Source organism: Chrysoperla carnea, chromosome 4 (assembly GCF_905475395.1).
Source record: "Chrysoperla carnea chromosome 4, inChrCarn1.1, whole genome shotgun sequence".
Classification (NCBI taxonomy): Eukaryota; Metazoa; Arthropoda; class Insecta; order Neuroptera; family Chrysopidae; genus Chrysoperla; species Chrysoperla carnea.
Window position 1 is genome coordinate 218909 of NC_058340.1, and position 66572 is coordinate 285480.

Here is a 66572-nt window from a genome sequence, read left to right on the forward strand (position 1 = left end):
CAAAAGAAAACATAATTTTGTAAAAAATAAAATGTAAATGAATTTTAATAAAATTTATTTTAATTTTAAAAATGATTCATTTAATAATTATCATCAAACAATACCTGATGCAATAAGGGCGTGCGTTACTTTTTGTACACCCAGTATAATAATACTGATATCTAATGTCAGTCAGTAAACACACATCCCCCTCCCTTCCCGAATTAGTTGATTTGAAAGTAAAAAATAGTGGAATTGAATGTGAACATAATAATTGTTAACATAAAAGAATATTAATTAAACAATAAAATGAATTAAATCATTTAATTTATAATTAATTATATATGTTTTGTATTTGTGCCATCAAACAAACTTTACTCATATCTATAATTATATTATTATTAATAATAAATATGTAAATATTATTTTATTATTAATAATAATTATTTTAAAGTTTTTATTAATTCTTTATTTAATATTAAATCAATTAAATAGGTAGGTAGGTAGGTATACGTATCATTTAAAAATTTAATATTTTAATTTGATTAATATCATTTATCATCTTTTTATTTAATATTAATTAATCAATTAATTAATATTAAATAAAGTAACTACACAATTGTGTTTATAAATACTATCAGCTATCAACTTACTTGAATCTTACCAAAAATATATTTAATAATTATAAACATTATTATTATTATTATTTATTAATAAAATAATGTTTATTTGTTTAAATATTATTTTAAATTTTAATTCGTTTAGTTTATTTTTAATGTTAATTACCAATAAATAAATAATTTATATTTTAATAATCAATTATATTGGTATTGATTGGCACACAATTAATTAAAAATAAATAATTAAATTAAATGGACGGAGGATATCTAATTGAATTAATTAAATTAAAATCATAAAAAATAAAAATAATAATAGTTTGATTATATTTTAATTATTGACTAGAACTTAAAATAAACTACGTATTTATTTTATTAATATGGTTTATTAATTATTAATATTTAATAAGTATATTTAATGACTAGAATATGTTATTTTTATTATTATTAAAATATAATATAATAAAATAAAATTGAATATAATTAAACAATTATAGTTACGTTATATATTTATTTACTTTTAAATGTGTAATATTTAATTATTTTTTATATATTAATATATAATTATAAAAGTTTTAATTATTATTATTTTTAATATAATTAATTGGCAACAAATAACATATTTATAATATTATATTAATTAATATAATAATATTAATTAGATACATATTATATTATATGCATGTATTATTGTATTTACTACATTCATTATAAATGTTTTATACCATTATCTATAATATCTTTCACATATTTATTTAATAATTATTAATAATAATAATAATAATATTTATGATTTCTATTATTTTATCATATTTAAAGTTACAGTAACTTTAATTATTTTTATTATTAATTATTATTATTAATAATTAAGTATTTAAATAAATGGAATGTAATATAATTAACACTTAATTAAACTACTCCACTTAAAACATTCATTAATTATTTATTTAATTAAATATTTCTTATTATTATTATTAAAAGTGTTTATATTGTATATGTACAGGATGTTCTGTTATTGATAGCAGAAATTTATACCAGTAAGTTAAGCTTATCAAGATAAATAAAAAAGCTATGAATCAAATTTCGATTGACCCCTAATTTGGGAAATGTGAGAACAATAAAAGAAACAATAATTGATTGTACACAATTTAACCCCCCCCCCCCCCATATCTAAAATAATACTTATGTTGATAGCACCCACATTTAAGTGTCTCTGTATTGGTCAAATAATTTAATAAATATGTATTATGTATTTGTTTTCTTTATAAATAAAGACAATAAAATAATTGATAAGCTTAATTTACTGGTATAATATTCTGCTATCAATAATATAATACCCTGTATAAAATGATAGAAGGTATTAATACAGTATGTTTCAGAATAAAGTGTGTGTATTCTAACGTCCATGTTAGTTAAGTAGAACTATTTGAAGGCCTTAAGATAGATATTTAATTGTTCTAAAAATGACCATTATTTTATTAAATACAGTTAGTTTAGCTTCCCAATTTTATTTAAATTTTTTTCAATCATTTTATGATTCAATATTGTTCACAAATAAGTACCTACTGTAATTAGTATTTTTTCTTTTTTAAATTAAACTTTTAATTGTTAATGTTTCAGTAATAACAAATTCGTTTATATTAAATAATAAAACAACAGCTTTTAAATAAATAATTAATAAAATAAATTTATGAATGAATATGATATGTTTTATTACGATCAATAATAATATTTTTAATAAATGAATGTAAATGTAATGATTTATTATTATTATTATTATTATTATTGATTGATTCTCAAATGACAGTTTCTTGTTGTTGTTGTTTTGTTGTTATATTTATAGATGTCTCTGTTCTATTATTATTATTATTATTATTATTATAATGTTGTTGTTGTTGTTGTTGTTCAAGATCATCTTGTTCATTTGATAATAAATTATTATCATGATAATTATTATGATTATGATTATGATTTAATTTATTATTATTATTTTTATAATTAAATAATAAATTAAATAAATATGAATTATTATGATTATAATTTAAATTAAATAATAATTGTTGTTGTATTTGTTGTAATGTTTTTAATTTCGTTTCAATTAATAATAAATATTGTAAAATCATTGTTATTAAACAAAATATTAAACTGCATTCATAAAAATCAATATTTAATATTTGATCTGAAACAAACAAACAAAAAACATTTAATTCATTAATTCAATTTTAAAATTGTTCAATCAAATGAAAAAAGTATATGAATAAAATAATAATGATAATTACCTGAAAAATAATTAGTAAATATTGATAAATATGTACTAAAACCATAATCAAAGATCCAATAGATTGATGTGATATACATGACAGATGTACAACATTTATTATCTTGTTGTATTAACTCTATGATCATGACAGTAATACAAGTTGATGGTCCTAATGCATGTGCAGCTTCATACACTAATATTATAATAACACTAATTACATTTAATAATGTTGTATTATCATTATTAATAATATTATCACTATTATCATCACTTATTAATGATAATGGTGTTGGTAACATTGGATATAAAAATGGTGGTGATTGATTATCATCATCAATAGTATTAATCATTTTCATATTATCACCAATAATATGTTGTTGTTGTTCACGAGCACCAAACAATAATAAACCACTTGAATCAATTATCTTAAAATATGGACAATATTCATCATTATATTTAATTAAATTTAATTTTATTAAATTAAATATATTTATTGTGGATGAATTATTATTAATTATTATTAATAATATTAATAATGATATAAACATTATTAATTGTGACATTAATAATAATGATTTACGTCCTAATTTATCAATTATATTTAATGATATTAAACAGCATATTACCTAAAAAGTACAAAATAAATAAATATGTATTATGTATGTAGATATATGTTAGGTAAATACTTACTCTAACAATACTTATTGTTATATTAACTGATTGTTGTGAATGTTTTGGATCAATACCAATATTAGTAAATATTGTTGGAGCTAATGATAAAATGGATTGTCTTCCACTCAAATGTATTCCAAATGTTATTAAAAATAATGTTAAAAATGTTATATAAAACATTTTATTATTATTATTATTATTATTACCAATTCTTTTATTATTATTATTTATTTCTTCATTTGTATCATTTTCATTATCAGAATTAACTGCATTATTATTATTATTATTATTATTTAATTTTGGCACAAATATTGTTATTAATAATAAATGTAATAATATCGGTATTATATTTAATGCTATTAAACAAAAAATTAAAAAAATTAATTAATTTATTAATATTTAATTACTTGTACAGGGGGGTGAAACATTTTTAATACATTTATGAGAATCTTATTCAAGAACAAATACAAGCAAGACAGGAAAACACAAAATTCAATCTGAGACAGGTTTTCTTTCATATCACTGTTTACTTATGAAAACACAAATTAGGTTAGAACATTACACAGAATGTATACAGGTATTGCATATATTTTAAATTTATACGTTATATATATTATGTATGTGTTTGTTTATTATTATATCCACTGAAGAAGTAAGAAGGAAGATACTCTTATTATTTTGTTTGTAAGAGTGACTATCTTTCATTATTTACATCAACACTATCTATAAATGGTATTTAAACAATTAACTTAATCAATTGTTTGTTTTCACTTGTTACGGTAGTACATTTTTCGTATTTTAGAGAGTGGAAAAAAGTACTGATCATGGAAAGTAGTAAGTCTAAATCGAATTTTAAGTAATATTAATTATTTTTAGTTTTTTATTCATTTTGAATGTATTAAAATGTTGCATCACCCTCCCCTCCCTCCAACTTGTTTGATAAGAATCATATCATACCAGTAGCAGTACGCCATCCATAATCCATATTTGATTTAAAGAAGTATGTTGAACATAATGATATAAAGACACCAACAGTGACACCTAGTTGATGGTACGTTATACGATAACCACGTTCTTTATTTAAATGATTACATGATGATGAAGCACAAGAAGATTGTATACCAGCACGACTACTAGTTGTTAATAATTCACATATATAACATGGATGTGCTGCAGATGATAATACACAACCAAATCCAATTAAAGCACGACCTCCATACAACAACATCCACATAGATTTAACACCAGGTGTAAATATTTGTATTAAAGTACCAATTAATATAATTATCATGCTATATAACATGATTGTATAACGGCAATGTAACGATGTTATTGTACCTTAAATATAAACAAAAAACCATATACCCCCATCTGTGTAATAAAACCATAAATGGTTGTCTCCTGACAGGACTGATGCTATAGTTACTAACCAGTAATTAATGCAACAACAACTTACCAATAATTAAGGCCATAAGACCACCAACAGCCCATGTAATCATTAATAATGATTGTTGGATGCATGTTAATTGAAATGTGTTAGCTAATTCAGATAAATATGATAAAATCAATGGCATATCATAACCATAAATGAAACCAGCTAAAAATATAACTAATGATGTTATTTGTATTGTTTTATTATCATAATGATCATTATCAATACAACAATCTGTTCCATCATGATTATCTGCATCTGCATCTTCATCTTCACCTTCACCACATGAATATGGTGATGTATATGATGATAAAGTTGATAATAAACGTTGTTTTGATTTCTTTGGACTCAACATCATTGAATGCTTTTCAATAATTGGTATAATAATCGTCATTTCTTTAAAGTTACCATTATTATTATTTTTATTATTATTATTACTATTGTTATTCATTTTATTTACATTTCTTAATAAAATTGTTGTATCTTCTTCATCTGACATCTTTATTTATTTTATTTTATTTTATTACTAAAATTAAATTTAAAAAATAATTTATAATATATCTGCTGTCTACTGCAGTCTAATTGACCTTTAAAACTAGTAAGAACAAGCATTGCCATCTGGTACTCTAAATTGGAACAATTGAAAACGGATTCATTTCCTGTTTTAATTAGTACGAATTATTATCGCCAGGTAGCGCGTTTCATATCACAAATTGTTTTGCATAAAACATCGTAATTTCACTGAACTTTTTGACTTAAAATGATAATAACACTTTGTTCTGACATTTCTACACCGCCGCCATGATAGATTTGACCTAAGACCTAAGCAATTACTTCAGTTGATGGTACGCTTAAAATCGTTTGACGCTCAATCAATGCAACTTAATAGTCTAAGATCGAAATTCATGCAACATTTTAATTTGATGTTATTTTTGAGAAAGCAAAAATAAAAATAAGCGTTACTTTATTTTTAACAATTCAGGTTCACAGTAATTAAAAATGAAATGGTACTCGAAAGAACTTCAATTTTTCATCGTTGAGCAATATTTATAAAAGTTAATTTTATTTTTCGTACAAAATTTAGTCGGAATATTGATTTAACTTCACCAAAATTGTGAAAAGATAAAAAATTCAGTTCCCCTATATTAAAATTGATCGCTCAGATCAGACAATTTATCGCCTTTTGACAAAATCATGTTTTGAAGAGATAAATTACTCCTGTAAAGTTTTTTTTTTTTTGAGTTTTATTCAGTATACGAGTTAACAATTTTATTTAAAAATCTAGAATTATATGAATAAAATGACTTCTTGGGTGAATTTTTGATCGGTCTTTTACAAGCGTTCAGATAAAATGAAGAATAATTATAATCGTAACTACAGTTTCAATATTATTTATTTATACTTACGTTACGTGACGTTACGTTACGATATCCAATGTAATTGTTTATTTATTTATTTAAAACTTATAAGTTTGACAATAATAAATTGACAAACAAGACAATAATAACAGGTATGTTATGTTATGTTAGTATGTATGTATGTATGTATGTATGTTTGTATGTATAGATATTATGTCAATATGTCAAAATAATAAATAAACGTTTATAAATAAATTGAATTAAACTAATTTAATTTAATTAAATCACAAATACATTTTTATTTATATTTAATTCAAATCATTTTTCTTCAATTTATTTTATTTTAATTTAATATTAACAACCGTGAATTTATTCAGTAATCAAGTGAAGTAAACAACAGATGGATGCTCATTGCTCATTGCTCAGTGATAGTCGATAGATTGCATAGAATATTCTTCTGTGCAGTCTATAATATAGTATTATATTCTATGATAGGCTGATAGTAAAGGTATGATTCTCATTATGCGACTGACGCAAGCGTCTAGCGATGAGCGTCCGGCGCGGTATACTTCCTGCCTTTAAGAAGTATTGACGCAACAGCAACCACATAAAAAGATATATATATACAACAATTTGTTTATACAACACAAAAACAATTAATTAATTAATTAATTAACAAGAATGACTTCTAAAGTAATAGTTTTAAGTGTTGATGGAAGACACATGGTAATGATAAACAACTATATCCATAATGGGTGCTCAATATGACTATCAATTGTTAAAAAAAAATTATTTGGTAATGGCAATCAACTGAAAATAAAATTTGTTTTAAATTCAATCTTATTCTCGTTTTATTAAAGCATTAAAAAATATATATTTTAAATATATTTATCCAATACTCTCAAAATAAATCCGGATAATAACAATAGTACATATATACTTTTCTATTATAAAAATCAGTTTAGGCCGTTCTGCCATCACGTTGAAAAAAAAAATCTTCAACAGCGGAAATCGTAAAAAACAAAACATTTAGGTTTTTACGATTTGACGCTGCTAAGATTTTTTTGCATCCAGATGGCAGCACAGCCTACAAATAAATATTACAATGTTACGTATCGCATGACGTATCCGTAATCGTAATTAACATGACATAAAGAACAGCCTTTATACGTAAGTATCATAAAGTGCATATCTTTTATTAGTTGACATAAATAATAGTTTTATTTATCTAAAGCACGTGTACTGTAAAGTGACAACTCTTAGAGTTTGAATTGAATTCAATATTTTAAAAATAAAGATTTAAGTAGCACATTTTAATAAAAAGTTATAAATGTTGTTAATGAAATGTTGTTATTTTGTCCATCCTGTTCAAATGCATTAATCGTAGAATTAGGATCATCGAATGTGTTACGATTTTCTTGTGTGGTTTGTCCTTATATTTATAATATTACTGAAACTTTAACATCAAGAACGTATCCTGCATTAAAGGTAATTTATAAAAAAGCTTTAATTAATTGAGCTTGATAATATTCTGATAATCGTAAATCGTTATTAATATTGATAACCTAAAAATAAATGACGCAACAAAAACTATATAAAATGTTTGATTTTGCAGGAAGTGGATCATATATTAGGCGGTGCCGAAGCTTGGAAAAACGCGGATTCAATTGATGAACAGTGTCCTAAATGTCAACATCCTCGTGCATATTTTATGCAAATACAAATTCGTTCTGCGGATGAACCAATGACGACATTTTATCGTTGTTGTAATTTTGATTGCTCACATCAGTGGCGTGATTAAAACAAAGTGATCAGTAGCGGTTTACTTTAAAAAAAAAAAAAACATGAAATATCCACAAAATTTATATAATAAAATATTAAACGCTGTAAATTTAATGGATAAACGTATCTCAATTGAGCATCGTAATGCTGTAACATGCGCTGTTGAGCATCTACAAGCAAGCGGTGTGATAAGCATTCCAACCGATACCGTTTACGGTTTAGCATGTAATGCGTTAAATCAAAAAGCGATTCATAAGTTGTACGATATTAAAGGACGTTCCGAGCATAAACCATTAGCGATTTGTTTGGGTCGAGTGAGTGACTTAAATCGATGGGCTAAAATCAATCACTTACCAACGAATTTATTAAATTCCTTGTTACCCGGTCCTGTAACCTTAGTTCTAGAATGCACTTCCGTATTAGATAAATCATTAAAACCGGATAGCGGGAAAGTTGGAATTCGTATTCCAGATAATCAGTTTGTACAAAATGTATTAAGTTTAGTAAATTATCCGTTAGCGTTAACTAGCGCTAATGCAAGTGGTGAACCAAGTTCGTTAAATGTTGAAGAGTTTGAATCGTTATGGCCATATTTAAATGGGATCTTTGATGCGGGTCCATTGGGGTTTGATGATTCACAAAGGGCTGCATCCACGGTTATTGATTTAGCATCGATGGGGTCCTTTAAAATATTACGTCATGGCATCTCAAGTCACAAAATTATACAAATTTTAAATGCGCATGGTCTTCATGAGGCCATCAATAGTTAATGTTTTTTTTTTAAATATTACAAGTGGAATTCAAAATTTTAAAAACCCCCGAGAAATTTTTATCGGGTACATCCTCTATTAAATTGCTCTTTTTCTTAGAATCTTATCCAAACTGAACCGATTTTGAGGACCATCGCCTATTTTTTAGTTTTTACGGATACGGAACGACTGAAATCGTATTTGAAACATAGCTAAGAACATTCCCCATTAACTAACCTGTAAAACGAAACAAAAAATCTAAATCGGTTCATCCTTTTAGGCGCTACAATGCCACAGACAGACAGACATAGCGGTCAAACAACACCCCTTTTTTTGTTCGGGGGTTAAAAATATCCACACATGTTTATATTTGAACAAATTTATTGGTTATGCCCTAGAAAATTTTGAAAATTTATTGTTAAATAGTATTGATTCATATGCGAAATTTCGAAATCCGTGTAAGTGCAGTTTTACTGTCACTCATCAATCACATTGATTGATTCATTGAATTTTTGCGTGGGGCATAAAGCCCAATATTTTTTGTAAATAAATTTTTGTATATTTAATTAAAAATTTTTGTTTTTGTAATTTTAAAAATTTGTTCAAATAATAAAAAATGATTAGAAAACATTAGTTTGAATTTTTTATTATTAGTTATGGAATAAATTATGTCATTTTTTGAATAAAAACATTACTCTAGCAAGTATTTTTCTGTCCTACCCTTATTTTCCTTATTCCTTTATCAAATTTCATGATTCACCCTCCCATTTTTAAGATTATTATGAATAGATTTGACGTAAAATATACGCAAGATCTAAAAATGTACCGCTTAGGAAAAAACACGCTACACAAAAAATTTGAAGGAAAAAATATCATAAATTTAAATAGTAAGTTTATTAGGCAAACATGTTTGTTTTTACAAATGCTTTCTTAATACTCTAGAATTAGGTATATTATTATTTTGAATGCATATTCTTTTAATATTCATTCACGAAATTGATTGTTTGCTGTTTTTAGTCACGGGTTACGGTAACTACGGCAGCGGAATTCCGCACTGGCCGAGTTAGTATATATTTATAAAACTGCAAACCAAAACGTGACCAAATTGTAAACAAATTTGATACAAGCACGTTGTGACCAGGACACCACGTACGTAGTCGATGGAAGATCGATATTCTCATAAAGCAAGTTGATGAGATGTATGTGAACCCTTTTTACTCTACACCAGTGATCCACAGTTAAATTTTATCAAGGTCCGTTTAAAATTTGTATAAGATTGGTGCGGACCGATCTTATTTACGAAGAAAAAAGTAGAACTTGAAATGTTTTTGTTGATGTTAAGAAAATGTAAATTTTGGAAAATTATTATTGATAAATGATAAGAAATCAGATGACTAGTCATCTAGGCAATTTACATGACGTAAATGTAAGAAAATCCTCTATAAATATCGTAAAAGTGTCAAAAACCAAAGTTTTTTTATGTTTTCTTTTTGGAAAGCGCCGTTAAGTAATGTTTTTTTTTTTTTTTGCATACACAAAATATTTGATAAATTTTCTTCATGGTGAAAACCAGGCCACTTTAAAAAACGTTTGCGATACATTTTTGTAGACATCATTTGTAGGAATTGAACAAGCTCTCACACAGTATTTTTACGATCATTATCTCTATATTTCACCAATTTGAACTTGTTGACTGACTAATTAATAATTATAGAAGTATATTACATTCCTAAACTAAAATGACTCCAATTTGGATACGGACCTGCTTCCACAAATACCTATCTAGTACTTATCCATTATTTTATAATAAAAATATGCAAAATAAAAATGTTTAACGTCTCTTTAGCAAACGTACCGAACAGACAGGGCCGGTTATGCAAATGAGATAAGAGTTACATTGAACTTTAATTACTGTACAGACTGTACTGTACTGTCCTGTCCTATACGTAGCCCGTTGAATTTTAAATTTGGTATTTGATTTTGTAATATTTATTTAAAATAATCATAGAAAGTTACAAACAAGACTCACTACTCAACACTCATTATCATTAACATTAACAAAATTAACTTTCATTATTTATACAATTGTTAATAATTAAACCAATAAAATTATAATTAATAAATGACCTTACAAATATTATAAATTATAAATATATTTATTAATAATTATTATAGCGATAGATTCTTTAAAACTGAATAGTCAATTATTTGTGAAATTTTATGACAAGTCAACAACATTTTGTAAGTAAATATTTTTTAAAAAATTAAATTTCATATTTTTGTTTTATTATTTGAATTTCTTTTAAATTTAAAATTTAATCAAAATTTAGTTATAGAAAAGGTTGTCTTTAAAACAAATACATAGACCTACCGTCTGAAAGTTCCGGAGAGCTAACAGATAAACTAGAAAATCGGAGGAAAGTGATGTGCGAGTATCAAGACTATTTTGGATAAAAGGCTTGATTTTTTTTGTAAGAAGTTGGACTAAATCTAAATCAACTTCCTTTGAAAGGCTATATTTGAAATGAGTAAATTTCATTTGACTTGAACTAAGATTTGCTTTATTTATCAAAAATCATTAAAGTGTTTGATTAATTATTTAAAAAATCAAATAATTTATGTTTTATTTATAATTATAAATAAAATTAAAATTAAAGCGATAAAATTGATATGAATAGCAAACCTTTTTATAAAAAATTATGAATGGGCACCATTCATTTCAATTTTATAAGTTAAGTTTTAATTTAGTACTTTATTAATAGACAAAGAAGTCGCTAGATATTGTTTAGCTTTTTACAATTTATCGCTGCTGAAGTTGTGTTTTCCATCCAGATGGCAGCACAGCCTAAAGTGACCACGTGACCTAATTTGACGCTCAATGAAATATGAAATTATGAATTCCGATCTTTTAGACGAAAATTATATATGGACCAATAAACTACTGTTATTTTTATGATAAACAAATTTGCAAAATATAAAATTTACTACAAATTTATAGCCTTAGATTTATATAAAAATCATAAAAAATGCACCTAATACGCAAATTATTAATATCTTGTACACGCGGTATTTCAGACATATTATTTAACCTCTATGACGTAATATTTTCGTTACACTAATTTTGATAAATATTTGAAATGTTGATGAACGAGTCCCTTTAACATTTATTTCAAATAATAAAAACAAATAATATTGATTATCGTTTAATACTCAGCTGTATAACTGTAATCTTCAAAATTAAATCGTTGTTCAATTTCAGTATTAAGTTTGTGAAAATGTTGAAAAAGGACATGATCCTATTAATAGGATTATTAGTTTGTGTTAAAACTTGCTACTCATTGGATAATGGTTTGGCTTTAACACCTCCCATGGGATGGATGCATTGGCAACGATATCGATGTATTGTGGATTGTAAAGAATATCCAGATGATTGTGTCAGGTATGCATCAAAATTATCAAAAAGATCAAAATATTTAAAAATAAACAACGTCAATAGACTTGGAGACATTCATCCAAAATTCAAAAGTATTAACAGATGGTTCTGAACCTTACTATTGATGATCCATTAATAAATTGATTGGAAAATACTATAGCTTACAATTAGACTCTCAATCGACCAAAAAACTTTTTTGAGGAACACACTTTGTAACCATGGAGAGTGGGAGTGGGTTCTTAATATTATATAAAAACAAAAATTTTTAAAAATTTGTACGATCTTTTTGTCGGGTTCAATTCAAAAATACGTATTTTGAGTCAGGGCCATGTTTATTGTTTTTGGAAATTGATGGACCACCAATTTTTTCCTAAGCGGTACATTTTTAGACTGTGAGTATATTTTTCGTCACACCTAGACATAATTAAGCTTGAAAATGAGGGATGGATCATAGAATTTGGAAGGATGAATCATTGAGTAAGGATAGGATAGATAGACACAGCACAGGCAGTGACATCTAGTCATTAAAAACATAAACTAATTTAAATTTTTAAAGATTCAATTATGTAGGTATTTAAAAGTTGTAAATTTAAATTTTAGTGAACAACTATTTAAAAAAGCAGCCGATTTAATTGTGTCAGAAGGTTACGATCAACTTGGCTATGAATATATAATTGTTGATGATTGTTGGTTAAATAAGACACGTGATGAAAATGGCAGATTACAACCAGACAAGGATCGATTTCCAAGTGGAATGAAGGCATTAGCTGATTATGTTAGTATAAAACTTATAAGATAACTAACTTCTTAGGATTCCGTCATCAAAGATGGATAAATGAACCTTTATAATTTTACCATTTTCGTCTGTGATACAAAAATTAACGTTTTTAAAATTTTAAAAGGACTTTTCAACTAAAATAACATATCTTTCAGAGATAAACAGTTTCAAATCAATCTTCTCAAATGAACATAACGTCAAATATGTGAAGCTTCAAAACGCATGAAGCTTTTTATACAATGTATATATGAAATATATCAAGGTATACTAAGTTTAGTCCGAAGTGAGTAACGCGTTTACCCGTGAGGGCGCAAATTATGTATGTTTGGCTATCTTTCTTTCCTTACATGACGTCAAAGAACAAACGATTGCCTAACTTACATGATATTTCAACAATTACCTCAGTCAAATGTTGGTTTTAATTTAATTTTGAACTGTTATTTGATTGAAGCCTTATTATTATGCAGATCCATGGTAAAGGATTAAAATTTGGTTTGTATGAAGATTTTGGAACGAAGACATGTGCAGGATATCCTGGTGTTTTGGGACATTTAGAACAAGATGCACAACAGTTTGCTGATTGGGATGTAGATTATGTTAAACTTGATGGCTGCTATTCTAATATTACCGAGATGTACGATGGTCAGTATTTATAGGTTCTTGTGTAATGTAGCGTACTACGATAATGTACGCCTTTTATCAATATTTGAGAAAGATGGGCTTTCTAGGCGCCACGCTGGTGGTCAATTAAAATATTATACATTGTGCTCAAAGTTAAAATATCAATTTTATCTGTCATATCTCAAAGACATGTTTAATAATTTAAAATATATAATTATATAGAATTGTACCGAATTATATAAAATTATTAGTAATTTTACTTGAATTTCTCCCGGGAACTGACTAATTCTGACTTTGTGAGTACATTTTGCCAGATAGCTTTAAAGAGCATTTCATTCGTTATAATTTTAGTTAAAAAATTCCTTTTTTTATGGCAGGTTATACACAATTTGGTAAATATTTGAATGAAACCGGACGTCCAATGGTTTATTCGTGTAGTTGGCCTGCTTATACAGAACCACTTGGAATTCCGGTAAAACGACAGCGGCACCTTTCTAAAGATAACTTCACATTGTAATATTTTTAATTGTTTTAGGGTGATTATGAAACCTTATCAGAATATTGTAATTTATGGCGTAATTGGGATGATATCGATGATAATTGGGCAAATGTATCTCGTATTATTGATTTCTTTGCTGAAAATCAAGATCGTTTTATACCTTATGCTGGACCTGGACATTGGAATGATCCTGACATGGCAAGTCTAAGTATTTATTCATACAAATTGTATTTACGAACATAGTCACTTCAGCTGGCTGTACCTTACACGCTCAAAATACGATTCTTCCAAAAAGTTTTTTGACATATTGTTATAAATGTTTGTATTTGGTCAAACGCTGACGCTCATAGCAATTTCAAGATAATTTAGCAGCTCATATTTTGATAAACTTGACTTTTTTGGATAAATACTGTAAACTACGTTTTTATATATTTTGTCGTGTCCAAAATTTTACTTTGACTACAAAAATTTTTGTCTAGAATTTAGCAAAGTTTTGCAATTTGTGAGGCTATTGTATTTAAATTCTATGTAGCGATTAGCCACTTCAGGTGGTCATGACTTTGTGGCAAGTCAACATAAATTTATCGTTTTTGCTAGAGGCACTAATAGGTAAATTTAAAACATGTTTCAAGTTTTTTTTTTGAACTAGGCCATGTTCGTAATTGTTAGATGGTAATTTTTGTAAAATCAAAAACTGAAATTATATTTTGTAGTTAATTATTGGTAATTTTGGATTAAGTGATGATCAAAGTGAATTACAAATGGCGATTTGGGCCATAATGGCTGCACCATTAATTATGTCCAACAATTTGGCTACAGTAAAACCTCAACATAAAGCTATTTTACAAAATAAAGATGTGATTGCTGTCAATCAAGATGCATTGGGCATACAAGGACGACTTGTTTTTAAGGTTTGTTAATGTTTCTTAATTTGTATAGCCATAAATAATAATATTTGTTTAAATTTAGAAAAATAAACTTGAAATATGGACACGTCCAATATTACCAATTGTAAATAATCATACATCGTATGCGATTGCATTCATCAGTCAACGATTTGATGGTCGTCCATACCATTTAAATACAACTCTACAAGAGATCGGTCTTAACAATCCAAATGGTTATACCTTTAAGGTATGTATTTTATGTATTTTTAAATAAATAGCTACTAACTATCCGTGCAGCGGATCAAAAAATGAAAACGAGTACCTAAACAGTGGTAAACAACTGATAAGTTATCTTATTGAATTTAAAAAGTGAAAGTGTACCTTAAATATTGTAGAGGTAGACTGATTGTATCATGTTCTAAATGATTCCCTTTTTTAGGATCTGTACAATCCTGATAAATATGATTCGAGTGAAGTTTACAAAGCTATCAAAGTCACATTATTCCCAACAGGTATAAACAATTTTAATTGATTTTAAATCGTTCAAACTCTTTTACTAAAATTATTTTCAATTTTTTTAGCTGTGGTTTTCATAAAAGCCACCCCAGTTGACAACGAACAAGTCCCCAACGAGAAATTAATTGAAGTAAAACATATTTTTTAAGTAAAATAAATTTTTTTAAAATAAATATTACTTTTATGTACCTGTAGTTACTTTCATTTTTAAACATCATTTAAATTTTAAGTTTTTCCTTTTTTAGTCGTAGTCGTAAATTTATTATTTTCGTTTATAGCGGTCCACTTCTTGTTTTAATTAGTACGAGTACGAATTATTATCAAAATAATGATTGATCTAATTTAGCTTGTCAAACAAAGTGTGTGCAGTGGTGTGAATGAAGAGTGTAATTATCGACCAAACTTTTAGATCATTTTTCATCACATTTTCATATTTATTCTTTTGAATAAAAGCAATATTGTTTAGTTTCTAAAATGATTCTCTGGTTTGAGGATTATTAACTGTAGACCTTTGCCTTCACATATCTTTAAAGAAAAGAGGCAACAGACGTAAACTTATAAGCTCTAAATCTTCAATTATAACTTTATTGTTTTACGAGAGATTTATTTAATAGTTAAGGATGTATGAGCATGACAACAATGTTTGATTTAAAGGCTTAAAATTTGTTTGTAGGTAGTCTTTTACTCAAAGAATATGTGGTTAAAATTTCAGCTTAGGTATCCGTGCAAATTTTTAAGAAAAAAGTCATTAAAAATCGATATAAAATACATTGGCTCTTATGGAGGAATCTCAAAAAACGACATATTTTGGAAGTTTTTGATAATTTTCATTTGGAATGAATGAAAACAAATTTTAAAAAAACTTTTTAATAGAAAGTAAACATATTAGCAATGAATTAGAAAAGAAAAAAACTAAGTGTCACCGTCCATATAAGGGATGTAAGAGCAGGGTAGATTAAGGGTTGAAATTATTTTTATCTTATTTTCAACTTTGATGATGAATTTTGTTATAACTTCATGAATGTAGACGAAAAATAAGAATAAAATTTTTCGATATGTGTCTTGGTTTTCGAAATATCGAAAGCTAAATAATTAAACAAAATTTTCAATTTTCGATATTTTGAAAATTAAGCCAGATATTGAAAAATTTTATTCTTACTTTTCGTCTTATATCGTCAAGTAATAATATAAATTTATCATCAAAATTGAAAATATCTATTTTTAAATTTGTGCCCCCACTACCATGCTCATACATCCTTAATAGCCAAACAGTTCAAATATAGGATTTATGGGATTTACTACCTCTTCAGACTTAATTAAGAAACTATGTGTTGCTCACCAAAAGCAAAGAATACAGATACCTACAATCTACTGCTACATACTAGATCTAGAAGGTTATTTTTATATACGTATACAAACTCACTCACTCATTGGTAGATGGTAGTGTGTAAACTGTAAACTACTCCTCCAGGGGATTTAAGTGTTACAGATGTATAACGACTAGGCATGTATTGGTTTGTTATATTCATTGATAGATGACGCTACACGCCTAAAATGTTTATTTTATTTTATTGTCCCTTCATACATAGTGTTTATTGAAGTTTAATTATTTATATATTTGTATAAAATTCAAGCAGTAAACTTGATTATGAATGATCTGAAAAATGTTATTTGAGGTGTAGCTGTAGGTAATAATAAACAATTTCATTCTTAATAAAAATTATTTAATTCAATTATGTATGCATGTATATTAAAACTAAATAAATACATTTTATAATTATTATCAATATCATTTTTATTTTTCCTTAACTCTAATTTATAAAACAAAATTAGTTTTTATATTTTTGTATAAATTCATTTTATTAGATATAGAAAAAAACAACCTTTTGTTTATACTAAATATAGGTTTTTTTAATTTTCTTTGTTTTCAATTCCCAATTTTAAATTAAGAAAGAATTTGTTATCAGAATTGATCATCAAATTTTTTTCGGTATTAGCTTTAGTTAGCAGATTCCTAATTTCCGATTTTCGTAGTGAAAACTTTTTATTTTACTTACTTGTATACTTCATAGGTAAAATAAAAGGTGTATATCCCCCCCTCCAAATTGAAAATTTGTTATAAGTTATTGGTCTGCAAAGTTTTTGGTGAGTATGTATACATAATAAAATATTGTGCTTTTCGCAATAAAAAAAATATTATAATAAATAATTCAAACATATAAAATAATATTTAAACATTTAACTCAGTTAGTTGTTAATTTTCATTTATTAAATAAAATAAAATATTATTTTAAATAAATGACCTTCAAATTTTGATTTCATTAAAAATGATATTTTTGTTTGCATGAAAATAATTTTTATATCAAAATACTTAAACTTGCAACAACAAATTAATTATGTAATTCACATTTTATTGAAATAAACATATTTGTACATTTTACACAGTAACGTAGCCGATATTATAATTCAGATATTATAATTAAATATCAATATTAATTAAAAGAAATAATTGTATAAATACCATATTATATTAAAATAATAATTATAATACAAAAATAATTCATTTCTAATATAAATATCAACATTTAATAATTATTATTTAAGTATTTTTTAATCATTCACAGTTCCAAAGATAAAAAAATCAATTTCGAACAAAATTTTATATCTCTAATTTTAATTAAAACATGGGTTTTTATTAATTTAAATTCAGCGAAAACGGAACTCATAATGAGATTATTTGACTGATAATTTTGATTTTTCTTAAAGATTTCGAATATATTTATTTATTTACTTTACAGATAGTTAATGGTTTGACCTCTGTGGGTCATATCCATCATGACATTTTAAACTGAAATTTATATAAATATCTAAATTGTAATCCTTACTAAAATATAAATCCTTAAAAACATTTAATTAAAAATATTGTTAATTAATATTCTTTTAATTACAGTTAATAAATCATTTTTATTAATTTTGGATCAATGCAATTAATATTTTTATGTAAATTATTGATTCCTTTTCTGAAATACAAATATTATTTATTTAAATTTACTAACCTTTAAGAAATCTCCTTCTGGACGATCAGGATTATACGATTAACCAAAAAACACTGAAAATAACAAAAATAAAAAAGTTTTTAATAAAAATCATATTTAAAATCATCTAAAAAATATTTATTAATTTACCTGTATATCAAGTTTCACTGATTTTCAAAATTGACTTTTTTTTTTTTGTTTTACACCACTTTAATACAAACATTTCACTAAATAGAAAAACTATTTATACAAATTTTTATATAAAAATTATTATAAATTATAACGATTTTCCCAGAAAAAATCAATAAAATGTGGAGCATAATTTTAACGCGTCCTCCTAGCACCAAGTTTAACACTCAAATGGGACGCTTGTTAATTTAGAATTATGGGTATTATTTTTGAATTAAAGAGAGAGAGTCACTGTACTTAAAATATGCTTTTTAAATGAATATTTTGATTAATTTTAAAAGTTTCTGGTAAAATAAATTATGAAAAATTAATTTAAATTAATTTTAAAATATAAATTTTATTTTAAAATATGTTTAAATAATATTTAATATTAAATAAAACTTTTATAAAAGTATACAATTCATATTTGTTATCCTTGTCTAACGCTTAAATAATAAAACAATTGAATACTTATAAATGTCAAACTGACAGATGATTTTAATATTTTAAAATGTTTTATTTTCATATAAATTGATGAAAATTATGAAAATTTAGGTTGAAAATAGAAAATTTCATAAAATTTTATCTATAAATGCACTTTTCTTTCAATTTTTGTTGAATTTTTTTTTATTCAATCTAATGCATATTAAGTACATATCTACCTATATTGAATCATATAGAAGTATATTTCAACTGTTTAGAAAACAAAATAATCTATTTAAATGAATCTTGATAGAAATTTCAGCAACCTTATAAGAAGGCCTGGAAAATTCCTCCTTTTACTTATCTATCATCCCTTTTTTTACCCATAAGAATAGTTTAATAATAATAAATTCAGATGTCCTATTTCTTTGCTTCTGTTTCAAAGGCAACTTATTTTGTTCTGTAATGGCATTTCGTAGAAAATAAATAAATCACAGCATATACAGGATATTTAACTAATTTATAGTCTTGTTAGTTGTAAAATATTTTATTTGAGCTTACTATTTTGAATCATTTTTTATAATAATTTCTCATAAGCCCTTTTAATAATAGATCTTTATAAATAGATCAAAAAAAGACATACTCTAGCCTTGGAAATAAAGGTTTTAAGGCATATCATGTTATAAATATTTGATATAACACGTATTTAACCTAATTATTATTTTTTTGCACTTATTAAAAGCTTTAAGAAAGAAAAGCTTGTGTGTGCAACAATAGTTTTAACTGCACAACCAGTCAGAGAGAGGCGCATGGCTGGCTGGCTATTACAACTGTACTCACTGTAGCTATACATTACATACACGTACGTAGGGAAAACGAAGGATTTTAACGTACTATGATTCCGATCTCCAGCAATGTCAAGTCCGTGTTTGAACGCTTGTATTAAACACGTTTCCACTTTTCATATAATTTTACGTCTGTTTTTACAACAATCGACATGAAAAACTCGTTATATTCGTGTAAAATTTTAAAAGTTTCTAATATGAATCATTTAACATAAAGCTTTTGTGTGAAGTTTTTGACAACAATAATGTTAGCTAATAAGTTAAGTGAAACTAAAAGTGTTTTTAAAACTTTTTAAATTTAGTTTGATTGTAAAACAAAAAGTATAATGTGTGCTTTTTATCTTTGTATGAACTGATGCTGTAGCTAAAGCTACAGCTACATGACACCAGTTCAAAGATAAAATAGGTTTTTATAATTTTGGAATAAGGAATAAAAGTTGTTTTAATTTTATCTGAAAAATATTTCAAGTAATTTGTATAAAATTATTGCAAAGCGCAACAAGTAGTTGTAATTGAAAATGTAAGTTTTTAAAAATAAAAGTTGTAAATTTTATTAATTCATAAAATTACAAAGATTAAAACTATATAGTCGATTTCAGTTAGTTTGGAATATTCATATATTTCGATTAGTTTGGAATTAATTTAGTTTTGGAATATGAAATTTATTTTTGTTAGTTGAGTTTAGTGAAAGTTTAATAAGTTTAATGGATTAAAAATATTTTGCGGTAGACCCACAGAAAAACATTTTCAATGGTTTTACCATTATGACGTCATATGAATAAAACAACAAGTGAACAATTTATGTATGGTTGGGTTATGGCATCTTCGTACCAACAATTGACATTATCAAAGATTTTATCTATTTTTATTGTAATTGTGTTTATTAATCTGGCAACAATATCAACATTAACAGAACAAAGTAAGTACAATTATTACATTTCAATCATATTCAATGAATAAACAATTAATTAATAATCGGATACAAGATTTAATAAAAATTAATTTTTGTAATCGTGTTAACTTCGTTGCTGAGAAAAAAACCAACTCAACCAACACCCACACCCACACCCACACCCACACCCACACCCACACCCACACCCACACCCACACCCACACCCACACCCACACCCACACCCACACCCACACCCACACCCACACCCACACCCACACCCACACCCACACCCACACCCACACCCACACCCACACCCACACCCACACCCACACCCACACCCACATCAACACCCACATCAACACCCACACCCACATCAACACCCACATCAACACCCACACCCACACCCACACCCACACCCACACCCACACCCACACCCACACCCACACCCACACCCACACCCACATCAACACCCACACCCACACCCACACCCACACCCACACCCACACCCACACCCACACCCACACCCACACCCACACCCACACCCACACCCACATCAACACCCACACCCACACCCACACTCAACCCAACCCAACCCAACCCAGCCTAACCCAGCCTAACCCAACCTAACCCAGCCTAACCCAACCTAACCCAACCTAACCCAACCTAACCCAGCCTAACCCAACCCAACCCAACCCAACCCAACCCAACACAACCCAACCTAACCCAACCTAACCCAACCTAACCCAACCTAACCCAGCCTAACCCAACCCAACCCAACCCAACCTAACCCAACCTAACCCAACCTAACCCAACCTAACCCAGCCTAACCCAACCCAACCCAACCTAACCCAGCCTAACCCAACCTAACCCAACCCAACCAAAAATTACAAAAATTGTATTTTTTTGAATTTTTTATAATTTTTTCGATTTTTACAAATTGCAAAAAGTGTAAAAAAAGTTTTTGTTTCCGATTTCGATAAAACTAAGTTTATAAGGTAATTTTGACCCGAAAATTACAAAAATCGTGTTTATTTGACCATTAAATGAGTAATTTTCGAGATATTTTATGAATCTGACTGTAGAGCCAACATTTTCATTCCGTTCAGTCTCTGAAATTATTCCGCATTGAATCTAATTATTCCGAAATTGTCCTTTTCATTTCAATTACGATTCATTACTGTTTCGGACACACAGTAATAAGTTGGAGATATATTGTTATTCATTTTATTGCATTAGATTTTTAAGAAACTGTCCGAACAAAAGGTAATCAATTTTTAAAATGAAAATGATTTTTTTTCTAAACCATCCCTGAACTATAGCGAACAAAACAAAAACAAAATTTTGAAAATCGGTCCAGCCGTTTTTGAGTTTTAGCGAGACTAACGCACAGCAATTTATTTTTATATATACAGATATACTACAATAAAGATTAATTTATTTATGTGTGTATGTATGGAGGTTACATGATGTATAAACTATATTTTTAGACCATGTGTGTTTGTACCATCTAGGCATATAGAGAGGTATTATATACATGTGCTGTAAGACTACAGATACGATACGACAGATCTTCTGTTGTATGCATGCAGAGAGTGGTTATCTGTAACTAAAAAACTCCCACTCTCCAAGCGTCTTCCAACTAATGTTCAACACTTGTATATAATACCTCTCGCTTAGATGCATTACTAAACGGATGTATTCTGTCATGCTGCAGATATGTATATGCCTAGATAGTACAAACACACATGGTATAATATACTAAACTGTACTTACTTATAATTTAATGTTCATTCTTTTATGTTTTTGTGTTTCTTTTTTTTTTACAGCGTTAAAAATGAATGTACGAGTAAGGCGAAGTTATGATGTTAGTACCACACATAGGACAAGTAAAAGTTCTGGAAAAGAGAACAGCAACGTAACAGGAAAGTTAGCGACCGGTGGTTCCAACGACAGGAGTTCTATTTTTGTAACCGAGAATAGTACATCAATTATGGCACAAGTTGGGGGCACAGCAACATTACCGTGCGTTGTTAGGAAATTTAGTTCGGGAGTTGTAAGTAACATATGATATGTTACTTGTATCTAATACTAAATAATAGAAATATAACTTTCTAGGTATCATGGATACGACGTGAAGATTATCATTTATTAACGGTAGGATTAGCTACGTACAGTAGTGATGGTAGATTCCTTGTTGAACATGTTAGACATCTACAGAATTGGGCACTTCAAATCAAGTACGTGCAAGCTCGTGATGCAGGCATGTACGAGTGTCAAGTGTCTACACATCCACCAACTAGTATCTTTATTCATCTTATTGTAACAGGTAAGTAATTAAATAATTATATTCATTTGTTTATTATTAAGATGTTCCCACTTAACTCGCTGACAATCCATTTTTATCTTCTCTTAGACGATGGATATTGGTCGCGGTATATTATTCCTACGATATTTAGCCATACCACTTGTGTGATGTGGTCTTATTATTTTTGCAAAGGTTTTTGTTTTTCATTTCAGAAGTGACAGCTGAAATACTTGGATCACCCGATCTTCATATAAAGAGTGGTTCAACATTAAAGTTAGTATGCAAATTGCGTCAATCAACTGAAGCCCCTGTGTACGTATTTTGGTATCATGAAGATAGAATGATTAACTATGATAGCGCTCATGGTGTTTCTGTACATTCTGATAAGTCATCTAGTGTGTTAACAATTCAAGAAGCAAAGAAAAATGATAATGGCAACTATACATGTATGCCATCAAATGCAAAACCTGCTAGTATTAATGTGCATGTGTTAAATGCCACTGCAGGTGAGTTTTCATAGAAAAATAATAATTTGCGCACAGTTCCCTTTATTTTTTGACTTTCTATCTTCAAAATTGACCAAGATATGGCAATTTTAAAGATGCATTAATTATTTATTTGTAGTTATTTAGTGTAATTGTACTATACATATATAACTCTGATTGTTACAGGAGAACAACCAGCAGCCATGCAACATGCAAACAGCAGTTCATCAAGCACAACAATACATTGTTGTAGCTTTACAAGAACTCAACAATATAATAAAAGACTTTTATTAATAATTACATGTGTAACTTTAACAAGACTATTATTTTCTACCTTAAAGTTCAGTTAGTTACAAAAGCGTGTATTTTAGTTTTTTTAAATTATTATTTATTTTTTCTTTTTTAATTTGTTAGACAATTATTTATTTATCAAAAATTCAGTATAAAATATGGTGGGAGAATATGTAAATATGGAATATATCCTGAAAATTCTGATCAGGGTAATTGAAAAAAATAGTACGAATGTTCTGTAGCACCCTATATAAAGTTATTTCAATATTATTATTATTATTATTTATAATAATACAAAAAACAATTTCTATGTCCATTAACAAAATTAAATATTAATATTAATAATTATAAACAAACAAACAATAATACCAACAACCTATTCTAATAACAATCATTAAAATCAATATCAATATCTAATAATTAAAAATCATGTATTTATATTAATTGAATCAACCAACCATATGTTTTATTTTTATCGAAACAATCGAAAATAACTTTTGTTCATTTGTAAATATCCGAAAAATGTAAATTGAAAAGGAATAATTTGTCTTAAAATAATGATTGCAACCTAGTCATAAAGAACCTCTAATTCTCATTTTGAAATACTCATGTTTTGAAATGAATGTTTCCTCACAAAAATTCAGAATTTTTTTTTTTTTTTTTTTTTAATATTTATAAGATAAATTTTCATATTAATGTATGTATGTAAATTTGTAAATATTTTGTAAGAATAGGTTATTCCTACAAGTACAAGTTATTTCCTTGGCCACAGTGTACCTACCATTGATCACACATCTCTAAGAATTGAGTTTGGTAATTACTCCTTCGATCATTTTTGTATCCATTATTCTCAATTAAAATGTAAATTAATTATTGTGATAATAAATGATTTTGTTGATTACCAATGTTTTTTTAAAATTTATTTTCACCATTCAAACCCTTTAAAATAAATACATACATGTGACATACTAGAGACTATACTTAATATACCTTACATATTACATATATGCATGGTATAAAAATATGGTTGCCTTTGCAAATTATTAAAATTAGTTGGTACCTACTTTAATATGGAATATGGAATATAATAATAGTTATATCAAAAGTTCAATTTTAGTTTTGATATATCTGTGCGCAGAATAGACATCATACTGAATAGACTACATACATACATAGCTATAGTCCAGTTAAATTCAATAATTTTACTTTAATTTGAATCCCTTGAAGCTATATTGTTATTTATAAGTGCTTTCAAAAAGCTTCATATGTGCTTTATACATAAATACAGATTACCATAAATACAATGTGTTTTTGAGTACTGACGTATAATTTTTATCACAAAAATTATCAAAATCAGTCATTCTTATACAAAAATTGTAATTTATGTAGATCTGAGCTAAGCGTATTTGAGTAATTTCAGAATGGATGAAAATTTTTATTTCCATTTTCGAAGTGTCTCAAGTTTGAAACGATTCCAGAAAAAATTAGAACCGGTTTTAATCGTTATACAGGGTGTTCAATTATTGATAGCAGAAAATTATTATAGTAAATTGAACTTATCAAGTGATTATGGGGAAATTAGAAGGATTTATGCATTCACAGACTAACAAAACTCAAAATAGGTGTCACTTTAGAATATAGAGAAGGCTATCATAAAACAATAATTGATTGTAAATTGGTTTAATTGATGGATAGGCAATACTAAAAAACTATTTTGTTATAAATAAAGACAACAACAAAATACTACATATTTATCAAATTATTTCACCAATACAGACACACTTAGTTGTAGGAGATATCGAGGAGGAATAGCACGATGATGGTAGATTTATAATTGAGTTTTATGAATATGACTTCAAGTTCTTCCGAAATTTCAGGTGGATCGAAAAACGGGAAAATACTGACGTACGACCTGTAAAAGCTCAATGCTTTTTCAAACTGATCATACTCTTTGAGTTACCTCTGCTCACATAGATTATGAAGTGGATTTAAAATATTTAAAAATCAAAGCAAACTTTAATAATTAATTCTAAAAAGAGATAAAAACAATATAACTAAAAGCGTTCGATAAAACTGTGGATGAACATGAAAAAGCTAATAATCTCAGTGTAAAATTGAGTGTGATATTGTAATTTGCATTTATTTATAAAGCTTTTTTGTTTCAGCCTAGAGCATAATAACTACGGTCTACGGTCTACGGTCAACCAGTTATTATCAATGTTCATTTTAAAATAAATTAAAAGTAAACACTCTATATCTATATCTATAACATAAATAATAATATGCAAGGCTTGTGTGCTTGTGCTTGTGTGTATGTACGTTCGTTCCTCGTCTACATACGTAAATATGGACAATATTTTTATATACAAGCTGATTTTGTGTGAAACTAAAAACTTCACAAAAAATACCTACTTGGAAATAATAGGTGATAGATCATAAATTTGATAGGCACGTTTGATTTCAAATCACCGTCATACTGTCAGTCTGCGGTGTCTGCCACTATTTTTCCATAAAAGTACATGCTGTATCAAGAAAATGATACTTGTGTTTATCCGATTAGGATCTACATTTTCCTTCGTTTGCTTCAACCCTACTCTCTGTGGTTCCAAAACCGGCATTAAGTTTTGCCTGCCACTATTTATCCCTATTTATAAAATAATAGATGGTTTGATTTACCGTTGCATTCACATTTTTATCCATATTTATTTACTAAGAGCGTATTTACTATAACGCGGTAGAAAGTTAGGTTTCATGGACGTTTTTACGTGCCATATCCTTGAATATACTGTATACATATTATTTACCATTAAACGATATTAAGAACTTCTGGAACATACTGTATAGTTTAGTGGGCCATAGCCATAATATATCACGAATATTGCACTAATATAAACTAGTATTCATAATTCTCAAAGCGCAAATTATATTTTCATTACGTCGAACAATATAGAATATGTAAATGTAAATTTGCTGCTATTTCTGTAAGTAACAACAGAAATATGTTTGGTGATGCACCGTAATTATGAAATGGTCTACAATAATACGGGAATGTTGTCTAGGTAGACTCTCTCTAGACTCTCAAAAGAGCTGTTTCGTAGAAATCACAATTAAATTTTTAAAAAGATTGTCTGAAAATTATGCCCGATATTATTTCGGAAAGTTTATTAGAAATATAAATGAATATGTCTCAACTCGAAGTCAACAAGAATTATCCTTATAAAGCTTATCTATTTAGAGGTTTTATCCTTATAAACTGGAATACTTTTTCCAACTTATATGATTATGTAAGTATTAAATACATTTCCTCATTTAACTGATGACACACGTTGGGTTGGCGTGTCTGATAACGTCGTTTAATAAAATAATAATATATACCAGATACCTGTTAAGTAAAATACGAATCGATTATAAAATGAAATTGCATTTTTTTTTGCAATTAATGTCATCATACACTTGGAAATGTTAGGTACTTCTACTTCTCTGGCAATGTAGATAACTAGATAGTAATAGTAATAGAGTGTTTCACTTAATCAAGTATTGAAAATGTTGTCTATAGATTACTATATCATCAAATACGATCACTACCTACCTACCTGCTACTTACTGCAACTGACTGGATACGTATCTATAGATGCTATATACATTGAAAGCAACCTACCTACCTATGAAGGATATGGTATTCGGAATCAGATCAATAACTTTCCGACTTCGGACTTACTTAAGACAAATATTTTTTGGAACTATAATGTTCCTTACCGCACGCTATAATTTGTTTGCTGGTTAGGAAGTAAAATAAAAAAATGTGCAGCAAATGTGGAAATTCAGCTAATATTAACGTTTGAACACATCCAACATTTTATATACGTCAGACGTAAAAAGCCTAATATTAAAACTCATCTATAAAAAAGATGAATTTAAATTGAGTTCGGGGTGAAAAGTATAACTATCTATCAGAACGTTAATAAAAGGTGAACAGGGAATGCATTCCAACGAGGTAATTTATTACATTTTTATCTAATAGATTCTTCCTCTATTTTTTTTTTTTTTTATCATTTCAAGTAATTTCAAATGAATTTATTTATTGAACTATCTCCATCTCCATTGAGTGGTTAAATATTTTAAAATGTTTACGATATATTAAAAAAATATGAAACTTTAAGTGCAATTCAATTATTAACTCTTATATATCGATGCTATTTTAAGGACAAAAGTCGATACGTATAATTTAAAGTGTGCCATTTTTTAAAATATAAACAGATTCGCTCCGATTTGGATAAAAATCATTTTCTAGAGTGATTTCAACCTGGAAAATACAAAAATCGTGTTCATTTGACGATTCGATGCTCAGTTTCCAGAAAAAATTCGAAAAATCGAAAGTAATTTTATGCCTCCAATTTCGCCCGAACTTTGTATAACAGGTAATTTTGAGCCAAAAAATACAAAAATCATATTCATTTGATGATTCGATTATTAGTTTTTGAGAAAATTGCACTTTTCGTTAAATTTTTGCCGATATTTTGGAAACTGAGCATCGAATCGTCAAATGAACACGATTTTCGTATTTTCCAGGTTGAAATTAGTCTAGAAAATGATTTTTATCCAAATCGGAGCGAATCTGTTGACTCGATTTTTTTAATTTTCTGAGGCCGACCCCCCCTTTGAAAAAATTCGAAAAATCGAAAGTAATTTTATGTCTCCAATTTCGCCCGAACTTTGTATAACAGGTAATTTTGAGCCAAAAAATACAAAAATCATATTCATTTGATGATTCGATTATTAGTTTTTGAGAAAATTGCACTTTTCGTTAAATTTTTGCCGATATTTTGGAAACTGAGCATCGAATCGTCAAATGAACACGATTTTCGTATTTTCCAGGTTGAAATTAGTCTAGAAAATGATTTTTATCCAAATCGGAGCGAATCTGTTGACTCGATTTTTTTAATTTTCTGAGGCCGACCCCCCCTTTGAAAAAATTCGAAAAATCGAAAGTAATTTTATGTCTCCAATTTCGCCCGAACTTTGTATAACAGGTAATTTTGAGCCAAAAAATACAAAAATCATATTCATTTGATGATTCGATTATTAGTTTTTGAGAAAATTGCACTTTTCGTTAAATTTTTGCCGATATTTTGGAAACTGAGCATCGAATCGTCAAATGAACACGATTTTCGTATTTTCCAGGTTGAAATTAGTCTAGAAAATGATTTTTATCCAAATCGGAGCGAATCTGTTGACTCGATTTTTTTAATTTTCTGAGGCCGACCCCCCCTTTGAAAAAATTCGAAAAATCGAAAGTAATTTTATGTCTCCAATTTCGCCCGAACTTTGTATAACAGGTAATTTTGAGCCAAAAAATACAAAAATCATATTCATTTGATGATTCGATTATTAGTTTTTGAGAAAATTGCACTTTTCGTTAAATTTTTGCCGATATTTTGGAAACTGAGCATCGAATCGTCAAATGAACACGATTTTCGTATTTTCCAGGTTGAAATTAGTCTAGAAAATGATTTTTATCCAAATCGGAGCGAATCTGTTGACTCGATTTTTTTAATTTTCTGAGGCCGACCCCCCCTTTGAAAAAATTCGAAAAATCGAAAGTAATTTTATGCCTCCAATTTCGCCCGAACTTTGTATAACAGGTAATTTTGAGCCAAAAAATACAAAAATCATATTCATTTGATGATTCGATTATTAGTTTTTGAGAAAATTGCACTTTTCGTTAAATTTTTGCCGATATTTTGGAAACTGAGCATCGAATCGTCAAATGAACACGATTTTCGTATTTTCCAGGTTGAAATTAGTCTAGAAAATGATTTTTATCCAAATCGGAGCGAATCTGTTGACTCGATTTTTTTAATTTTCTGAGGCCGACCCCCCCTTTGAAAAAATTCGAAAAATCGAAAGTAATTTTATGCCTCCAATTTCGCCCGAACTTTGTATAACAGGTAATTTTGAGCCAAAAAATACAAAAATCATATTCATTTGATGATTCGATTATTAGTTTTTGAGAAAATTGCACTTTTCGTTAAATTTTTGCCGATATTTTGGAAACTGAGCATCGAATCGTCAAATGAACACGATTTTCGTATTTTCCAGGTTGAAATTAGTCTAGAAAATGATTTTTATCCAAATCGGAGCGAATCTGTTGACTCGATTTTTTTAATTTTCTGAGGCCGACCCCCCCTTTGAAAAAATTCGAAAAATCGAAAGTAATTTTATGCCTCCAATTTCGCCCGAACTTTGTATAACAGGTAATTTTGAGCCAAAAAATACAAAAATCATATTCATTTGATGATTCGATTATTAGTTTTTGAGAAAATTGCACTTTTCGTTAAATTTTTGCCGATATTTTGGAAACTGAGCATCGAATCGTCAAATGAACACGATTTTCGTATTTTCCAGGTTGAAATTAGTCTAGAAAATGATTTTTATCCAAATCGGAGCGAATCTGTTGACTCGATTTTTTTAATTTTCTGAGGCCGACCCCCCCTTTGAAAAAATTCGAAAAATCGAAAGTAATTTTATGCCTCCAATTTCGCCCGAACTTTGTATAACAGGTAATTTTGAGCCAAAAAATAAAAAAATCATATTCATTTGATGATTCGATTATTAGTTTTTGAGAAAATTGCACTTTTCGTTAAATTTTTGCCGATATTTTGGAAACTGAGCATCGAATCGTCAAATGAACACGATTTTCGTATTTTCCAGGTTGAAATTAGTCTAGAAAATGATTTTTATCCAAATCGGAGCGAATCTGTTGACTCGATTTTTTTAATTTTCTGAGGCCGATCCCCCCTTTGAAAAAATTCGAAAAATCGAAAGTAATTTTATGCCTCCAATTTCGCCCGAACTTTGTATAACAGGTAATTTTGAGCCAAAAAATACAAAAATCATATTCATTTGATGATTCGATTATTAGTTTTTGAGAAAATTGCACTTTTCGTTAAATTTTTGCCGATATTTTGGAAACTGAGCATCGAATCGTCAAATGAACACGATTTTCGTATTTTCCAGGTTGAAATTAGTCTAGAAAATGATTTTTATCCAAATCGGAGCGAATCTGTTGACTCGATTTTTTTAATTTTCTGAGGCCGACCCCCCCTTTGAAAAAATTCGAAAAATCGAAAGTAATTTTATGCCTCCAATTTCGCCCGAACTTTGTATAACAGGTAATTTTGAGCCAAAAAATACAAAAATCATATTCATTTGATGATTCGATTATTAGTTTTTGAGAAAATTGCACTTTTCGTTAAATTTTTGCCGATATTTTGGAAACTGAGCATCGAATCGTCAAATGAACACGATTTTCGTATTTTCCAGGTTGAAATTAGTCTAGAAAATGATTTTTATCCAAATCGGAGCGAATCTGTTGACTCGATTTTTTTAATTTTCTGAGGCCGACCCCCCCTTTGAAAAAATTCGAAAAATCGAAAGTAATTTTATGCCTCCAATTTCGCCCGAACTTTGTATAACAGGTAATTTTGAGCCAAAAAATACAAAAATCATATTCATTTGATGATTCGATTATTAGTTTTTGAGAAAATTGCACTTTTCGTTAAATTTTTGCCGATATTTTGGAAACTGAGCATCGAATCGTCAAATGAACACGATTTTCGTATTTTCCAGGTTGAAATTAGTCTAGAAAATGATTTTTATCCAAATCGGAGCGAATCTGTTGACTCGATTTTTTTAATTTTCTGAGGCCGACCCCCCCTTTGAAAAAATTCGAAAAATCGAAAGTAATTTTATGCCTCCAATTTCGCCCGAACTTTGTATAACAGGTAATTTTGAGCCAAAAAATACAAAAATCATATTCATTTGATGATTCGATTATTAGTTTTTGAGAAAATTGCACTTTTCGTTAAATTTTTGCCGATATTTTGGAAACTGAGCATCGAATCGTCAAATGAACACGATTTTCGTATTTTCCAGGTTGAAATTAGTCTAGAAAATGATTTTTATCCAAATCGGAGCGAATCTGTTGACTCGATTTTTTTAATTTTCTGAGGCCGACCCCCCCTTTGAAAAAATTCGAAAAATCGAAAGTAATTTTATGCCTCCAATTTCGCCCGAACTTTGTATAACAGGTAATTTTGAGCCAAAAAATACAAAAATCATATTCATTTGATGATTCGATTATTAGTTTTTGAGAAAATTGCACTTTTCGTTAAATTTTTGCCGATATTTTGGAAACTGAGCATCGAATCGTCAAATGAACACGATTTTCGTATTTTCCAGGTTGAAATTAGTCTAGAAAATGATTTTTATCCAAATCGGAGCGAATCTGTTGACTCGATTTTTTTAATTTTCTGAGGCCGACCCCCCCTTTGAAAAAATTCGAAAAATCGAAAGTAATTTTATGCCTCCAATTTCGCCCGAACTTTGTATAACAGGTAATTTTGAGCCAAAAAATACAAAAATCATATTCATTTGATGATTCGATTATTAGTTTTTGAGAAAATTGCACTTTTCGTTAAATTTTTGCCGATATTTTGGAAACTGAGCATCGAATCGTCAAATGAACACGATTTTCGTATTTTCCAGGTTGAAATTAGTCTAGAAAATGATTTTTATCCAAATCGGAGCGAATCTGTTGACTCGATTTTTTTAATTTTCTGAGGCCGACCCCCCCTTTGAAAAAATTCGAAAAATCGAAAGTAATTTTATGCCTCCAATTTCGCCCGAACTTTGTATAACAGGTAATTTTGAGCCAAAAAATACAAAAATCATATTCATTTGATGATTCGATTATTAGTTTTTGAGAAAATTGCACTTTTCGTTAAATTTTTGCCGATATTTTGGAAACTGAGCATCGAATCGTCAAATGAACACGATTTTCGTATTTTCCAGGTTGAAATTAGTCTAGAAAATGATTTTTATCCAAATCGGAGCGAATCTGTTGACTCGATTTTTTTAATTTTCTGAGGCCGACCCCCCCTTTGAAAAAATTCGAAAAATCGAAAGTAATTTTATGTCTCCAATTTCGCCCGAACTTTGTATAACAGGTAATTTTGAGCCAAAAAATACAAAAATCATATTCATTTGATGATTCGATTATTAGTTTTTGAGAAAATTGCACTTTTCGTTAAATTTTTGCCGATATTTTGGAAACTGAGCATCGAATCGTCAAATGAACACGATTTTCGTATTTTCCAGGTTGAAATTAGTCTAGAAAATGATTTTTATCCAAATCGGAGCGAATCTGTTGACTCGATTTTTTTAATTTTCTGAGGCCGACCCCCCCTTTGAAAAAATTCGAAAAATCGAAAGTAATTTTATGTCTCCAATTTCGCCCGAACTTTGTATAACAGGTAATTTTGAGCCAAAAAATACAAAAATCATATTCATTTGATGATTCGATTATTAGTTTTTGAGAAAATTGCACTTTTCGTTAAATTTTTGCCGATATTTTGGAAACTGAGCATCGAATCGTCAAATGAACACGATTTTCGTATTTTCCAGGTTGAAATTAGTCTAGAAAATGATTTTTATCCAAATCGGAGCGAATCTGTTGACTCGATTTTTTTAATTTTCTGAGGCCGACCCCCCCTTTGAAAAAATTCGAAAAATCGAAAGTAATTTTATGTCTCCAATTTCGCCCGAACTTTGTATAACAGGTAATTTTGAGCCAAAAAATACAAAAATCATATTCATTTGATGATTCGATTATTAGTTTTTGAGAAAATTGCACTTTTCGTTAAATTTTTGCCGATATTTTGGAAACTGAGCATCGAATCGTCAAATGAACACGATTTTCGTATTTTCCAGGTTGAAATTAGTCTAGAAAATGATTTTTATCCAAATCGGAGCGAATCTGTTGACTCGATTTTTTTAATTTTCTGAGGCCGACCCCCCCTTTGAAAAAATTCGAAAAATCGAAAGTAATTTTATGCCTCCAATTTCGCCCGAACTTTGTATAACAGGTAATTTTGAGCCAAAAAATACAAAAATCATATTCATTTGATGATTCGATTATTAGTTTTTGAGAAAATTGCACTTTTCGTTAAATTTTTGCCGATATTTTGGAAACTGAGCATCGAATCGTCAAATGAACACGATTTTCGTATTTTCCAGGTTGAAATTAGTCTAGAAAATGATTTTTATCCAAATCGGAGCGAATCTGTTGACTCGATTTTTTTAATTTTCTGAGGCCGACCCCCCCTTTGAAAAAATTCGAAAAATCGAAAGTAATTTTATGCCTCCAATTTCGCCCGAACTTTGTATAACAGGTAATTTTGAGCCAAAAAATACAAAAATCATATTCATTTGATGATTCGATTATTAGTTTTTGAGAAAATTGCACTTTTCGTTAAATTTTTGCCGATATTTTGGAAACTGAGCATCGAATCGTCAAATGAACACGATTTTCGTATTTTCCAGGTTGAAATTAGTCTAGAAAATGATTTTTATCCAAATCGGAGCGAATCTGTTGACTCGATTTTTTTAATTTTCTGAGGCCGACCCCCCCTTTGAAAAAATTCGAAAAATCGAAAGTAATTTTATGCCTCCAATTTCGCCCGAACTTTGTATAAAAGGTAATTTTGAGCCAAAAAATAAAAAAATCATATTCATTTGATGATTCGATTATTAGTTTTTGAGAAAATTGCACTTTTCGTTAAATTTTTGCCGATATTTTGGAAACTGAGCATCGAATCGTCAAATGAACACGATTTTCGTATTTTCCAGGTTGAAATTAGTCTAGAAAATGATTTTTATCCAAATCGGAGCGAATCTGTTGACTCGATTTTTTTAATTTTCTGAGGCCGACCCCCCCTTTGAAAAAATTCGAAAAATCGAAAGTAATTTTATGCCTCCAATTTCGCCCGAACTTTGTATAACAGGTAATTTTGAGCCAAAAAATACAAAAATCATATTCATTTGATGATTCGATTATTAGTTTTTGAGAAAATTGCACTTTTCGTTAAATTTTTGCCGATATTTTGGAAACTGAGCATCGAATCGTCAAATGAACACGATTTTCGTATTTTCCAGGTTGAAATTAGTCTAGAAAATGATTTTTATCCAAATCGGAGCGAATCTGTTGACTCGATTTTTTTAATTTTCTGAGGCCGACCCCCCCTTTGAAAAAATTCGAAAAATCGAAAGTAATTTTATGCCTCCAATTTCGCCCGAACTTTGTATAACAGGTAATTTTGAGCCAAAAAATACAAAAATCATATTCATTTGATGATTCGATTATTAGTTTTTGAGAAAATTGCACTTTTCGTTAAATTTTTGCCGATATTTTGGAAACTGAGCATCGAATCGTCAAATGAACACGATTTTCGTATTTTCCAGGTTGAAATTAGTCTAGAAAATGATTTTTATCCAAATCGGAGCGAATCTGTTGACTCGATTTTTTTAATTTTCTGAGGCCGACCCCCCCTTTGAAAAAATTCGAAAAATCGAAAGTAATTTTATGCCTCCAATTTCGCCCGAACTTTGTATAACAGGTAATTTTGAGCCAAAAAATACAAAAATCATATTCATTTGATGATTCGATTATTAGTTTTTGAGAAAATTGCACTTTTCGTTAAATTTTTGCCGATATTTTGGAAACTGAGCATCGAATCGTCAAATGAACACGATTTTCGTATTTTCCAGGTTGAAATTAGTCTAGAAAATGATTTTTATCCAAATCGGAGCGAATCTGTTGACTCGATTTTTTTAATTTTCTGAGGCCGACCCCCCCTTTGAAAAAATTCGAAAAATCGAAAGTAATTTTATGCCTCCAATTTCGCCCGAACTTTGTATAACAGGTAATTTTGAGCCAAAAAATACAAAAATCATATTCATTTGATGATTCGATTATTAGTTTTTGAGAAAATTGCACTTTTCGTTAAATTTTTGCCGATATTTTGGAAACTGAGCATCGAATCGTCAAATGAACACGATTTTCGTATTTTCCAGGTTGAAATTAGTCTAGAAAATGATTTTTATCCAAATCGGAGCGAATCTGTTGACTCGATTTTTTTAATTTTCTGAGGCCGACCCCCCCTTTGAAAAAATTCGAAAAATCGAAAGTAATTTTATGCCTCCAATTTCGCCCGAACTTTGTATAACAGGTAATTTTGAGCCAAAAAATACAAAAATCATATTCATTTGATGATTCGATTATTAGTTTTTGAGAAAATTGCACTTTTCGTTAAATTTTTGCCGATATTTTGGAAACTGAGCATCGAATCGTCAAATGAACACGATTTTCGTATTTTCCAGGTTGAAATTAGTCTAGAAAATGATTTTTATCCAAATCGGAGCGAATCTGTTGACTCGATTTTTTTAATTTTCTGAGGCCGACCCCCCCTTTGAAAAAATTCGAAAAATCGAAAGTAATTTTATGCCTCCAATTTCGCCCGAACTTTGTATAACAGGTAATTTTGAGCCAAAAAATAAAAAAATCATATTCATTTGATGATTCGATTATTAGTTTTTGAGAAAATTGCACTTTTCGTTAAATTTTTGCCGATATTTTGGAAACTGAGCATCGAATCGTCAAATGAATATGATTTTTGTATTTTCCAGGTTGAAATTAGTCTAGAAAATGATTTTTATCCAAATCGGAGCGAATCTGTTGACTCGATTTTTTTAATTTTCTGAGGCCGACCCCCCCTTTGAAAAAATTCGAAAAATCGAAAGTAATTTTATGCCTCCAATTTCGCCCGAACTTTGTATAACAGGTAATTTTGAGCCAAAAAATACAAAAATCATATTCATTTGATGATTCGATTATTAGTTTTTGAGAAAATTGCACTTTTCGTTAAATTTTTGCCGATATTTTGGAAACTGAGCATCGAATCGTCAAATGAACACGATTTTCGTATTTTCCAGGTTGAAATTAGTCTAGAAAATGATTTTTATCCAAATCGGAGCGAATCTGTTGACTCGATTTTTTTAATTTTCTGAGGCCGACCCCCCCTTTGAAAAAATTCGAAAAATCGAAAGTAATTTTATGCCTCCAATTTCGCCCGAACTTTGTATAACAGGTAATTTTGAGCCAAAAAATACAAAAATCATATTCATTTGATGATTCGATTATTAGTTTTTGAGAAAATTGCACTTTTCGTTAAATTTTTGCCGATATTTTGGAAACTGAGCATCGAATCGTCAAATGAACACGATTTTCGTATTTTCCAGGTTGAAATTAGTCTAGAAAATGATTTTTATCCAAATCGGAGCGAATCTGTTGACTCGATTTTTTTAATTTTCTGAGGCCGACCCCCCCTTTGAAAAAATTCGAAAAATCGAAAGTAATTTTATGCCTCCAATTTCGCCCGAACTTTGTATAACAGGTAATTTTGAGCCAAAAAATACAAAAATCATATTCATTTGATGATTCGATTATTAGTTTTTGAGAAAATTGCACTTTTCGTTAAATTTTTGCCGATATTTTGGAAACTGAGCATCGAATCGTCAAATGAACACGATTTTCGTATTTTCCAGGTTGAAATTAGTCTAGAAAATGATTTTTATCCAAATCGGAGCGAATCTGTTGACTCGATTTTTTTAATTTTCTGAGGCCGACCCCCCCTTTGAAAAAATTCGAAAAATCGAAAGTAATTTTATGCCTCCAATTTCGCCCGAACTTTGTATAACAGGTAATTTTGAGCCAAAAAATACAAAAATCATATTCATTTGATGATTCGATTATTAGTTTTTGAGAAAATTGCACTTTTCGTTAAATTTTTGCCGATATTTTGGAAACTGAGCATCGAATCGTCAAATGAACACGATTTTCGTATTTTCCAGGTTGAAATTAGTCTAGAAAATGATTTTTATCCAAATCGGAGCGAATCTGTTGACTCGATTTTTTTAATTTTCTGAGGCCGACCCCCCCTTTGAAAAAATTCGAAAAATCGAAAGTAATTTTATGTCTCCAATTTCGCCCGAACTTTGTATAACAGGTAATTTTGAGCCAAAAAATACAAAAATCATATTCATTTGATGATTCGATTATTAGTTTTTGAGAAAATTGCACTTTTCGTTAAATTTTTGCCGATATTTTGGAAACTGAGCATCGAATCGTCAAATGAACACGATTTTCGTATTTTCCAGGTTGAAATTAGTCTAGAAAATGATTTTTATCCAAATCGGAGCGAATCTGTTGACTCGATTTTTTTAATTTTCTGAGGCCGACCCCCCCTTTGAAAAAATTCGAAAAATCGAAAGTAATTTTATGTCTCCAATTTCGCCCGAACTTTGTATAACAGGTAATTTTGAGCCAAAAAATACAAAAATCATATTCATTTGATGATTCGATTATTAGTTTTTGAGAAAATTGCACTTTTCGTTAAATTTTTGCCGATATTTTGGAAACTGAGCATCGAATCGTCAAATGAACACGATTTTCGTATTTTCCAGGTTGAAATTAGTCTAGAAAATGATTTTTATCCAAATCGGAGCGAATCTGTTGACTCGATTTTTTTAATTTTCTGAGGCCGACCCCCCTTTGAAAAAATTCGAAAAATCGAAAGTAATTTTATGCCTCCAATTTCGCCCGAACTTTGTATAACAGGTAATTTTGAGCCAAAAAATACAAAAATCATATTCATTTGATGATTCGATTATTAGTTTTTGAGAAAATTGCACTTTTCGTTAAATTTTTGCCGATATTTTGGAAACTGAGCATCGAATCGTCAAATGAACACGATTTTCGTATTTTCCAGGTTGAAATTAGTCTAGAAAATGATTTTTATCCAAATCGGAGCGAATCTGTTGACTCGATTTTTTTAATTTTCTGAGGCCGGCCCCCCCTTTGAAAAAATTCGAAAAATCGAAAGTAATTTTATGTCTCCAATTTCGCCCGAACTTTGTATAACAGGTAATTTTGAGCCAAAAAATACAAAAATCATATTCATTTGATGATTCGATTATTAGTTTTTGAGAAAATTGCACTTTTCGTTAAATTTTTGCCGATATTTTGGAAACTGAGCATCGAATCGTCAAATGAACACGATTTTCGTATTTTCCAGGTTGAAATTAGTCTAGAAAATGATTTTTATCCAAATCGGAGCGAATCTGTTGACTCGATTTTTTTAATTTTCTGAGGCCGACCCCCCCTTTGAAAAAATTCGAAAAATCGAAAGTAATTTTATGCCTCCAATTTCGCCCGAACTTTGTATAACAGGTAATTTTGAGCCAAAAAATACAAAAATCATATTCATTTGATGATTCGATTATTAGTTTTTGAGAAAATTGCACTTTTCGTTAAATTTTTGCCGATATTTTGGAAACTGAGCATCGAATCGTCAAATGAACACGATTTTCGTATTTTCCAGGTTGAAATTAGTCTAGAAAATGATTTTTATCCAAATCGGAGCGAATCTGTTGACTCGATTTTTTTAATTTTCTGAGACCGACCCCCCCTTTGAAAAAATTCGAAAAATCGAAAGTAATTTTATGCCTCCAATTTCGCCCGAACTTTGTATAACAGGTAATTTTGAGCCAAAAAATACAAAAATCATATTCATTTGATGATTCGATTATTAGTTTTTGAGAAAATTGCACTTTTCGTTAAATTTTTGCCGATATTTTGGAAACTGAGCATCGAATCGTCAAATGAACACGATTTTCGTATTTTCCAGGTTGAAATTAGTCTAGAAAATGATTTTTATCCAAATCGGAGCGAATCTGTTGACTCGATTTTTTTAATTTTCTGAGGCCGACCCCCCCTTTGAAAAAATTCGAAAAATCGAAAGTAATTTTATGCCTCCAATTTCGCCCGAACTTTGTATAACAGGTAATTTTGAGCCAAAAAATACAAAAATCATATTCATTTGATGATTCGATTATTAGTTTTTGAGAAAATTGCACTTTTCGTTAAATTTTTGCCGATATTTTGGAAACTGAGCATCGAATCGTCAAATGAACACGATTTTCGTATTTTCCAGGTTGAAATTAGTCTAGAAAATGATTTTTATCCAAATCGGAGCGAATCTGTTGACTCGATTTTTTTAATTTTCTGAGGCCGACCCCCCCTTTGAAAAAATTCGAAAAATCGAAAGTAATTTTATGCCTCCAATTTCGCCCGAACTTTGTATAACAGGTAATTTTGAGCCAAAAAATACAAAAATCATATTCATTTGATGATTCGATTATTAGTTTTTGAGAAAATTGCACTTTTCGTTAAATTTTTGCCGATATTTTGGAAACTGAGCATCGAATCGTAAAATGAACACGATTTTCGTATTTTCCAGGTTGAAATTAGTCTAGAAAATGATTTTTATCCAAATCGGAGCGAATCTGTTGACTCGATTTTTTTAATTTTCTGAGGCCGACCCCCCCTTTGAAAAAATTCGAAAAATCGAAAGTAATTTTATGCCTCCAATTTCGCCCGAACTTTGTATAACAGGTAATTTTGAGCCAAAAAATACAAAAATCATATTCATTTGATGATTCGATTATTAGTTTTTGAGAAAATTGCACTTTTCGTTAAATTTTTGCCGATATTTTGGAAACTGAGCATCGAATCGTCAAATGAACACGATTTTCGTATTTTCCAGGTTGAAATTAGTCTAGAAAATGATTTTTATCCAAATCGGAGCGAATCTGTTGACTCGATTTTTTTAATTTTCTGAGGCCGACCCCCCCTTTGAAAAAAATTCGAAAAATCGAAAGTAATTTTATGCCTCCAATTTCGCCCGAACTTTGTATAACAGGTAATTTTGAGCCAAAAAATACAAAAATCATATTCATTTGATGATTCGATTATTAGTTTTTGAGAAAATTGCACTTTTCGTTAAATTTTTGCCGATATTTTGGAAACTGAGCATCGAATCGTCAAATGAACACGATTTTCGTATTTTCCAGGTTGAAATTAGTCTAGAAAATGATTTTTATCCAAATCGGAGCGAATCTGTTGACTCGATTTTTTTAATTTTCTGAGGCCGACCCCCCCTTTGAAAAAATTCGAAAAATCGAAAGTAATTTTATGCCTCCAATTTCGCCCGAACTTTGTATAACAGGTAATTTTGAGCCAAAAAAATACAAAAATCATATTCATTTGATGATTCGATTATTAGTTTTTGAGAAAATTGCACTTTTCGTTAAATTTTTGCCGATATTTTGGAAACTGAGCATCGAATCGTAAAATGAACACGATTTTCGTATTTTCCAGGTTGAAATTAGTCTAGAAAATGATTTTTATCCAAATCGGAGCGAATCTGTTGACTCGATTTTTTTAATTTTCTGAGGCCGACCCCCCCTTTGAAAAAATTCGAAAAATCGAAAGTAATTTTATGCCTCCAATTTCGCCCGAACTTTGTATAACAGGTAATTTTGAGCCAAAAAATACAAAAATCATATTCATTTGATGATTCGATTATTAGTTTTTGAGAAAATTGCACTTTTCGTTAAATTTTTGCCGATATTTTGGAAACTGAGCATCGAATCGTCAAATGAACACGATTTTCGTATTTTCCAGGTTGAAATTAGTCTAGAAAATGATTTTTATCCAAATCGGAGCGAATCTGTTGACTCGATTTTTTTAATTTTCTGAGGCCGACCCCCCCTTTGAAAAAATTCGAAAAATCGAAAGTAATTTTATGCCTCCAATTTCGCCCGAACTTTGTATAACAGGTAATTTTGAGCCAAAAAATACAAAAATCATATTCATTTGATGATTCGATTATTAGTTTTTGAGAAAATTGCACTTTTCGTTAAATTTTTGCCGATATTTTGGAAACTGAGCATCGAATCGTCAAATGAACACGATTTTCGTATTTTCCAGGTTGAAATTAGTCTAGAAAATGATTTTTATCCAAATCGGAGCGAATCTGTTGACTCGATTTTTTTAATTTTCTGAGGCCGACCCCCCCTTTGAAAAAATTCGAAAAATCGAAAGTAATTTTATGTCTCCAATTTCGCCCGAACTTTGTATAACAGGTAATTTTGAGCCAAAAAATACAAAAATCATATTCATTTGATGATTCGATTATTAGTTTTTGAGAAAATTGCACTTTTCGTTAAATTTTTGCCGATATTTTGGAAACTGAGCATCGAATCGTCAAATGAACACGATTTTCGTATTTTCCAGGTTGAAATTAGTCTAGAAAATGATTTTTTATCCAAATCGGAGCGAATCTGTTGACTCGATTTTTTTAATTTTCTGAGGCCGACCCCCCCTTTGAAAAAATTCGAAAAATCGAAAGTAATTTTATGCCTCCAATTTCGCCCGAACTTTGTATAACAGGTAATTTTGAGCCAAAAAAATACAAAAATCATATTCATTTGATGATTCGATTATTAGTTTTTGAGAAAATTGCACTTTTCGTTAAATTTTTGCCGATATTTTGGAAACTGAGCATCGAATCGTCAAATGAACACGATTTTCGTATTTTCCAGGTTGAAATTAGTCTAGAAAATGATTTTTATCCAAATCGGAGCGAATCTGTTGACTCGATTTTTTTAATTTTCTGAGGCCGACCCCCCCTTTGAAAAAATTCGAAAAATCGAAAGTAATTTTATGTCTCCAATTTCGCCCGAACTTTGTATAACAGGTAATTTTGAGCCAAAAAATACAAAAATCATATTCATTTGATGATTCGATTATTAGTTTTTGAGAAAATTGCACTTTTCGTTAAATTTTTGCCGATATTTTGGAAACTGAGCATCGAATCGTCAAATGAACACGATTTTCGTATTTTCCAGGTTGAAATTAGTCTAGAAAATGATTTTTATCCAAATCGGAGCGAATCTGTTGACTCGATTTTTTTAATTTTCTGAGGCCGACCCCCCCTTTGAAAAAATTCGAAAAATCGAAAGTAATTTTATGCCTCCAATTTCGCCCGAACTTTGTATAACAGGTAATTTTGAGCCAAAAAATACAAAAATCATATTCATTTGATGATTCGATTATTAGTTTTTGAGAAAATTGCACTTTTCGTTAAATTTTTGCCGATATTTTGGAAACTGAGCATCGAATCGTCAAATGAACACGATTTTCGTATTTTCCAGGTTGAAATTAGTCTAGAAAATGATTTTTATCCAAATCGGAGCGAATCTGTTGACTCGATTTTTTTAATTTTCTGAGGCCGACCCCCCCTTTGAAAAAATTCGAAAAATCGAAAGTAATTTTATGCCTCCAATTTCGCCCGAACTTTGTATAACAGGTAATTTTGAGCCAAAAAATACAAAAATCATATTCATTTGATGATTCGATTATTAGTTTTTGAGAAAATTGCACTTTTCGTTAAATTTTTGCCGATATTTTGGAAACTGAGCATCGAATCGTCAAATGAACACGATTTTCGTATTTTCCAGGTTGAAATTAGTCTAGAAAATGATTTTTATCCAAATCGGAGCGAATCTGTTGACTCGATTTTTTTAATTTTCTGAGGCCGACCCCCCCTTTGAAAAAATTCGAAAAATCGAAAGTAATTTTATGCCTCCAATTTCGCCCGAACTTTGTATAACAGGTAATTTTGAGCCAAAAAATACAAAAATCATATTCATTTGATGATTCGATTATTAGTTTTTGAGAAAATTGCACTTTTCGTTAAATTTTTGCCGATATTTTGGAAACTGAGCATCGAATCGTCAAATGAACACGATTTTCGTATTTTCCAGGTTGAAATTAGTCTAGAAAATGATTTTTATCCAAATCGGAGCGAATCTGTTGACTCGATTTTTTTAATTTTCTGAGGCCGACCCCCCCTTTGAAAAAATTCGAAAAATCGAAAGTAATTTTATGCCTCCAATTTCGCCCGAACTTTGTATAACAGGTAATTTTGAGCCAAAAAATACAAAAATCATATTCATTTGATGATTCGATTATTAGTTTTTGAGAAAATTGCACTTTTCGTTAAATTTTTGCCGATATTTTGGAAACTGAGCATCGAATCATCAAATGAACACGATTTTCGTATTTTCCAGGTTGAAATTAGTCTAGAAAATGATTTTTATCCAAATCGGAGCGAATCTGTTGACTCGATTTTTTTAATTTTCTGAGGCCGACCCCCCCTTTGAAAAAATTCGAAAAATCGAAAGTAATTTTATGCCTCCAATTTCGCCCGAACTTTGTATAACAGGTAATTTTGAGCCAAAAAATACAAAAATCATATTCATTTGATGATTCGATTATTAGTTTTTGAGAAAATTGCACTTTTCGTTAAATTTTTGCCGATATTTTGGAAACTGAGCATCGAATCATCAAATGAATATGATTTTTGTATTTTCCAGGTTGAAATTAGTCTAGAAAATGATTTTTATCCAAATCGGAGCGAATCTGTTGACTCGATTTTTTTAATTTTCTGAGGCCGACCCCCCCCTTTGAAAAAATTCGAAAAATCGAAAGTAATTTTATGTCTCCAATTTCGCCCGAACTTTGTATAACAGGTAATTTTGAGCCAAAAAATACAAAAATCATATTCATTTGATGATTCGATTATTAGTTTTTGAGAAAATTGCACTTTTCGTTAAATTTTTGCCGATATTTTGGAAACTGAGCATCGAATCGTCAAATGAACACGATTTTCGTATTTTCCAGGTTGAAATTAGTCTAGAAAATGATTTTTATCCAAATCGGAGCGAATCTGTTGACTCGATTTTTTTAATTTTCTGAGGCCGACCCCCCCTTTGAAAAAATTCGAAAAATCGAAAGTAATTTTATGCCTCCAATTTCGCCCGAACTTTGTATAACAGGTAATTTTGAGCCAAAAAATACAAAAATCATATTCATTTGATGATTCGATTATTAGTTTTTGAGAAAATTGCACTTTTCGTTAAATTTTTGCCGATATTTTGGAAACTGAGCATCGAATCGTCAAATGAACACGATTTTCGTATTTTCCAGGTTGAAATTAGTCTAGAAAATGATTTTTATCCAAATCGGAGCGAATCTGTTGACTCGATTTTTTTAATTTTCTGAGGCCGACCCCCCCTTTGAAAAAATTCGAAAAATCGAAAGTAATTTTATGTCTCCAATTTCGCCCGAACTTTGTATAACAGGTAATTTTGAGCCAAAAAATACAAAAATCATATTCATTTGATGATTCGATTATTAGTTTTTGAGAAAATTGCACTTTTCGTTAAATTTTTGCCGATATTTTGGAAACTGAGCATCGAATCGTCAAATGAACACGATTTTCGTATTTTCCAGGTTGAAATTAGTCTAGAAAATGATTTTTATCCAAATCGGAGCGAATCTGTTGACTCGATTTTTTTAATTTTCTGAGGCCGACCCCCCCTTTGAAAAAATTCGAAAAATCGAAAGTAATTTTATGTCTCCAATTTCGCCCGAACTTTGTATAACAGGTAATTTTGAGCCAAAAAATACAAAAATCATATTCATTTGATGATTCGATTATTAGTTTTTGAGAAAATTGCACTTTTCGTTTAGATATTTTGGAAACTGAGCATCGAATCGTCAAATGAACACGATTTTCGTATTTTCCAGGTTGAAATTAGTCTAGAAAATGATTTTTTATCCAAATCGGGAGCGAATCTGTTGACTCGATTTTTTTAATTTTCTGAGGCCGACCCCCCCTTTGAAAAAATTCGAAAAATCGAAAGTAATTTTATGCCTCCAATTTCGCTCCGAACTTTGTATAACAGGTAATTTTGAGCCAAAAAATACAAAAATCATATTCATTTGATGATTCGATTATTAGTTTTTGAGAAAATTGCACTTTTTCGTTAAATTTTTGCCGATATTTTGGAAACTGAGCATCGAATCGTCAAATGAACACGATTTTCGTATTTTCCAGGTTGAAATTAGTCTAGAAAATGATTTTTATCCAAATCGGAGCGAATCTGTTGACTCGATTTTTTTAATTTTCTGAGGCCGACCCCCCCTTTGAAAAAATTCGAAAAATCGAAAGTAATTTTATGCCTCCAATTTCGCCCGAACTTTGTATAACAGGTAATTTTGAGCCAAAAAATACAAAAATCATATTCATTTGATGATTCGATTATTAGTTTTTGAGAAAAATTGCACTTTTCGTTAAATTTTTGCCGATATTTTGGAAACTGAGCATCGAATCGTCAAATGAACACGATTTTCGTATTTTCCAGGTTGAAATTAGTCTAGAAAATGATTTTTATCCAAATCGGAGCGAATCTGTTGACTCGATTTTTTTAATTTTCTGAGGCCGACCCCCCCCTTTGAAAAAATTCGAAAAATCGAAAGTAATTTTATGTCTCCAATTTCGCCCGAACTTTGTATAACAGGTAATTTTGAGCCAAAAAATACAAAAATCATATTCATTTGATGATTCGATTATTAGTTTTTGAGAAAATTGCACTTTTCGTTAAATTTTTGCCGATATTTTGGAAACTGAGCATCGAATCGTCAAATGAACACGATTTTCGTATTTTCCAGGTTGAAATTAGTCTAGAAAATGATTTTTATCCAAATCGGAGCGAATCTGTTGACTCGATTTTTTTTAATTTTCTGAGGCCGACCCCCCCTTTGAAAAAATTCGAAAAATCGAAAGTAATTTTATGTCTCCAATTTCGCCCGAACTTTGTATAACAGGTAATTTTGAGCCAAAAAAATACAAAAATCATATTCATTTGATGATTCGATTATTAGTTTTTGAGAAAATTGCACTTTTCGTTAAATTTTTGCCGATATTTTGGAAACTGAGCATCGAATCGTCAAATGAACACGATTTTCGTATTTTCCAGGTTGAAATTAGTCTAGAAAATGATTTTTATCCAAATCGGAGCGAATCTGTTGACTCGATTTTTTTAATTTTCTGAGGCCGACCCCCCCTTTGAAAAAATTCGAAAAATCGAAAGTAATTTTATGCCTCCAATTTCGCCCGAACTTTGTATAACAGGTAATTTTGAGCCAAAAAATACAAAAATCATATTCATTTGATGATTCGATTATTAGTTTTTGAGAAAATTGCACTTTTCGTTAAATTTTTGCCGATATTTTGGAAACTGAGCATCGAATCATCAAATGAACACGATTTTCGTATTTTCCAGGTTGAAATTAGTCTAGAAAATGATTTTTATCCAAATCGGAGCGAATCTGTTGACTCGATTTTTTTAATTTTCTGAGGCCGACCCCCCCTTTGAAAAAATTCGAAAAATCGAAAGTAATTTTATGTCTCCAATTTCGCCCGAACTTTGTATAACAGGTAATTTTGAGCCAAAAAATACAAAAATCATATTCATTTGATGATTCGATTATTAGTTTTTGAGAAAATTGCACTTTTCGTTAAATTTTTGCCGATATTTTGGAAACTGAGCATCGAATCGTCAAATGAACACGATTTTCGTATTTTCCAGGTTGAAATTAGTCTAGAAAATGATTTTTATCCAAATCGGAGCGAATCTGTTGACTCGATTTTTTTAATTTTCTGAGGCCGACCCCCCCTTTGAAAAAATTCGAAAAATCGAAAGTAATTTTATGCCTCCAATTTCGCCCGAACTTTGTATAACAGGTAATTTTGAGCCAAAAAATACAAAAATCATATTCATTTGATGATTCGATTATTAGTTTTTGAGAAAATTGCACTTTTCGTTAAATTTTTGCCGATATTTTGGAAACTGAGCATCGAATCGTCAAATGAACACGATTTTCGTATTTTCCAGGTTGAAATTAGTCTAGAAAATGATTTTTATCCAAATCGGGAGCGAATCTGTTGACTCGATTTTTTTAATTTTCTGAGGCCGACCCCCCCTTTGAAAAAATTCGAAAAATCGAAAGTAATTTTATGCCTCCAATTTCGCCCGAACTTTGTATAACAGGTAATTTTGAGCCAAAAAATACAAAAATCATATTCATTTGATGATTCGATTATTAGTTTTTGAGAAAATTGCACTTTTCGTTAAATTTTTGCCGATATTTTGGAAACTGAGCATCGAATCGTCAAATGAACACGATTTTCGTATTTTCCAGGTTGAAATTAGTCTAGAAAATGATTTTTATCCAATCGGAGCGAATCTGTTGACTCGATTTTTTTAATTTTCTGAGGCCGACCCCCCCTTTGAAAAAATTCGAAAAATCGAAAGTAATTTTATGTCTCCAATTTCGCCCGAACTTTGTATAACAGGTAATTTTGAGCCAAAAAATACAAAAATCATATTCATTTGATGATTCGATTATTAGTTTTTGAGAAAATTGCACTTTTCGTTAAATTTTTGCCGATATTTTGGAAACTGAGCATCGAATCGTCAAATGAACACGATTTTCGTATTTTCCAGGTTGAAATTAGTCTAGAAAATGATTTTTATCCAAATCGGAGCGAATCTGTTGACTCGATTTTTTTAATTTTCTGAGGCCGACCCCCCCTTTGAAAAAATTCGAAAAATCGAAAGTAATTTTATGCCTCCAATTTCGCCCGAACTTTGTATAACAGGTAATTTTGAGCCAAAAATACAAAAATCATATTCATTTGATGATTCGATTATTAGTTTTTGAGAAAATTGCACTTTTCGTTAAATTTTTGCCGATATTTTGGAAACTGAGCATCGAATCGTCAAATGAACACGATTTTCGTATTTTCCAGGTTGAAATTAGTCTAGAAAATGATTTTTATCCAAATCGGAGCGAATCTGTTGACTCGATTTTTTTAATTTTCTGAGGCCGACCCCCCCTTTGAAAAAATTCGAAAAATCGAAAGTAATTTTATGCCTCCAATTTCGCCCGAACTTTGTATAACAGGTAATTTTGAGCCAAAAAATACAAAAATCATATTCATTTGATGATTCGATTATTAGTTTTTGAGAAAATTGCACTTTTCGTTAAATTTTTTGCCGATATTTTGGAAACTGAGCATCGAATCGTCAAATGAACACGATTTTCGTATTTTCCAGGTTGAAATTAGTCTAGAAAATGATTTTTATCCAAATCGGAGCGAATCTGTTGACTCGATTTTTTTAATTTTCTGAGGCCGACCCCCCCTTTGAAAAAATTCGAAAAATCGAAAGTAATTTTATGCCTCCAATTTCGCCCGAACTTTGTATAACAGGTAATTTTGAGCCAAAAAATACAAAAATCATATTCATTTGATGATTCGATTATTAGTTTTTGAGAAAATTGCACTTTTCGTTAAATTTTTGCCGATATTTTGGAAACTGAGCATCGAATCGTCAAATGAACACGATTTTCGTATTTTCCAGGTTGAAATTAGTCTAGAAAATGATTTTTATCCAAATCGGAGCGAATCTGTTGACTCGATTTTTTTAATTTTCTGAGGCCGACCCCCCCTTTGAAAAAATTCGAAAAATCGAAAGTAATTTTATGCCTCCAATTTCGCCCGAACTTTGTATAACAGGTAATTTTGAGCCAAAAAATACAAAAATCATATTCATTTGATGATTCGATTATTAGTTTTTGAGAAAATTGCACTTTTCGTTAAATTTTTGCCGATATTTTGGAAACTGAGCATCGAATCGTCAAATGAACACGATTTTCGTATTTTCCAGGTTGAAATTAGTCTAGAAAATGATTTTTATCCAAATCGGAGCGAATCTGTTGACTCGATTTTTTTAATTTTCTGAGGCCGACCCCCCCTTTGAAAAAATTCGAAAAATCGAAAGTAATTTTATGTCTCCAATTTCGCCCGAACTTTGTATAACAGGTAATTTTGAGCCAAAAAATACAAAAATCATATTCATTTGATGATTCGATTATTAGTTTTTGAGAAAATTGCACTTTTCGTTAAATTTTTGCCGATATTTTGGAAACTGAGCATCGAATCGTCAAATGAACACTATTTTCGTATTTTCCAGGTTGAAATTAGTCTAGAAAATGATTTTTATCCAAATCGGAGCGAATCTGTTGACTCGATTTTTTTAATTTTCTGAGGCCGACCCCCCCTTTGAAAAAATTCGAAAAATCGAAAGTAATTTTATGTCTCCAATTTCGCCCGAACTTTGTATAACAGGTAATTTTGAGCCAAAAAATACAAAAATCATATTCATTTGATGATTCGATTATTAGTTTTTGAGAAAATTGCACTTTTCGTTAAATTTTTGCCGATATTTTGGAAACTGAGCATCGAATCGTCAAATGAACACGATTTTCGTATTTTCCAGGTTGAAATTAGTCTAGAAAATGATTTTTATCCAAATCGGAGCGAATCTGTTGACTCGATTTTTTTAATTTTCTGAGGCCGACCCCCCCTTTGAAAAAATTCGAAAAATCGAAAGTAATTTTATGCCTCCAATTTCGCCCGAACTTTGTATAACAGGTAATTTTGAGCCAAAAAATACAAAAATCATATTCATTTGATGATTCGATTATTAGTTTTTGAGAAAATTGCACTTTTCGTTAAATTTTTGCCGATATTTTGGAAACTGAGCATCGAATCGTCAAATGAACACGATTTTCGTATTTTCCAGGTTGAAATTAGTCTAGAAAATGATTTTTATCCAAATCGGAGCGAATCTGTTGACTCGATTTTTTTAATTTTCTGAGGCCGACCCCCCCTTTGAAAAAATTCGAAAAATCGAAAGTAATTTTATGCCTCCAATTTCGCCCGAACTTTGTATAACAGGTAATTTTGAGCCAAAAAATACAAAAATCATATTCATTTGATGATTCGATTATTAGTTTTTGAGAAAATTGCACTTTTCGTTAAATTTTTGCCGATATTTTGGAAACTGAGCATCGAATCGTCAAATGAACACGATTTTCGTATTTTCCAGGTTGAAATTAGTCTAGAAAATGATTTTTATCCAAATCGGAGCGAATCTGTTGACTCGATTTTTTTAATTTTCTGAGGCCGACCCCCCCTTTGAAAAAATTCGAAAAATCGAAAGTAATTTTATGTCTCCAATTTCGCCCGAACTTTGTATAACAGGTAATTTTGAGCCAAAAAATACAAAAATCATATTCATTTGATGATTCGATTATTAGTTTTTGAGAAAATTGCACTTTTCGTTAAATTTTTGCCGATATTTTGGAAACTGAGCATCGAATCGTCAAATGAACACGATTTTCGTATTTTCCAGGTTGAAATTAGTCTAGAAAATGATTTTTATCCAAATCGGAGCGAATCTGTTGACTCGATTTTTTTAATTTTCTGAGGCCGACCCCCCCTTTGAAAAAATTCGAAAAATCGAAAGTAATTTTAATGCCTCCAATTTCGCCCGAACTTTGTATAACAGGTAATTTTGAGCCAAAAAATACAAAAATCATATTCATTTGATGATTCGATTATTAGTTTTTGAGAAAATTGCACTTTTCGTTAAATTTTTGCCGATATTTTGGAAACTGAGCATCGAATCGTCAAATGAACACGATTTTCGTATTTTCCAGGTTGAAATTAGTCTAGAAAATGATTTTTATCCAAATCGGAGCGAATCTGTTGACTCGATTTTTTTAATTTTCTGAGGCCGACCCCCCCTTTGAAAAAATTCGAAAAATCGAAAGTAATTTTATGCCTCCAATTTCGCCCGAACTTTGTATAACAGGTAATTTTGAGCCAAAAAATACAAAAAATCATATTCATTTGATGATTCGATTATTAGTTTTTGAGAAAATTGCACTTTTCGTTAAATTTTTGCCGATATTTTGGAAACTGAGCATCGAATCGTCAAATGAACACGATTTTCGTATTTTCCAGGTTGAAATTAGTCTAGAAAATGATTTTTATCCAAATCGGAGCGAATCTGTTGACTCGATTTTTTTAATTTTCTGAGGCCGACCCCCCCTTTGAAAAAATTCGAAAAATCGAAAGTAATTTTATGTCTCCAATTTCGCCCGAACTTTGTATAACAGGTAATTTTGAGCCAAAAAAATACAAAAATCATATTCATTTGATGATTCGATTATTAGTTTTTGAGAAAATTGCACTTTTCGTTAAATTTTTGCCGATATTTTGGAAACTGAGCATCGAATCGTCAAATGAACACGATTTTCGTATTTTCCAGGTTGAAATTAGTCTAGAAAATGATTTTTATCCAAATCGGAGCGAATCTGTTGACTCGATTTTTTTAATTTTCTGAGGCCGACCCCCCCTTTGAAAAAATTCGAAAAATCGAAAGTAATTTTATGCCTCCAATTTCGCCCGAACTTTGTATAACAGGTAATTTTGAGCCAAAAAATACAAAAATCATATTCATTTGATGATTCGATATTAGTTTTTGAGAAAATTGCACTTTTCGTTAAATTTTTGCCGATATTTTGGAAACTGAGCATCGAATCGTCAAATGAACACGATTTTCGTATTTTCCAGGTTGAAATTAGTCTAGAAAATGATTTTTATCCAAATCGGAGCGAATCTGTTGACTCGATTTTTTTAATTTTCTGAGGCCGACCCCCCTTTGAAAAAATTCGAAAAATCGAAAGTAATTTTATGCCTCCAATTTCGCCCGAACTTTGTATAACAGGTAATTTTGAGCCAAAAAATACAAAAATCATATTCATTTGATGATTCGATTATTAGTTTTTGAGAAAATTGCACTTTTCGTTAAATTTTTGCCGATATTTTGGAAACTGAGCATCGAATCGTCAAATGAACACGATTTTCGTATTTTCCAGGTTGAAATTAGTCTAGAAAATGATTTTTATCCAAATCGGAGCGAATCTGTTGACTCGATTTTTTTAATTTTCTGAGGCCGACCCCCCCTTTGAAAAAATTCGAAAAATCGAAAGTAATTTTATGCCTCCCAATTCCCCCCGAACTTTGTATAACAGGTAATTTTGAGCCAAAAAATACAAAAAATCATATTCATTTGATGATTCGATTATTAGTTTTTGAGAAAATTGCACTTTTCGTTAAATTTTTGCCGATATTTTGGAAACTGAGCATCGAATCGTCAAATGAACACGATTTTCGTATTTTCCAGGTTGAAATTAGTCTAGAAAATGATTTTTATCCAAATCGGAGCGAATCTGTTGACTCGATTTTTTTAATTTTCTGAGGCCGACCCCCCCTTGAAAAAATTCGAAAAATCGAAAGTAATTTTATGCCTCCAATTTCGCCCGAACTTTGTATAACAGGTAATTTTGAGCCAAAAAATACAAAAATCATATTCATTTGATGATTCGATTATTAGTTTTTGAGAAAATTGCACTTTTCGTTAAATTTTTGCCGATATTTTGGAAACTGAGCATCGAATCGTCAAATGAACACGATTTTCGTATTTTCCAGGTTGAAATTAGTCTAGAAAATGATTTTTATCCAAATCGGAGCGAATCTGTTGACTCGATTTTTTTAATTTTCTGAGGCCGACCCCCCCTTTGAAAAAATTCGAAAAATCGAAAGTAATTTTATGTCTCCAATTTCGCCCGAACTTTGTATAACAGGTAATTTTGAGCCAAAAAATACAAAAATCATATTCATTTGATGATTCGATTATTAGTTTTTGAGAAAATTGCACTTTTCGTTAAATTTTTGCCGATATTTTGGAAACTGAGCATCGAATCGTCAAATGAACACGATTTTCGTATTTTCCAGGTTGAAATTAGTCTAGAAAATGATTTTTATCCAAATCGGAGCGAATCTGTTGACTCGATTTTTTTAATTTTCTGAGGCCGACCCCCCCTTTGAAAAAATTCGAAAAATCGAAAGTAATTTTATGTCTCCAATTTCGCCCGAACTTTGTATAACAGGTAATTTTGAGCCAAAAAATACAAAAATCATATTCATTTGATGATTCGATTATTAGTTTTTGAGAAAATTGCACTTTTCGTTAAATTTTTGCCGATATTTTGGAAACTGAGCATCGAATCGTCAAATGAACACGATTTTCGTATTTTCCAGGTTGAAATTAGTCTAGAAAATGATTTTTATCCAAATCGGAGCGAATCTGTTGACTCGATTTTTTTAATTTTCTGAGGCCGACCCCCCCTTTGAAAAAATTCGAAAAATCGAAAGTAATTTTATGCCTCCAATTTCGCCCGAACTTTGTATAACAGGTAATTTTGAGCCAAAAAATACAAAAATCATATTCATTTGATGATTCGATTATTAGTTTTTGAGAAAATTGCACTTTTCGTTAAATTTTTGCCGATATTTTGGAAACTGAGCATCGAATCGTCAAATGAACACGATTTTCGTATTTTCCAGGTTGAAATTAGTCTAGAAAATGATTTTTATCCAAATCGGAGCGAATCTGTTGACTCGATTTTTTTAATTTTCTGAGGCCGACCCCCCCTTTGAAAAAATTCGAAAAATCGAAAGTAATTTTATGCCTCCAATTTCGCCCGAACTTTGTATAACAGGTAATTTTGAGCCAAAAAATACAAAAATCATATTCATTTGATGATTCGATTATTAGTTTTTGAGAAAATTGCACTTTTCGTTAAATTTTTGCCGATATTTTGGAAACTGAGCATCGAATCGTCAAATGAACACGATTTTCGTATTTTCCAGGTTGAAATTAGTCTAGAAAATGATTTTTATCCAAATCGGAGCGAATCTGTTGACTCGATTTTTTTAATTTTCTGAGGCCGACCCCCCCCTTTGAAAAAATTCGAAAAATCGAAAGTAATTTTATGTCTCCAATTTCGCCCGAACTTTGTATAACAGGTAATTTTGAGCCAAAAAAATACAAAAATCATATTCATTTGATGATTCGATTATTAGTTTTTGAGAAAATTGCACTTTTCGTTAAATTTTTGCCGATATTTTGGAAACTGAGCATCGAATCGTCAAATGAACACGATTTTCGTATTTTCCAGGTTGAAATTAGTCTAGAAAATGATTTTTATCCAAATCGGAGCGAATCTGTTGACTCGATTTTTTTAATTTTCTGAGGCCGACCCCCCCCTTTGAAAAAATTCGAAAAATCGAAAGTAATTTTATGCCTCCAATTTCGCCCGAACTTTGTATAACAGGTAATTTTGAGCCAAAAAATACAAAAATCATATTCATTTGATGATTCGATTATTAGTTTTTGAGAAAATTGCACTTTTCGTTAAATTTTTGCCGATATTTTGGAAACTGAGCATCGAATCGTCAAATGAACACGATTTTCGTATTTTCCAGGTTGAAATTAGTCTAGAAAATGATTTTTATCCAAATCGGAGCGAATCTGTTGCCTCGATTTTTTTAATTTTCTGAGGCCGCCCCCCCCTTTGAAAAAATTCGAAAAATCGAAAGTAATTTTATGTCTCCAATTTCGCCCGAACTTTGTATAACAGGTAATTTTGAGCCAAAAAATACAAAAATCATATTCATTTGATGATTCGATTATTAGTTTTTGAGAAAATTGCACTTTTCGTTAAATTTTTGCCGATATTTTGGAAACTGAGCATCGAATCGTCAAATGAACACGATTTTCGTATTTTCCAGGTTGAAATTAGTCTAGAAAATGATTTTTATCCAAATCGGAGCGAATCTGTTGACTCGATTTTTTTAATTTTCTGAGGCCGACCCCCCCTTTGAAAAAATTCGAAAAATCGAAAGTAATTTTATGTCTCCAATTTCGCCCGAACTTTGTATAACAGGTAATTTTGAGCCAAAAAATACAAAAATCATATTCATTTGATGATTCGATTATTAGTTTTTGAGAAAATTGCACTTTTCGTTAAATTTTTGCCGATATTTTGGAAACTGAGCATCGAATCGTCAAATGAACACGATTTTCGTATTTTCCAGGTTGAAATTAGTCTAGAAAATGATTTTTATCCAAATCGGAGCGAATCTGTTGACTCGATTTTTTTAATTTTCTGAGGCCGACCCCCCCTTTGAAAAAATTCGAAAAATCGAAAGTAATTTTATGTCTCCAATTTCGCCCGAACTTTGTATAACAGGTAATTTTGAGCCAAAAAATACAAAAATCATATTCATTTGATGATTCGATTATTAGTTTTTGAGAAAATTGCACTTTTCGTTAAATTTTTGCCGATATTTTGGAAACTGAGCATCGAATCGTCAAATGAACACGATTTTCGTATTTTCCAGGTTGAAATTAGTCTAGAAAATGATTTTTATCCAAATCGGAGCGAATCTGTTGACTCGATTTTTTTAATTTTCTGAGGCCGACCCCCCCTTTGAAAAAATTCGAAAAATCGAAAGTAATTTTATGTCTCCAATTTCGCCCGAACTTTGTATAACAGGTAATTTTGAGCCAAAAAATACAAAAATCATATTCATTTGATGATTCGATTATTAGTTTTTGAGAAAATTGCACTTTTCGTTAAATTTTTGCCGATATTTTGGAAACTGAGCATCGAATCGTCAAATGAACACGATTTTCGTATTTTCCAGGTTGAAATTAGTCTAGAAAATGATTTTTATCCAAATCGGAGCGAATCTGTTGACTCGATTTTTTTAATTTTCTGAGGCCGACCCCCCCTTTGAAAAAATTCGAAAAATCGAAAGTAATTTTATGCCTCCAATTTCGCCCGAACTTTGTATAACAGGTAATTTTGAGCCAAAAAATACAAAAATCATATTCATTTGATGATTCGATTATTAGTTTTTGAGAAAATTGCACTTTTCGTTAAATTTTTGCCGATATTTTGGAAACTGAGCATCGAATCGTCAAATGAACACGATTTTCGTATTTTCCAGGTTGAAATTAGTCTAGAAAATGATTTTTATCCAAATCGGAGCGAATCTGTTGACTCGATTTTTTTAATTTTCTGAGGCCGACCCCCCCTTTGAAAAAATTCGAAAAATCGAAAGTAATTTTATGTCTCCAATTTCGCCCGAACTTTGTATAACAGGTAATTTTGAGCCAAAAAATACAAAAATCATATTCATTTGATGATTCGATTATTAGTTTTTGAGAAAATTGCACTTTTCGTTAAATTTTTGCCGATATTTTGGAAACTGAGCATCGAATCGTCAAATGAACACGATTTTCGTATTTTCCAGGTTGAAATTAGTCTAGAAAATGATTTTTATCCAAATCGGAGCGAATCTGTTGACTCGATTTTTTTAATTTTCTGAGGCCGACCCCCCCTTTGAAAAAATTCGAAAAATCGAAAGCAATTTTATGCCTCCAATTTCGCCCGAACTTTGTATAACAGGTAATTTTGAGCCAAAAAATACAAAAATCATATTCATTTGATGATTCGATTATTAGTTTTTGAGAAAATTGCACTTTTCGTTAAATTTTTGCCGATATTTTGGAAACTGAGCATCGAATCGTCAAATGAACACGATTTTCGTATTTTCCAGGTTGAAATTAGTCTAGAAAATGATTTTTATCCAAATCGGAGCGAATCCGTTGACTCGATTTTTTTAATTTTCTGAGGCCGACCCCCCCTTTGAAAAAATTCGAAAAATCGAAAGTAATTTTATGCCTCCAATTTCGCCCGAACTTTGTATAACAGGTAATTTTGAGCCAAAAAATACAAAAATCATATTCATTTGATGATTCGATTATTAGTTTTTGAGAAAATTGCACTTTTCGTTAAATTTTTGCCGATATTTTGGAAACTGAGCATCGAATCGTCAAATGAACACGATTTTCGTATTTTCCAGGTTGAAATTAGTCTAGAAAATGATTTTTATCCAAATCGGAGCGAATCTGTTGACTCGATTTTTTTAATTTTCTGAGGCCGACCCCCCCTTTAAAAAAATTCGAAAAATCGAAAGTAATTTTATGCCTCCAATTTCGCCCGAACTTTGTATAACAGGTAATTTTGAGCCAAAAAATACAAAAATCATATTCATTTGATGATTCGATTATTAGTTTTTGAGAAAATTGCACTTTTCGTTAAATTTTTGCCGATATTTTGGAAACTGAGCATCGAATCGTCAAATGAACACGATTTTCGTATTTTCCAGGTTGAAATTAGTCTAGAAAATGATTTTTATCCAAATCGGAGCGAATCTGTTGACTCGATTTTTTTAATTTTCTGAGGCCGACCCCCCCTTTGAAAAAATTCGAAAAATCGAAAGTAATTTTATGCCTCCAATTTCGCCCGAACTTTGTATAACAGGTAATTTTGAGCCAAAAAATACAAAAATCATATTCATTTGATGATTCGATTATTAGTTTTTGAGAAAATTGCACTTTTCGTTAAATTTTTGCCGATATTTTGGAAACTGAGCATCGAATCGTCAAATGAACACGATTTTCGTATTTTCCAGGTTGAAATTAGTCTAGAAAATGATTTTTATCCAAATCGGAGCGAATCTGTTGACTCGATTTTTTTAATTTTCTGAGGCCGACCCCCCCCTTTGAAAAAATTCGAAAAATCGAAAGTAATTTTATGCCTCCAATTTCGCCCGAACTTTGTATAACAGGTAATTTTGAGCTAAAAAATACAAAAATCATATTCATTTGATGATTCGATTATTAGTTTTTGAGAAAATTGCACTTTTCGTTAAATTTTTGCCGATATTTTGGAAACTGAGCATCGAATCGTCAAATGAACACGATTTTCGTATTTTCCAGGTTGAAATTAGTCTAGAAAATGATTTTTATCCAAATCGGAGCGAATCTGTTGACTCGATTTTTTTAATTTTCTGAGGCCGACCCCCCCTTTGAAAAAATTCGAAAAATCGAAAGTAATTTTATGCCTCCAATTTCGCCCGAACTTTGTATAACAGGTAATTTTGAGCCAAAAAATACAAAAATCATATTCATTTGATGATTCGATTATTAGTTTTTGAGAAAATTGCACTTTTCGTTAAATTTTTGCCGATATTTTGGAAACTGAGCATCGAATCGTCAAATGAACACGATTTTCGTATTTTCCAGGTTGAAATTAGTCTAGAAAATGATTTTTATCCAAATCGGAGCGAATCTGTTGACTCGATTTTTTTAATTTTCTGAGGCCGACCCCCCCTTTGAAAAAATTCGAAAAATCGAAAGTAATTTTATGTCTCCAATTTCGCCCGAACTTTGTATAACAGGTAATTTTGAGCCAAAAAATACAAAAATCATATTCATTTGATGATTCGATTATTAGTTTTTGAGAAAATTGCACTTTTCGTTAAATTTTTGCCGATATTTTGGAAACTGAGCATCGAATCGTCAAATGAACACGATTTTCGTATTTTCCAGGTTGAAATTAGTCTAGAAAATGATTTTTATCCAAATCGGAGCGAATCTGTTGACTCGATTTTTTTAATTTTCTGAGGCCGACCCCCCCTTTGAAAAAATTCGAAAAATCGAAAGTAATTTTATGCCTCCAATTTCGCCCGAACTTTGTATAACAGGTAATTTTGAGCCAAAAAATACAAAAATCATATTCATTTGATGATTCGATTATTAGTTTTTGAGAAAATTGCACTTTTCGTTAAATTTTTGCCGATATTTTGGAAACTGAGCATCGAATCGTCAAATGAACACGATTTTCGTATTTTCCAGGTTGAAATTAGTCTAGAAAATGATTTTTATCCAAATCGGAGCGAATCTGTTGACTCGATTTTTTTAATTTTCTGAGGCCGGGGTCCCTTTGAAAAAATTCGAAAAATCGAAAGTAATTTTATGTCTCCAATTTCGCCCGAACTTTGTATAACAGGTAATTTTGAGCCAAAAAATACAAAAATCATATTCATTTGATGATTCGATTATTAGTTTTTGAGAAAATTGCACTTTTCGTTAAATTTTTGCCGATATTTTGGAAACTGAGCATCGAATCGTCAAATGAACACGATTTTCGTATTTTCCAGGTTGAAATTAGTCTAGAAAATGATTTTTATCCAAATCGGAGCGAATCTGTTGACTCGATTTTTTTAATTTTCTGAGGCCGACCCCCCCTTTGAAAAAATTCGAAAAATCGAAAGTAATTTTATGCCTCCAATTTCGCCCGAACTTTGTATAACAGGTAATTTTGAGCCAAAAAATACAAAAATCATATTCATTTGATGATTCGATTATTAGTTTTTGAGAAAATTGCACTTTTCGTTAAATTTTTGCCGATATTTTGGAAACTGAGCATCGAATCGTCAAATGAACACGATTTTCGTATTTTCCAGGTTGAAATTAGTCTAGAAAATGATTTTTATCCAAATCGGAGCGAATCTGTTGACTCGATTTTTTTAATTTTCTGAGGCCGACCCCCCCTTTTGAAAAAATTCGAAAAATCGAAAGTAATTTTATGCCTCCAATTTCGCCCGAACTTTGTATAACAGGTAATTTTGAGCCAAAAAATACAAAAATCATATTCATTTGATGATTCGATTATTAGTTTTTGAGAAAATTGCACTTTTCGTTAAATTTTTGCCGATATTTTGGAAACTGAGCATCGAATCGTCAAATGAACACGATTTTCGTATTTTCCAGGTTGAAATTAGTCTAGAAAATGATTTTTATCCAAATCGGAGCGAATCTGTTGACTCGATTTTTTTTAATTTTCTGAGGCCGACCCCCCCTTTGAAAAAATTCGAAAAATCGAAAGTAATTTTATGCCTCCAATTTCGCCCGAACTTTATATAACAGGTAATTTTGAGCCAAAAAATACAAAAATCATATTCATTTGATGATTCGATTATTAGTTTTTGAGAAAATTGCACTTTTCGTTAAATTTTTGCCGATATTTTGGAAACTGAGCATCGAATCGTCAAATGAACACGATTTTCGTATTTTCCAGGTTGAAATTAGTCTAGAAAATGATTTTTATCCAAATCGGAGCGAATCTGTTGACTCGATTTTTTTAATTTTCTGAGGCCGACCCCCCCTTTGAAAAAATTCGAAAAATCGAAAGTAATTTTATGCCTCCAATTTCGCCCGAACTTTGTATAACAGGTAATTTTGAGCCAAAAAATACAAAAATCATATTCATTTGATGATTCGATTATTAGTTTTTGAGAAAATTGCACTTTTCGTTAAATTTTTGCCGATATTTTGGAAACTGAGCATCGAATCGTCAAATGAACACGATTTTCGTATTTTCCAGGTTGAAATTAGTCTAGAAAATGATTTTTATCCAAATCGGAGCGAATCTGTTGACTCGATTTTTTTAATTTTCTGAGGCCGACCCCCCCTTTGAAAAAATTCGAAAAATCGAAAGTAATTTTATGTCTCCAATTTCGCCCGAACTTTGTATAACAGGTAATTTTGAGCCAAAAAATACAAAAATCATATTCATTTGATGATTCGATTATTAGTTTTTGAGAAAATTGCACTTTTCGTTAATTTTTTGCCGATATTTTGGAAACTGAGCATCGAATCGTCAAATGAACACGATTTTCGTATTTTCCAGGTTGAAATTAGTCTAGAAAATGATTTTTATCCAAATCGGAGCGAATCTGTTGACTCGATTTTTTTAATTTTCTGAGGCCGGAGTCCCTTTGAAAAAATTCGAAAAATCGAAAGTAATTTTATGCCTCCAATTTCGCCCGAACTTTGTATAACAGGTAATTTTGAGCCAAAAAATACAAAAATCATATTCATTTGATGATTCGATTATTAGTTTTTGAGAAAATTGCACTTTTCGTTAAATTTTTGCCGATATTTTGGAAACTGAGCATCGAATCGTCAAATGAACACGATTTTCGTATTTTCCAGGTTGAAATTAGTCTAGAAAATGATTTTTATCCAAATCGGAGCGAATCTGTTGACTCGATTTTTTTAATTTTCTGAGGCCGACCCCCCCCTTTGAAAAAATTCGAAAAATCGAAAGTAATTTTATGCCTCCAATTTCGCCCGAACTTTGTATAACAGGTAATTTTGAGCCAAAAAATACAAAAATCATATTCATTTGATGATTCGATTATTAGTTTTTGAGAAAATTGCACTTTTCGTTAAATTTTTTGCCGATATTTTGGAAACTGAGCATCGAATCGTCAAATGAACACGATTTTCGTATTTTCCAGGTTGAAATTAGTCTAGAAAATGATTTTTATCCAAATCGGAGCGAATCTGTTGACTCGATTTTTTTAATTTTCTGAGGCCGACCCCCCCTTTGAAAAAATTCGAAAAATCGAAAGTAATTTTATGCCTCCAATTTCGCCCGAACTTTGTATAACAGGTAATTTTGAGCCAAAAAATACAAAAATCATATTCATTTGATGATTCGATTATTAGTTTTTGAGAAAATTGCACTTTTCGTTAAATTTTTGCCGATATTTTGGAAACTGAGCATCGAATCGTCAAATGAACACGATTTTCGTATTTTCCAGGTTGAAATTAGTCTAGAAAATGATTTTTATCCAAATCGGAGCGAATCTGTTGACTCGATTTTTTTAATTTTCTGAGGCCGACCCCCCCTTTGAAAAAATTCGAAAAATCGAAAGTAATTTTATGTCTCCAATTTCGCCCGAACTTTGTATAACAGGTAATTTTGAGCCAAAAAATACAAAAATCATATTCATTTGATGATTCGATTATTAGTTTTTGAGAAAATTGCACTTTTCGTTAAATTTTTGCCGATATTTTGGAAACTGAGCATCGAATCGTCAAATGAACACGATTTTCGTATTTTCCAGGTTGAAATTAGTCTAGAAAATGATTTTTATCCAAATCGGAGCGAATCTGTTGACTCGATTTTTTTAATTTTCTGAGGCCGACCCCCCTTTGAAAAAATTCGAAAAATCGAAAGTAATTTTATGCCTCCAATTTCGCCCGAACTTTGTATAACAGGTAATTTTGAGCCAAAAAATACAAAAATCATATTCATTTGATGATTCGATTATTAGTTTTTGAGAAAATTGCACTTTTCGTTAAATTTTTGCCGATATTTTGGAAACTGAGCATCGAATCGTCAAATGAACACGATTTTCGTATTTTCCAGGTTGAAATTAGTCTAGAAAATGATTTTTATCCAAATCGGAGCGAATCTGTTGACTCGATTTTTTTTAATTTTCTGAGGGCCGACCCCCCCTTTGAAAAAATTCGAAAAATCGAAAGTAATTTTATGCCTCCAATTTCGCCCGAACTTTGTATAACAGGTAATTTTGAGCCAAAAAATACAAAAAATCATATTCATTTGATGATTCGATTATTAGTTTTTGAGAAAATTGCACTTTTCGTTAAATTTTTGCCGATATTTTGGAAACTGAGCATCGAATCGTCAAATGAACACGATTTTCGTATTTTCCAGGTTGAAATTAGTCTAGAAAATGATTTTTTATCCAAATCGGAGCGAATCTGTTGACTCGATTTTTTTAATTTTCTGAGGCCGACCCCCCCTTTGAAAAAATTCGAAAAATCGAAAGTAATTTTATGCCTCCCAATTCGCCCCGAACTTTGTATAACAGGTAATTTTGAGCCAAAAAATACAAAAAATCATATTCATTTGATGATTCGATTATTAGTTTTTGAGAAAATTGCACTTTTCGTTAAATTTTTGCCGATATTTTGGAAACTGAGCATCGAATCGTCAAATGAACACGATTTTCGTATTTTCCAGGTTGAAATTAGTCTAGAAAATGATTTTTATCCAAATCGGAGCGAATCTGTTGACTCGATTTTTTTAATTTTCTGAGGCCGACCCCCCCTTTGAAAAAATTCGAAAAATCGAAAGTAATTTTATGCCTCCAATTTCGCCCGAACTTTGTATAACAGGTAATTTTGAGCCAAAAAATACAAAAATCATATTCATTTGATGATTCGATTATTAGTTTTTGAGAAAATTGCACTTTTCGTTAAATTTTTGCCGATATTTTGGAAACTGAGCATCGAATCGTCAAATGAACACGATTTTCGTATTTTCCAGGTTGAAATTAGTCTAGAAAATGATTTTTATCTAATCGGAGCGAATCTGTTGACTCGATTTTTTTAATTTTCTGAGGCCGACCCCCCCTTTGAAAAAATTCGAAAAATCGAAAGTAATTTTATGCCTCCAATTTCGCCCGAACTTTGTATAACAGGTAATTTTGAGCAAAAAAATACAAAAATCATATTCATTTGATGATTCGATTATTAGTTTTTGAGAAAATTGCACTTTTCGTTAAATTTTTTGCCGATATTTTGGAAACTGAGCATCGAATCGTCAAATGAACACGATTTTCGTATTTTCCAGGTTGAAATTAGTCTAGAAAATGATTTTTATCCAAATCGGAGCGAATCTGTTGACTCGATTTTTTTAATTTTCTGAGGCCGACCCCCCCTTTGAAAAAATTCGAAAAATCGAAAGTAATTTTATGCCTCCAATTTCGCCCGAACTTTGTATAACAGGTAATTTTGAGCCAAAAAATACAAAAATCATATTCATTTGATGATTCGATTATTAGTTTTTGAGAAAATTGCACTTTTCGTTAAATTTTTGCCGATATTTTGGAAACTGAGCATCGAATCGTCAAATGAACACGATTTTCGTATTTTCCAGGTTGAAATTAGTCTAGAAAATGATTTTTATCCAAATCGGAGCGAATCTGTTGACTCGATTTTTTTAATTTTCTGAGGCCGACCCCCCCTTTGAAAAAATTCGAAAAATCGAAAGTAATTTTATGCCTCCAATTTCGCCCGAACTTTGTATAACAGGTAATTTTGAGCCAAAAAATACAAAAATCATATTCATTTTGATGATTCGATTATTAGTTTTTGAGAAAATTGCACTTTTCGTTAAATTTTTGCCGATATTTTGGAAACTGAGCATCGAATCGTCAAATGAACACGATTTTCGTATTTTCCAGGTTGAAATTAGTCTAGAAAATGATTTTTATCCAAATCGGAGCGAATCTGTTGACTCGATTTTTTTAATTTTCTGAGGCCGACCCCCCCCTTTGAAAAAATTCGAAAAATCGAAAGTAATTTTATGTCTCCAATTTCGCCCGAACTTTGTATAACAGGTAATTTTGAGCCAAAAAATACAAAAATCATATTCATTTGATGATTCGATTATTAGTTTTTGAGAAAATTGCACTTTTCGTTAAATTTTTGCCGATATTTTGGAAACTGAGCATCGAATCGTCAAATGAACACGATTTTCGTATTTTCCAGGTTGAAATTAGTCTAGAAAATGATTTTTATCCAAATCGGAGCGAATCTGTTGACTCGATTTTTTAATTTTCTGAGGCCGACCCCCCCTTTGAAAAAATTCGAAAAATCGAAAGTAATTTTATGCCTCCAATTTCGCCCGAACTTTGTATAACAGGTAATTTTGAGCCAAAAAATACAAAAATCATATTCATTTGATGATTCGATTATTAGTTTTTGAGAAAATTGCACTTTTCGTTAAATTTTTGCCGATATTTTGGAAACTGAGCATCGAATCGTCAAATGAACACGATTTTTCGTATTTTCCAGGTTGAAATTAGTCTAGAAAATGATTTTTATCCAAATCGGAGCGAATCTGTTGACTCGATTTTTTTAATTTTCTGAGGCCGACCCCCCCTTTGAAAAAATTCGAAAAATCGAAAGTAATTTTATGCCTCCAATTTCGCCCGAACTTTGTATAACAGGTAATTTTGCGCCAAAAAATACAAAAATCATATTCATTTGATGATTCGATTATTAGTTTTTGAGAAAATTGCACTTTTCGTTAAATTTTTGCCGATATTTTGGAAACTGAGCATCGAATCGTCAAATGAACACGATTTTCGTATTTTCCAGGTTGAAATTAGTCTAGAAAATGATTTTTATCCAAATCGGAGCGAATCTGTTGACTCGATTTTTTTAATTTTCTGAGGCCGACCACCCCCCCTTTGAAAAAATTCGAAAAATCGAAAGTAATTTTATGCCTCCAATTTCGCCCGAACTTTGTATAACAGGTAATTTTGAGCCAAAAAATACAAAAATCATATTCATTTGATGATTCGATTATTAGTTTTTGAGAAAAATTGCACTTTTCGTTAAATTTTTGCCGATATTTTGGAAACTGAGCATCGAATCGTCAAATGAACACGATTTTCGTATTTTCCAGGTTGAAATTAGTCTAGAAAATGATTTTTTATCCAAATCGGAGCGAATCTGTTGACTCGATTTTTTTAATTTTCTGAGGCCGACCCCCCCTTTGAAAAAATTCGAAAAATCGAAAGTAATTTTATGTCTCCAATTTCGCCCGAACTTTGTATAAACAGGTAATTTTGAGCCAAAAAATACAAAAATCATATTCATTTGATGATTCGATTATTAGTTTTTGAGAAAATTGCACTTTTCGTTAAATTTTTGCCGATATTTTGGAAACTGAGCATCGAATCGTCAAATGAACACGATTTTCGTATTTTCCAGGTTGAAATTAGTCTAGAAAATGATTTTTTATCCAAATCGGAGCGAATCTGTTGACTCGATTTTTTTAATTTTCTGAGGCCGACCCCCCTTTGAAAAAAATTCGAAAAATCGAAAGTAATTTTATGCCTCCAATTTCGCCCGAACTTTGTATAACAGGTAATTTTGAGCCAAAAAATACAAAAATCATATTCATTTGATGATTCGATTATTAGTTTTTGAGAAAAATTGCACTTTTCGTTAAATTTTTTGCCGATATTTTGGAAACTGAGCATCGAATCGTCAAATGAACACGATTTTCGTATTTTCCAGGTTGAAATTAGTCTAGAAAATGATTTTTATCCAAATCGGAGCGAATCTGTTGACTCGATTTTTTTAATTTTCTGAGGCCGACCCCCCCTTTGAAAAAATTCGAAAAATCGAAAGTAATTTTATGTCTCCAATTTCGCCCGAACTTTGTATAACAGGTATTTTTTGAGCCAAATAAATACAAAAATCATATTCATTTGATGATTCGATTATTAGTTTTTGAGAAATTGCACTTTTCGTTAAATTTTTGCCGATATTTTGGAAACTGAGCATCGAATCGTCAAATGAACACGATTTTCGTATTTTCCAGGTTG

General features: G+C 30.0%; 4 protein-coding genes across 5 annotated transcripts; all 4 read left to right on the plus strand.

The window, feature by feature from the left end:
- Window positions 1–7556: 7556 nt before the first annotated feature.
- Window positions 7557–8164, plus strand: LOC123299191 (DNA-directed RNA polymerase III subunit RPC10). Its single transcript, XM_044881486.1, has 2 exons — window positions 7557–7806; window positions 7934–8164. The coding sequence occupies exons 1-2, from the start codon at window positions 7663–7665 to the stop codon at window positions 8117–8119; spliced, it is 330 nt and encodes a 109-aa protein (XP_044737421.1). The 5' UTR covers window positions 7557–7662; the 3' UTR covers window positions 8120–8164.
- Window positions 8163–9322, plus strand: LOC123299190 (yrdC domain-containing protein, mitochondrial). The gene is made up of 2 exons (XM_044881485.1): window positions 8163–8867; window positions 9288–9322. The coding sequence occupies exons 1-2, from the start codon at window positions 8163–8165 to the stop codon at window positions 9309–9311; spliced, it is 729 nt and encodes a 242-aa protein (XP_044737420.1). The 3' UTR covers window positions 9312–9322.
- A 1692-nt stretch (window positions 9323–11014) lies between these two features.
- On the plus strand, window positions 11015–15773 carry LOC123299189 (alpha-N-acetylgalactosaminidase). Of its 2 annotated transcripts, XM_044881483.1 has the most exons (10): window positions 11015–11090; window positions 12109–12288; window positions 12883–13057; window positions 13528–13702; window positions 14059–14153; window positions 14217–14378; window positions 14894–15091; window positions 15150–15314; window positions 15507–15579; window positions 15649–15773. In XM_044881483.1, the coding sequence occupies exons 2-10, from the start codon at window positions 12125–12127 to the stop codon at window positions 15729–15731; spliced, it is 1290 nt and encodes a 429-aa protein (XP_044737418.1). In that variant the 5' UTR covers window positions 11015–11090; window positions 12109–12124; the 3' UTR covers window positions 15732–15773. The 2 variants fall into 2 exon arrangements, with proteins under 2 accessions (XP_044737418.1, XP_044737417.1); XM_044881482.1 differs by lacking the exon at window positions 11015–11090 and having other exon boundaries at window positions 12050–12288.
- Window positions 15774–20828: 5055 nt separating this feature from the next.
- Window positions 20829–26204, plus strand: LOC123297649 (transmembrane and immunoglobulin domain-containing protein 1-like). The gene is made up of 6 exons (XM_044879396.1): window positions 20829–20973; window positions 22773–22999; window positions 23062–23272; window positions 23464–23757; window positions 23923–24041; window positions 26193–26204. Exons 1-6 carry the CDS (start codon window positions 20829–20831, stop codon window positions 26202–26204), a joined length of 1008 nt encoding a protein of 335 aa, XP_044735331.1.
- Window positions 26205–66572: the final 40368 nt, after the last annotated feature.

Coding starts and splice junctions, on each gene's coding strand:
- LOC123299191 (XM_044881486.1), top strand. CDS start 7,663: ATGTTGTTATTTTGTCCATCCTGTTCAAATGCATTAATCGTAGAATTA. Junction 7,807..7,933: donor GAACGTATCCTGCATTAAAG/GTAATTTATAAA, acceptor TTGATTTTGCAG/GAAGTGGATCATATATTAGG.
- LOC123299190 (XM_044881485.1), top strand. CDS start 8,163: ATGAAATATCCACAAAATTTATATAATAAAATATTAAACGCTGTAAAT. Junction 8,868..9,287: donor TTCATGAGGCCATCAATAGT/TAATGTTTTTTT, acceptor TATTGATTCATA/TGCGAAATTTCGAAATCCGT.
- LOC123299189 (XM_044881483.1), top strand. CDS start 12,125: ATGTTGAAAAAGGACATGATCCTATTAATAGGATTATTAGTTTGTGTT. Junction 13,058..13,527: donor TGAAGGCATTAGCTGATTAT/GTTAGTATAAAA, acceptor ATTATTATGCAG/ATCCATGGTAAAGGATTAAA. Junction 15,580..15,648: donor AGTCACATTATTCCCAACAG/GTATAAACAATT, acceptor CAATTTTTTTAG/CTGTGGTTTTCATAAAAGCC.
- LOC123297649 (XM_044879396.1), top strand. CDS start 20,829: ATGAATAAAACAACAAGTGAACAATTTATGTATGGTTGGGTTATGGCA. Junction 20,974..22,772: donor ATCAACATTAACAGAACAAA/GTAAGTACAATT, acceptor TTTTTTTTACAG/CGTTAAAAATGAATGTACGA. Junction 23,758..23,922: donor TGTGTTAAATGCCACTGCAG/GTGAGTTTTCAT, acceptor TGATTGTTACAG/GAGAACAACCAGCAGCCATG.